The sequence below is a fragment of the Mangifera indica genome, chromosome 18, assembly GCF_011075055.1.
Source record: "Mangifera indica cultivar Alphonso chromosome 18, CATAS_Mindica_2.1, whole genome shotgun sequence".
NCBI lineage: Eukaryota > Viridiplantae > Streptophyta > Magnoliopsida > Sapindales > Anacardiaceae > Mangifera > Mangifera indica.
Window position 1 is genome coordinate 2667029 of NC_058154.1, and position 70920 is coordinate 2737948.

A 70920-nucleotide genomic window follows, 5' to 3' on the forward strand; every position below is an offset into this window, starting at 1 on the left:
TTATTTAATAAAAATATTTAAAAAATTATAATTTTTATAATTTTTAAAAATTAACCAATATGAATCCGAGTTTATAGTCAACCTTGGGTGAAAACTCTAGGTCTAATCCATTTAATTAAGCCCATGTTTACTGTTTCACTGATTTAATTAATATTATTTGAGGTTGGTGGATGCTTGTTGCGCAAGTTGTACACCCACTCCCACTCCCCCAACTTACAATTTTTCTTCTTATTTCATGTTGTTCGAGTGCAACTTCTCCGGTTGCCTTGGCTGTTAAACTGATTGCATTTCGCAAGAAATTGATTAGAAAAGTCATGTGAATACACAATAAGAAATGAGAACAATTGGTTGAATTACCAATATTTTATAATATATGATACGTATATTATAATATTATATGATATAGATAAAAAAAATATATATATATATATATATTATAAAATATATCAAATTAATATGATATAGTAAATATATTTTATGATACGATACATATTATCAATATATTTTTAAGAGAAAATTATAATGTAATAAGGATGTATATAAAAAATGTTAAATTTTTAATGGTGTTTATGATATTTTTTACATGTCAATTATATTTTTATTATTTAATTTTTTAATAGTTACATAATATAATACGATATAATACTTAATACATAACATAAAAAAATTAAATTTTTAATATATAATATAATATGTGATTCAATTATTATAATTAGAACCAATTAACCTTCTCTTCCAAGACTATTACATGTTTATTATATGGATAATACTACATCCCTGATAATAGAAGAGTAATAATTAATAACCTCGTCTCACGGATGCTAAGCCGATTTTTTTTTTAATTCGAATTAATCTCGAGTTATCAATTTTTGTTTATCAAACTTTATTTAAATCGAATTCAACCTTACGTAAACCCATTATTAATATATTTTAAAGAACTGGCCACTAAAGAATTGTCTAGTATTTGAATATCGATAATATAATTCAATTTTATTTTTAACTTTATAATAATTTCTTAGAAATGATTATATTGTACAACTAAAATGCATCACCGATAAACTATAATACGAATGGGAATTAATAAATTGATATATTATTACGTGATTAAATAATTTTAAATTATAAATAAAATAAACAATAAAATTACTCAATTACATTTAAAACATATTCATTAATATATGTATACTTTATTGAAAAACCGTATATTTATCAAAATAATAATATATCACGTAATAATGGTATAAACATGGATATAAATATTAATGTGTTATTATTTAATTTAATAATTTTAAATTAAAGATTAAGTAATACTTAATCACATAATAATATTTCAATATTTAAATCTATTATTAGGACCCATAATATTGCTTTTACTAGTGATTAGTTAGAATAATTTTTTATTACACATTATTATATATAAATAATTATTGTTATGAATATATGGCAAACGGCTTGGTCTAATGTTGTAGCAGCCAAGCCAGGTCAAGTCCATGGGCCTGGGCATTAGGCCTATGGATCTTCGGGGGCTACCCTCAAATGTTTACATAATTATTTAAAAAATAATTAATTAATTAGTATTTACAATATGAAAAAATATTTTTTATTTAAATTAACGGACAATCGTTTAAGGTCCGCCACGACCCTACCCTATATACATAAGGTTATGTCATGGGTCTTAGATACTTTTTAGCCCGATCTGACCTATTGATGCCTTACAATTAGTAAAATTAACATTTATAAATAATTAGTTTGTTTGATTGGTGGTAAAAAAAATATATATTGATATATTATTATATTCAAATGACTTTATGGAATATAAATTAGTATTAAATTAACATGTCTTATGTTAAAGTGTTTGTGTTGTATGATTTATAATAAATTTTCTATGTTAATAATATATTAATATTTTTTCATTTTTGAAATTATAAAATTACTTAATTTAATTATTTTTTTCATTTATTAATATATTTTTTTAAATATTTTTGTATTATTTATTATTTTGTATCTTAAAAAAATTAATAAGTAAAGATAAATTTATAATAAAATAAAGATTAAATGGTTATTTTTTAACAAATGTCTTAAACAAATTAACTCTATGTTACTTTTCATACCATCTTACTAATATAAGATTTTCAAAATTTTTATTACATGATGAGTAGGGGTGAATATGAATTGAACCGAGTTTAAAAATCCTTTGACTTAAGATCAATTCGAATAAAAAATAATTTAGTTCGAATTCATTAAGCTAACATTAAAGGTGGTTTGATTTGAATTTATGGTTTGAATATATAGCTCAAATTTATAGTTTGAATTCGTGATTAATTGACAAAATGACATTATTTAATAATTATTTAATATAATTTGGATCGAGTCATGAATCAAGTTCGAATAAATCGAGTCATCTATTCAACTAATAGGCCAAATCAAATAAACTTTTTTTTGTTTGAGTTCAATTCGATTTTAAAACGAGTCAAACTTCTTAATTCAAATTTAATTCATATTTAAAATAAATAAATTTAAATTGAGTTAAATTAAACAAATTCGGCTCAGTCCGAGTCCAATACCAATGATTAAGTATAATAACATAACATAAATGATAAAAGAAAATTTATTGGGATAATAAAAAAAAACTTATAAAAATATTTTAAAACTTTATTTTAGTTGTATAAGAATAAAACGGGCCTTATTTTGTTCAAATAAAGCCCGTTTTATATCGAAATGGGCCTAAGTGAGCCCAATATAGTGGGACGGGTAACAAGAATGCCGTTTTGAAAGCCACCGATACAGAAATTGGGCGGCGACTGGTGACGGTTACGTGAGCAGCTTTACCAAAATTATTGCTGGGAGTGGCAAAGAAGAAGATGATCCAAATGGGGTTTTTTTTTTTATTTTTATTATTTTTTAGGGTTTATACTTTTGTTTTGTGGTAATTCAGTCACAAATGTCTATGGGTCGATTCATGAGTACAAAAATGAAGCTTTTATTGCGCAATCAAATGCATTCTTATTCCATGGCGGCAGTGAAGGCCTTTACGCTTCGAAAGTTGTTGATTCCTCTTCTTCATCTTCTTCCTCCGATAAGCCTCTCAAGGTCAAGGGCAAGTCCTTCATTAGGTATATTTTAATTCTTATTTTCATGATATTGTTTGAAATGAATTTGTTGGCAATTTTCTTTAGATTTGATTAGCTTTAATTGGTGTAATATGACGTAATTGAACGAGAGGGTTTTGTTTTTAGAGGATGAAATATATGAGACTTGGATCCCACTTAAAAAAGTATAGGCGAGGTTTTGGGTATGGTTCTCCTAAGTTTAGTATCATTTGACATCCCACGGTTGCAATCGTACGGCATGGTGGTGATGCCGGCATTGTAATGTTTGTCAGGGGCTAGTAGAAAACTAGCGCACAGTCACCCATCGCACAGAAAGTATGAGCTTCTAGTATGGGTATATGACTTTGAGCTCTCTAGTCTCAGCAGCTGATTTTTTTAGGTGTGGTTATCCCAATGTTTGTATTGGATTTTGTTTGGTTTTGGATGATTTTAGACTGATGCATATGGTTTTTCAGGTTTGAAACTGTTACGTTTGTGAGGCCGAAAGAGTCTGTGACGAAGAAGAATGACATGCAGCAGAAAACTGGATTGGTGGAAGCTATCATATTTGAGATTAAAGATAGGGAAAGGATTGGAGGCTCGTTTCTAAAATTGGATACCATATGTTGCCCAAAAAATCTTTCTAAGGATGGGCATTGCAATGTTGGAGAGGTTATTATTCATAAAAATCCAGACAGCCCCAACTGGCCCAAACGTGTGCAAACTTTCTTTGAAGGGACCAATGAAGAAGCTCAAATGTCGGCTGATGATATTGTTGATATAGATAAAACCGGAATGTACTACCTCTATTTTATGTTTTGTGATCCAGATCTCAAGGGTACTTTGGTTAAAGGAAGAAGTGTGTGGAAGAATCCGGATGGTTATTTACCAGGAAAGATGGCTCCTCTGATGACATTCTTTGGCATAATGTCTTTAGCTTACTTGGTACTTGGCCTAGCATGGTTTTTGAGGTTTGTCCAATTCTGGAAGAATATTATGCAGTTGCACTATTATATCACAGTGGTAATTGCTCTTGGAATGTGTGAAATGGCTGTTTGGTACTTTGATTATGCCAATTTTAATTCAACTGGGAGCAGACCCATGGGGGTTACATTGTGGGCTGCAACTTTTACTTCTGTTAAGAGAACTCTGTCTCGCCTTCTTCTTCTGGTGGTCTCTATGGGCTATGGTGTTGTCAAGCCAACTCTTGGTGGTTTAACCTTGAGAGTTCTTATTCTTGGTTCAGTATATTTTGTTGCATCAGAGGCCCTTGAGCTCTTTGAAAATTTGGGAAACATCAATGATTTTTCTGGAAAAGCAAAGTTATTTTTGGTGTTGCCTGTTACTGTTCTTGATTCCTGCTTTATACTGTGGATCTTCTCATCACTTTCCAAAACTTTGGAGAAACTTCAGGTAATCTTCTGACTCTGTCATTCCTGCCATTTCCAAAGTTAATGCTAACATGACGTGGTAACTTTACTCAAGTATTTACCATCCATAGAAGTGAAGGTAACAAAAAATGATTTCTTTAGATGATAAGTGCTAATTTACTGTTTCAAGTTTCTTAACATATGTCCTAGAATGATAAACATCCACAGTTGCTCATTTATCTTTTATTTTTCATCTCTGTTTTTCCATTTTTCTTTTTCTGTGTATTTTGGTGCAGATAAGGAGAAACATGGCTAAATTGGAGCTGTACAGAAAATTTACAAATACCCTTGCAGTATGTGTGCTACTCTCCATAGCTTGGATTGGATTTGAGGTAACAGGGTGTTGTTTCAATTAAAAAACTCTCTTGTTCTTTGTGGTGTACAGAGTTTCTGAAGTATTTCCACTTGTACATTTGTCTCAAATGACACTGCTAATTGAAGCTTCTCAACCTTCCTTTGCAGCTATATTTCAATGCAACTGACCCAATAAGTGAGCTGTGGCAATTTGCCTGGATCATTCCAGCTTTCTGGAATTTGCTTGCATTCACACTTTTGATGGTTATATGTGCCCTTTGGGCTCCTTCACGAAACCCTACCAGGTACTTGCTTTGACCTGACCCTTGTTCTTTGGTGTTCTAATTGCTTCATTTGCATTTAGGTTAGTGATGTTATCACTTTTTCTTTTATGCTTGGGCTGTTTTTTTAAATTTATTGCGTAATTTTCGAATCTAAACCATCACTAACCTGAAAAATGGTTGTTACAGTTAGAAATATTACTTAAGTTTCTAGATTTGGCAGATAGAGTTAACTCATATTATGATGATGAGATATATATTTTTTTTAAATGTATATTTTGAAGTATGTACATTGGTCAATTTTCTGTGTGGACAATATAATTGTATTGAAGTTTGGATGAAGGGCCAATGGCCAATATCGTTTAACAAAATGAAAAATCGAAGTTATTAACTAGTTGCTAACCTTGGTCTGGCCTTTAAAATTTGGCATCTTATGGTTTATGTGAAGTGTCTTTCAGTTTTGCTGGAGATAGCTTAAGATTTTGCATAGTATTCCTTTTACCGATGAAAAATGAGAGAAATAATTCCATACTAATATATATCACTGCTAATTTGGTGTGGATTGGTAGATATGCATATGAGGAGATGGGAGATGACTTCGATGAGGAGGGTGTCTCGCTTACTAGCAGTGGGATAAAAACTGGGGACATGCAAACAAAGGTGGATCACGGGTATGGCCTCAGAGAAGATGTTGAGGAGGATAAGCGGGAATAGATTGATTTTTTCATGTACGAGGAATGAATCACTGTTGGAATGTCAGTTGCAGATACTGGCATTTATCTGTAAATCTTGCCTACTCAATGGAGTATGCATGTACAAAGCACTTGCGAATGTAGTAATGTACAATGAATTTGAACGAAGAAGAGTTAAATATCAGTTATAAGTTTTTACAGCTGAACTTTAATCTTCTGAGGATTAAAATTTAGGCAATAAACAGAGTTTTTTTTAATTAAAATCTTTTAGCTCTTAATCTTGTTTAGAAATTATATGTTCTTGTGCTTGTCTTGTGTTCATATAATTGTTTTTGAGTGTCAGTATCGCACCCAACTGAAAAAAAAAAAAAAAAAAAAAAAGAAGCTTGCAAGGCTTTACCAGTTGTTTCTTGACAATTCGATTAGGCCCATTGAGATTTGTCATAGGCCCAATAGAGCCCGTTCTATTGAATCACTTTAATGACTCTTGCATCGTACGCTGAAAAGGGTTGGCCAGTATTGTCCATACATAGTTCGTATGGATCTCAATGAAGATGGAAAGTATCGTTAGACAAGGTTTTTGGATGCCTCATTTTCCCTTTTTCTTTTTTAAATTTTTGAACGAGAAGTTTTATTCATGCCAAACTGTCCCTTTGAAACAATTGCAATCATGTTGGATATGTCCGAACGTTTTTAGTCGAGAGAAAATCTTATTTGGTCGGCGGATGGTTTATTTCAAGTAAGAATTATTTGAATAAAAAAAGAGTACAATCTTTGTCATCGATACCACACAAAATGGTGGGTCAGATATGGATAAATATTAATAAAATTAGGAGTGTGTTTAATTTAATTCAAAATATAAAATCGAATTGAATTATTTAAAAATTGCTATTTTATTTGGTTTAGCTTATAAAATGGTTTAGGGTTTGATTTTGTAAATTTTTAAAAAATTGTTTTCAGTTCGAGTTATAATTTAGACATTTTTTAAACTAAACTAAATGGTAAACTATATATATATAAAAGCAATTACATGTATAACTTGTTTTCAAATTTATTTTTTTATTTTCCTTATATATATATATATATATTATATATTTCATATTTATTTTTTCACATTTATATTTTATTCTAAAAAATTATAATTTTATTAATTTTATTAAATAATATATATTAAAAAAATAAATAATTTTAATATATTTAAACTGCATTTTTTAATTTGGTTTGGTTTGGTTTGATTTGAAAAATTTTTAAATCTTTTTTTTAGTTTAATTTTAAAAAACTTTCAAACCATACTAAACTAGACCGTACACACGTCTACATAAGATTAGTTTTTACAAACGAGTTTTTATTTATTTAAATTGGGATGAGATGATTTAGGTGATGGTGAATTAACAGAGAGTTATTTATGATTGTGGGGATGCATATAGATATCTATGTTTTAAAACCTAATATGGACCAATCAATCAAATTAGTTCGATCAGGACTTGGTGATCAATTTGGTTTGAGTAGATATTTAAATGCATTGATTGGGGGTTGAAATTGGCAAATCACAACATTGGTTGTTTGCAAAATTGTTTGAGTCCACTCGATAAGGACTTTGCATCGTATACTATCTTATCATAAAATTTATTTAATTAAATATAATTATAATATTTATTTAATCTGTTATCAATCTAAGTATTGGTTAAACTGATCAGGATCCGAACCAGCTAGTAGCCCATTTAAATAGAATGATGTCTGAGTAAAAAAGATCAATAGACAAGAAAATTAAATCATCAAAGAAGAAAAATAGTCAATAAATCGAATTGTCGTACAACGATGCTATTGAGACGTTAATTGAAGCTTGAGCAATCAAAATTAGAGAGAGATTTTTCTTTGCGAAGAAGAGATTGATATCCCTTGTAAGCTGGGGAATTGATATTCCCTCCTCGTTCGCTCCTCGTTGTTAGAAATTTTGGGTCATTCAAATTGTGTTCGTATATCAGTTTAGGTTTTGTGTCAAAAACTTTAAACTCTAATTTGACTTGATTTAAAATTGTATAAAAATTTTTAACCTTAACCTAACTTTTTAATATTTAATTAATTCAATTTGATCCAAAATTATTAATTGTTTTCACTTGTCAAAGTGTTTTTATCAGTTTAATTTATTCAACAAATTACTCCAACATACTATTAATAAAATACATAATATAATATTTTATCTTTTTTACAAATGATATAAAAATTACATATTAAGATCTTTAAAATACGTCAATAATCTCACTAAATAAATTATATTTTTATTATTTAATAATAAAATAAAATATTTAAATGAAAATAAAAAATAATATAAGTAATTACAATTTTATGCAGTTTGTAAAAATTTTAACTATTGTTGATATTATCTTTCAACGTTTATATAATTTATCAATAAAAACTATGCGTATATATTTTTGATACACAATTTGGATACAAAAATAATGTCTCATCATGCGAATAGATGAATTTTGTTAAGGTAACATTTATCCAAAACATTTGAGTCAATTCATGTTGTGTCAAATGCTTTTATGTATACTTTAATACTATTTGATTTAATTTTAAATCGTATCAAATTGATCTCAAATAAATTTCGTATTAAAAAAATTTGACTATAACCTGACTTTGTGCCATACCATATTGGATTAACAGGCCATATTAAAAATTCTCAGCTTTATTTGTTGTCATCCCTAGCTTGGATCACCATCCAACCCTAAATGATGAATTTAACGTTGCTTTCAATGAGCCTCAAATCTAATTTGATTATGATATCGTTTTGCTTTGCTTTCATTAATCGAGGAATATTGTTTAATGTTTGAAGTCAATATCGTTAAGGCATATGCAAAGTTTGATTCAATAATAAAATGAACAATAAGGAGATGGGAATTATAAATAATAAGAATCATATGACGGGGATTTTTGTTATTTTTTAAAATATTAAATATTTCTGGTTATTATATTTAACTTAAGGGTGCGTTTGATTGACGGTAAGATAGATTACCTTGGTAATCTATCTTTTATTCCCTTGTTTGATTTGTCAGTAATAAAATATTACAGTAATCTTCTATTACCAATGCTGCCTTGTTTGATTTGTCAGTAATAAAATATTACAGTAATCTTCTATTACCAATACTGACGTGACAGGTAATATAGGTAATAATCTGATTACCACCTTCACCTTAGTTATTTAAAGATTACTGGGGTAATCTTGAGTTTATTATAGAAAAATTATTATTTATTAATTTTTTGAGATAAAAATAAATTTATTTTTAATTAATATGACAAATAATATAAAAAATATTTAAAAATAATTATATTCAAGGGTATTTAAATAAAATAATTTACTAGTAATTTTTTATTACCTTTAACCAAACGCAATAATTATTTATACCTATCAAATTTTATCAAACATAGTAATCATTTATACCTAGTAATCTTCTAAGTAATCTATCTTCAAGGTAATCTTTCTATTTTAATAATCAAACATTACCCAAACCAAACGCCCCCTAAGGGTTAAGGATTTATGTTGTATATTTTAAGGAATTAATATCATAATTCTACAATAATGGATATCGAAAAGGAAAAAAGAAAAAAGAAAAACATTGTTTTAAAACTCTTATCAATGAAGTGGTTCGATCTGAGTTAAATTAGAACTTTTATTGATCAAGAATCATGCCAAATTTGATTTGAGTCATGGTTACAGGATTTCATTATTAAATTTGATTAATATAAGATTAAAATGGAATGAATAATGTTAAATCTTAGTTTAATTAATACAATAATGATGTCATATTGATCAAAATTTATATTAAAGTTACAATTATATCGTATTAAAAGTATTATTATAAAACCACCAATTCATCGAATTGGAAACTGATGTTAAATCAAATCGATCAACTTACAGACCTATCCTTCTTGCCAAGACTGGATCGAAGTCTAAATACGTGATTAAAAAAAAATAGATTTATAGAAAAAAAATTTAAAATCGATGAATGTCACATGAAAGGGAAAGTAAGTCATGCACGTCAAGCAATTGCTTTAAATTTATTCTCCTGAATTAATTATTATTTATAATTTGGCACCGGGAATTAACTATATTTTATTTCACAAAAAATGAAATTAAAATCATCTCTAACTCGTGCATGTGGATGGGGGCGGTTTGACGACTTCTTTAAAAACGACGTCGGATTATTAAAGGACGTGTCACAATCGCAGGGAATAATTTTACCACGTGGTTCGCATGCAAGCACTACGATGTGTCATCGCGTAAGCCCATTTTTTGACAACAAAACGACAAGAAAAATAAAAAAGAGAAATATAAAGGAAAATAAAAATAAAATAATTTAATATATTAATCTGACAAGCCTGGATGAAGGCGGTTTAGATCTTTAAGTCTTTTTTCAGCAAGACGGGTCGTTCGTTAATTACTTCTGCAAATCACCTTTGAAAAGTCTAAATTGGTGTTTTTTTTTTAAAAAAAAAGGGGGATTTCATACGCAGGAATCCGAAAGAGCAAAAAAAAAAAAAATTTAGAAGTTCAGCTGAGTATTTGAATTTTGACACGTCTTTTCAATTTACTTCCGGGTTATTTTTATTTTATTTACTCCAATAAACCTTTTTTCCTGAAATCGTATTTCAGAATTTAGCTGAAGATTGCGTGGCTAGTTGGAGACACAAGGTGTTTTGAAGCTTAGTGGTTTGCTATATTTATTTAATTTATCGAATTTTGTCGTTTGTTTATTGTTAATTTCGAAGATTCGGGTTGTATTTATATCAATTTCTTGTTTTTATAAGTGGGTTTATCGAGGGGAAGCTGGTTAAGAAGGCTTTCTAATCTGGGTATTTTTGGTTTATCCTTTGATCAGTTGAAAAAGATGAGGGAGAAGCTAGGTTTTTGGCTGTGTATATTGTTTTTGCTCTGTGGGTCTAGTTTGGGAAGGTTTGTTGTGGAGAAAAATAGCTTGAAAGTTACGTCGCCGGAGTCAATTAAGGGAGTTTATGAATGTGCAATTGGGAATTTTGGTGTTCCTCAGTATGGAGGAACCTTAGTTGGCACAGTTGTTTATCCAAAAGCTAATCAGAAGGCATGCAAGGGTTATGATGAAGTTGATCTCTCCTTTAAGTCAAAGCCCGGAGGATTGCCTACTTTTCTCCTTGTTGATCGGGCAGGTGAGAGGGAATTTTTCTTATTTGATTGATTATGTTAACTATTTTTTAAGGCTTTCAATGTTAGTTTTTTCAGTTATGTGGCTTCAAATGGAAAGTTCATGTTTTCAATGAAGTTAAAAGCTTGTTTGTGAAATAGTTATATTGTTGTGTGCTTTAATTTCCATTATCCTAAGATTTTGTTTGCAATTTTTAAATATTTTGTTTATTTATTCTATAGAAATTCATTGAAGTTTTGTATTTTTATTATACTCTAAGAAAAAATTTCAGTAGACGTTCTACTATTCAGATTTTGGAAATTCAGGTCTGAGATTCAAGGTTATATAGTTTGATTTTGGTTTGCGTTTTAGTGGTTCCAGTTGAATTGTTAAATGATTTCTTTGAATTTAAGATTAAGTCTTTTCCTTCCCTCATTGTTTAGTATCACTTGAGTTTTAGTATTCTGTGTTGTACTTTTTGCTAAATTTCTATTTTCTACGGCATTGATTTATTTGGAGAGTTTCTTTAAATTCAAGTTGGTTTTTCCTTGTATTTAATTAGTTTTTAGGTGGACAACCTTTCAATGTACTTTCTTATATACTAAATACAAGTTTACTGCACATCCAGATTGTTACTTTACCATGAAGGCCTGGAATGCACAAAAAGGTGGAGCAGCAGCTATTCTTGTTGCAGATGATAAGCTCGAGCCATTGATAACCATGGATAACCCTGAAGAAGAGAATGCAAGTGCAGAATATCTCGAAAACATCACCATCCCCTCAGCCCTCATTAGCAAATCTTTGGGGGATAGCATCAAGAAAGCTCTAAGCAGTGGGGATATGGTTAACATGAACTTAGATTGGACAGAGGCTCTTCCTCATCCTGATGAGCGTGTTGAGTATGAGTTTTGGACAAATAGCAATGATGAGTGTGGACCAAAGTGTGAGAGTCAGATTGAGTTTGTTAAGAGCTTCAAAGGAGCAGCCCAGATACTTGAGCGGCAAGGGTACACTCAATTCACCCCTCACTATATAACTTGGTTCTGTCCTGAAGCATTTATCCTGAGCAAGCAATGCAAGTCTCAGTGCATCAACCGGGGGAGGTACTGTGCTCCTGATCCTGAGCAGGACTTCAGCCGTGGATATGATGGGAGGGAGGTTGTGGTTCAAAATTTACGGCAAGCTTGCTTCTTTAAAATTGCCAATGAAAGCAGAAAACCATGGCTTTGGTGGGATTATGTGACTGACTTTGCAATCCGTTGTCCTATGAAAGATAAGAAGTACAACAAAGAGTGTGCAGATGAGGTTATCAAGTCTCTTGGTATGTTACTTGCTCTGTCATTGTTATTTATATCAAACTATTTGGAACTGAAGATTGTAAACTTCTTGTTACTGCGTCTTTGCCCCAAAAAAAAAAAAAATGCAATATATTTTATAGATGTTGATCTCAAGAAGGTTGACGAATGTATTGGAGACACTGAGGCCAATGTGGACAACCAAGTTCTTAAAGCTGAGCAAGATGCTCAGGTGAGCCTCTAGATAAACTGTATTTTTTTTTCTATTAATAATATTTTACTTAGTATTTGATTTTCTGTCTAATTATGTCACGATTATCTGTTTCCAGATTGGCAAAGGTTCCCGTGGAGATGTGACTATCCTACCTACTCTTGTAATAAACAACAGACAGTATAGAGGTCCGGAGCTACCAGATGATTTTCATGTCTAGTAGCTATTTGATTGTATAGAGCTGATCATTAATCTATCTATTTTTGTGTTTTCAGGTAAGTTGGACAAGGGAGCAGTTCTCAAAGCTATTTGTTCAGGTTTTCGGGAGACTACAGAACCAGCCTTATGTTTAAGTGAAGGTTATCATCAACTATTCTTGGCATTCCCGTTTGTTTATTTGGTTTTTCTTCTTGTACCATAAAATAATTTTCAATTTCTGTTAGTCAGCAACATATTGCAACATTACATTAGACATGCTGAGGATTATCTCATAATTTGTGTACAAAGCAAGCCAAATGCATTGCTTAAGTGTTAAAAGTGAAGTGACTTCTATTAGAAGCCCTTGAAACAGCTGTGTTTATACTTTGTGCATCCTCATAAATTTGATTTCAATGAGGCTTTTGCTTGATTATCTTTAATTTCTTTTCCATTTCCCTGGTTTTCAACTGTGTGTCAAAAAATGCTAGATCAGAATGATATCAAAGGATGCAGTTTTTTTGGTGAGGTGTGATCAACTGGATTTATCTTGGGTCCTTGAGGATATTTAAATTTTACATGATTATGACTGTATCACTGGTTGGAACCCACTTGTAGAGATGGTATTTATTGTTTGATTGTTCTTTGCAGAGTTGGAAACCAATGAGTGCTTGGAAAACAATGGTGGGTGTTGGCAGGACAAAACTGCTAACTTAACTGCTTGCAAGGTATCTTTCAATTATTGAATTGTTACTTCCAAGTACAGTTTGTTTCTGGTTATTTCTTTTTGACAGATAAACATTTATTTTGTTATAGGATACTTTTCGAGGAAGAGTGTGTGAGTGTCCTGTAGTACGAGGCATGAAGTTTGTTGGTGATGGTTACACTCATTGTGAAGGTAAAAGCTTTTCCATAGAGTTGCATTGAGGAGCCATGGTTGGAAACCATGGACATATTTTCGATGCTAGACTGTACAGTTTGTTGTTGCCTTCTTGTTATGGAAGCATGTTATTCTGTGATACTATATACCAATTCCCTCGTTGATTTTTGTATTGATGGATTTGATTCACAAGTGACAGTCTTTTAGTTGACTGAAGAATTTATAATTTTGCTTTACTCATCTTTAAACAGTTACTTTGTTGATTTTTCTCTAGGTTTAAGGTTGTTAAGTGAAATTGGCATTACTGAGCAATAAAAAAAATTTTAAGAGTTGGCAGGGAAATTACCAGAAACATGGGGAAAATATCAATATAGTTTTCCAACTTTATGAAAAGATGTCATTTTAATGCCACAGTTTTTATGCGTGTGGTTTCTATACGCATAACTAGTGCTTTGCTTGGTTAAACAGCTTCAGGATCTTTACGCTGTGAAATTAATAATGGTGGTTGTTGGAAGAAAACCCAAGATGGCAAGACTTATTCGGCTTGTGTAAGTAACTTTTATTTACTTGAATCTCTCTCACTCTCAAGGCAAAAATATAAATAAATGATTGTTTTCATTTCTAATTGTAATTGGTTTTATCATGGATTATTCAGAATGATAATTCAGCAGGTTGCAAGTGTCCACCTGGATTCAAGGGTGATGGAACCAACTGTGAAGGTATTGCATTTTCTGCCAATGATTGGTGTGACGCAAATTTTGGAGGACTTGATCTCTTATTCTTGAATCTTTCATGCCATTGTGGAATTTGACCCATTTGTTTTAGATAGTTTCTTTCTTCAAAAGAATTCTGCCCAGTAGAGATTGTGAGGGTGTCATTGATAGAACAACTAGACAACCATATCAAGATTCAAGTCCTCATGGTGTAGGTTCTTGAGACACCATTGTATTGCTAAGTGATATTCTAGATTTTAGAGCCAAAAATTACTTGGGCATATTCTTCAGTAGACTCCCACAAGCACTTGGACATTTAGGTTTTCTTGTTTGATGGAAAAGGGTAGGTGTTTTATTTCCTTTACGAAAATTCGGCAGTTTGTCATTTTCACTTGCATGTAGGCTTTTGTGCACCTAAAGGTGTTCATTTTTTAGGTACACAAAGACAGATTGCTAAACAAGGGTTGAACTAACTGTTGATTCAGCTCACATGTTCTATTATTTTCGGCAATGTTCCAGATGTGGATGAGTGCAAAGAGAAGCTGGCATGTACATGCCCAGAATGCAAATGCAAAAATACCTGGGGCAGTTATGAGTGCAGCTGTGGTGGTGGATTATTGTACATGCAAGAGCATGACACTTGCATAAGTGAGTTACCTGTACTGCTATGTACTTTATTGATTGAAGAGCACATTACTGGCAAACAAAGACCTGCTTTATCAATTCCAAAATTATAACCTTTAGGATAAGTGACTCCTTTTGTCTTTTTTTCATCTGTATTCATGGACTCATTTGATGCACTTCTGTCGACATTTTCACATGAATTGGCATATCCAGCATATCAAGTATCTTTCTGTATTAGTAAGAATATGCTTTGGCCAAGTACCAGATCGAGATGGTTGTATCAGTGGATGTGCTTGAGTCAGGCTCATTATTGTTAACATCTTCTGCAAACTTTTGTGTTATATGATTCACTTGAGTTTTTGCTGTTGCTTATGGTGATATTGTAATTATCCAGGTAAAGATGCAAAATCAGAGTTTAGCTGGGGCTTCATTTGGATCCTCATTCTTGGTTTGGCTGCTGCTGGTATTGCAGGATATGCAGTTTACAAATACAGAATCCGGGTATCGCATCATTTTTATGCTAATGATAGTTTCTTTCTGTTAGTTTCTTTTTTCTTCAAGCCCCGATTTTGAACAAATCAAGTTTGGCAGCTCTTGAACGCAAGTCCTATATTAAAGTAACATCCTGGTCCAATAGTTGGACCACTATTAGGATATTCTTTGTTTTGGATACTGAGTCTGTCAAGACTTTGCGCTTTGGATCTTTTTGTACACGTGTATAGACAATTTTAGGTGTTCACAAGCTTTTTCCAATTTTCTCTTACCATTCCCAAGAGAAGTGAGATATCTATATATATCCAACATCTTTCTCATGTTTTGTCTATGTGAGACTTGTTTAAAGGTGTTTAACATATTAAATGATAAATTCCTCAAAAGCTGATTTTTGATGGTGTTGTGTTTGATATTTGCAGAGGTACATGGATTCAGAGATACGAGCGATCATGGCACAGTACATGCCGTTGGATGGTCAAGGAGAGGTTCATCATGCTACCAACAGCCACATTGATATCTAAGACTCAGACTCAGAGACAAAGCATCACATAGCCATAGTATGCTTAGAATTATACTTGTTTTATCTGTTACAAAGTCAGTGCTGTAGTAATATATTTACTTCGTTCTTTGGTTAGAATTATAGACTTTTCTAGTTTTGATTGGGCAGTTAACTTCTACTGTAAATTTTAACATGTTAAAAATGTTGCACTGTTTACACCTTAATGATTTTGCATGTGATCCACGGCTTTAGTACAGTTTGACCGTGTGTGTTCAGCTTGAATCATCCTTCCCATTGATACCAGTTAGATTATTGATGACTTTTTTATGATATCTCTGATTAATTTGAACGAGTTTAAATTTAAACTAATGATTTTAAATTCAAATCAAGCTTAAGATAACTCATGTTTCCAGTCCTAATTCACCTGGAAAGGGGTTAGTTTGGTTTTTAACCAGTCGGGGTTAGTATGGTTTATACCAATCTGGCCGCCCGTGAAATCGGACAACTATCTGAAAAAACATTGAAATAATATTTAATCACATAAATGCATTTCCCATTTAATTTCTGATTACCATTAAAGTTGCCATCATTTTTCCCCTTGCAAAAAATAAGGCCATAGACTTCAGGGTTTCCTTTGAAGGTATAAAAATGAGAATGTATGAATCTGTAATCCTACCCTGTTGCAAACATTTGCTGCATTTCGGTCATTTTCTTGTGTATATAAAAACTGTAACAAGTCATATTAACAAAACTGCCAATCAATATACTCGTCTGAATTGTCTTTTCCCATTCAATAACATTGCAATTGCTAACAGTTGACAATCTACTGCTTGAAACCAGTGAACATATTAACCAAAGGCGTGAACAACTATGATTTTTGTAGTATCAATACAAAAACTACCTACTGGATTATTAGACTCTTCTGCACTATAACATCCAGTTCGACTTTTACAACAGTAAAAATGGCACTCAAGTTACCCATAACTAGTGCCTAGATTCCTTCTGCATGCACCACTCTCCAAGCATCAAGCAATTTTTTCTCAATCTCCACTCGACATTGTGCTAATATAGATCACTCACACTTCTACCTCCATGCATACACAGGATATAGAGTTCCCTTTTCTTTCTGCAACTGAGAAATCCAGAAAGATGAATTCTCAGCAATCATCTAGTTCTATACATTTGAATTTACAATTACTTGAAAGCGAAATTTAAAATGATATACAGACTTGATGTTCTCTTATGGAAACAATAACATTATTTACAAAGCAAACAAACTAACCTTCAACTACTGGTTCTCTGCCCCAGATTCTGCACCTGATCCTTTTCTCCACTGGCCATCAACAGTAATCTTATATATGTAGAATGCTACCACTGCACCACTGCAAAGGGAAAGGAGTTATCAAAAACCCAAATTGCAAAAATGTGATATATAAGGGTTATAATTCTAATCAAACTTGTCCAACTTATAACTCTCCAGGGTCCTTGCTTATTTTATGAAATAATACTGTCATGGCACGATGAGATGCCCAGAGAGGATTTAAGTTGTAGTAATTCCAAATCAGGATTTCCACATGAAAATACTAATAAAACAAAATGCTTAACATACTAATGATCAATCCAAGGCATATTTTTTTTATAAAATTTACAGAACCAAGATTTCAGCAATTCAATCCCATCTTTTTTCTCCCTCCTTAACTGGGAAATGTTCCGTCCTCACTTCGATGTGTATCAGATTCAAAACTAGGACCTATCTTTGGACCTCTAACGATATAATATCCCAAGTAGAAGACTGCAGAGGGATTAAACCTTGCAACTGATGGTTGGGATACAAGGGTTTCTAAGTACAACCCACACTTGGGTTTAGTTCAACTCCTTTTAAATTACATCCACAAAGTTCATCAAACCTACAAAAAGGACTTAACCAGGATATAAACTGACCAAAGCTCAGCCACAATCTGTCAAACACAAATATCCTTGAAAGGAAATTTCAGTGTACTCATGCTCTCCAAGAGTAATGATTTAGCTTGCTTGTCCACTGAGCCGGGACAATTTCATACCCAAAAGAAAATGTAATACTTAGTCTTTCAACTTTCAAGAAGCTTAAAAGGACTATCAATCATTGGAAGAGAAAAAACGACTGCTAGCATGCTACGTCCAATTTGTGGGAATGCTGATAAAATATTAATAACATAAGAATTAGAACTGGAAATATCACAAACCTGATAAGGATTGTCACAAACGTAGGAAATGCAAATCTCTGCACAACAACAAAGAATATATTAGATGTTGGAGAGCTGCATCAATATGCACATTTCAAGAAAATGATGATACTTCAATCAAGAACATCTACCTGAGATAACATACATAACTCCCTTAACAGTATTGCAGTTGCTATAGCTGCACACCATAAAATCCAGTTAAAATACGACCAATAAATGTAAAATATAACACCATATACAAAAAAATGAAAAGCAGAATGATAACTCAAACAAATGAAAATTACCCACTAGTTCAAAATTCAAGACTAGAAAGTACATATTCACCCAAGATTCACATTTGTATCCAAAGTATTTATCATCCACATGACTACAATGATTCTTCTGCTGAAGTACATATGATGTTAATACGTAGAAACTCAATCACAAAACTAAGTGCAGCCTGTCTAGAAGATGAAAGACGTGTCCTTAAGTGACTCATAAGTGTGCATACATAATAGGTAAAAAAAACACAGAGACAGAGATCCTTATTATGGGGTCAATAATTAAGAAAACACAGAGAGAGACCTTATTAGAAGTTCAACAAAGATTAGTGAAGGTAACAAGTGACAGGTAATTTAACACACCATACACTGACCTGCCTGTCCTTTCAAGGCCAAGGGAGATATTTCTCCTCTGTTTTGTGATCTTAAACTGGAGACGCTGAGAGCCAAAAGAGTGCCACCTAGAATTACACCAAATCTGATAGCAGATATGCTGCCTGTTACCATAAAGGAAAGGAAGCCACCAAGAGATAGAAGCAAACCTACAATAACATGCAACATGAGGAGAAGAAAAATAAAAATCACATAAAGATAAATTATATCAACTTCATCCAATTCAGCGTTACAGCAAAATAAACATACCATATGGTATTCCAACGTGAAAATCACGGATTTTAGAAATATCTTTCAAATCATCAGTTGTTGACGTAAATGTTTCCAAAATCTCCCTCACTTCGGGAGAATTATCTGTAGCAACAGTGAGATATTCTCTACCCCCTTCGCTAAGTTCCTTCGCTGCAGCAGTCAACTCCTGTCTAGCCTTTTCCGCTTCGATTTTCAACTGCTCAGAATTTTCTTGCAATATGATCATAGCTTTCTTGGAGTATATCTCATATGCTTCTCGCGACACACTCTGCATTTTTAAGGCTTGTTCTTTAAACAATTCCAACGTCTGTTTCCACGCTTCATTGGATTCTTCAACACTAGCTTTGAGATCCTCACTCTCCTTCTCTATTTCAATTTCCGAAGCCTCCTAATCCACAACCATTGAAACAAGCAAAAAAAAAATTTTAATACACCCAGTTCAGCTTGAGTTAATTTTTCTCACCTGTCACTCAAAATTAAAGCTTTCAAATACTTTAATTAATAGAAGCAATAAATTAATCCATTTTTCTCTTTTTTACTATGAAAATCGAAAAAGCATCAATAAACACCAGATTACCGATTCCTCGTGGGATGCTGCACAAGCGACAACTGACCGATTAACCGAAGTCCGCGGAAGGCCGAAATGAGAACCAACACCGAGGCCATTTGCAATAGAAAGAGAAACTTGAAAGCCACGAGAATCAAACCGCAGAAACGGCGACGTACAGAGAGCTTTCTTCGCTACCCCGTTGCTGAGACTAATGCTAGTATTAGGATTCTTTATTGAGAGCAACTCAACCGACACGCTCATATCGCTCAGATTTGGAGTTACAGAGAGGGCGAGAGAAACAAGAAGGGCGAAAGGTAGAAGAGTACAAGGTTGGTTTAGGGTTTAAAAAAGAAAAAGAGGAGTTTTAGCGAGAAGCTGTTGAACTGAACGAATCAAGAAATGGCTTCGCTGACACATCATCAACTGAAAAAACACGTGTTCTGTTTTTATCATAATGGACCCTGTGAGTTCTACTATAGTTATTAGAACCATATACTATATGATACAAAGGGCTCCATTGTATTTATGTTCAATGTAATTTTTATTATGAGTATTAATATTATATGATATACGATATATATAATATAATATGATATAATATAATAAAAAATAATATATATCACAATATATATGTTTAGATATATCAAAATTTGATAAAATATAGTAAATATATTATATGATATGATATATTTTATCAATACCGATTAATACATTTTTTTTTAAGAGTGATGATATGATAAAAGTGTAATTGAGAAGTTTTTTAATTTCGAAGAGTATTTTCGATATTTTATAAAACAATAAAATTATGTGTATTTACTTTGAATATACAAAAAGGTATATATTTGATGTATGTCATTATATGATTAAATGAATTTGAATTAAAAATAAAGTAACATAATAAAACTATGTACATATTTTGAGTACACAAATGATGTGTTATTATGTAATTTTGAATTAAAAATAAAATAACATCTACTCATATAATTACATATTATCTGTGTATATATTTTGTGTATTTAAAATAAGTACACGTAGCATTGTTTAAGGTAACATATAATTATATGATAATAAATATAATTATGTATCAATTTATGTACTCAAAATAAATAAAAATATTATTGCTCTTATAAAAACAATGACATAATAATTAAAATTTTTTATTATTTAAAAATCTTAATATGATGTATAATATATAATATTACAGATTTGATACCCAATCCGACAAACAACTTTTAAATTTTAATATTTATTAAAATAATAATTCTAATAATTAGTTGGAAAATAAAGTAATTTGAAAAGTGTATTATTTTTCGCTTTTGTCACATTAATTATTCATCCAATTTATTTATTATTAATTATTATTTATCCAAATTGCCTATAATCCCCTTAAAGAAACAGTGCCGGTAGAGGAACACTGTATTATTATTATTTATAAAAGTATATTTTTTATAAAAATTAAACCATATGTATTTATAAAAATGATTGGTTATTATATAATTTAGTAATTAAATTAAAAATAAAATAATACTGAATCATATGATAATATATTATCATTAGTTTTCAAATTGATATTAATTATAAATATATATAATATCACTTTTCAAATCTAAATTAGTGTATAATTGAAGATAGATTTGAATTAAGTTAAATTTAAATAAGAGTTAATTCAAGTTCAACTCAACTCTAGAACTATCAGTGCAAGATTGAATTTGACTCGTTCGAATCATTTGAAAAAAAGTTATTGTCATTAAATAAGAAAAATTGTCGATAAACCAATTTTTTAATACAACAATGTTGATGCAATTGGAAGGTCCAAATTGAATTGTGTTTGAACTAAGAGTGTAATGGAGGAGCTTGAGCCCACCAAGTTGGTGAGATCTTGGGTTTGACTCGAGTTTAGATTTGAGTTAAATTTAAAAAATTACATTATAACCTCCTAATCTTTAAATTAATACATTTTAATTTTATAACTTATATATTTATCAATTAATTTTTATATTCAAATTTCAAATTTAGAAATATGATTTTAGGGGTATAATTGTGAGATTTAAAACTATTTGAGGTCTATTAATATTTTACTTTAATCAAATTGTGAGCTCACGAACTCATCAAGTCAACCATTTTTAAGCTTAAGCTCGATTTAAAAATTAAAATGAACTATTTTGAGTTTGACTCAACATTAGTCAAGTCAAACTCAAACGTACCTTGTTTGATGTAAACATTGATCAGAATTTGGGTAACTCAAATTTTTATTTGATAATCGAGGATCCCATTTGTATTTATTAGATTGATAAATCTGGAACACAATGACCAGACTTACAACTATTTTACTAGATAAGTCAAAGTTTCATAAACGTGATAAAAGTTTGAACCTAGATATTCACATTAAAAATTTTATTATTTTACTAATTTTATTAATCTTTAGAATCAACTCAAATTGAATTCATCTATATGTATAACTTACAAGGACAAGAAAAGAATAGATGCTAATAACAAGTAACAAGAAAAATGAGTTGGAAGTGGAGGTCAAGTGGGCAAGCAAGGTGCAAAACTAGCTTTCCTCTCAAAACTTAATTGGTGACGAACTTATATCATAGTAATACTATGTATGTAAATAATTTATAGAACTTTATGTACAAATAATAAATATTATCATATGATTAGATAATTTTAAATTAAAAATAAAATAATATTTAATTATATAATAATAATATTATTTTATATATAATTATATATATTATTTATACACATAATTTTATTGTTTTTGTTAACACGCTTCTCCCGTTGTCGTAGTCATTGTCAATTTGGCATGAAGAAAGTCTTTGTCAATTGGGCCAAAGTGTCATTGTCAATTGAATCCATGGCCCATTACTCTTCGTTCTTCACCAAAATTAGGCAACTCAATCATTGCAAATGTCTCTACCTTCCCTCCCATGCCTCTTTACTTCTCTTTAAATGAATTACTATTAATTATTTCGTACTTCTTAACTCTCTAAGACACATTATTGTTATCAATATAATAATGACAAATTGAGTACTTGCCGTCAAAGGTAAATTCGGTCTAAATTATTTAAATTCGGATTAATGATTTAGTTTGATTTCAATTATCACGCTAAACTTATTTTTCTTTTTTGATATTTTTCTCTTTCGATGAATCTTTTCATTCTTTTTTGATAATTCGAATAAGTAAAATTGAATTTTGAACTAATTATTTTTCATCTACATTAAGTTTTAGTTCGTTTTTGTTTAAATTTGACTTAATTCGAATTTAATTTTATTTTTTATTTACTAATTTTGTGTATATACGATAAAGGAAGGGTTAATCCAAAGGGGAGTTTTCTACTATTTGCAAGGGAATCACCATCTCCACTCTTTGACCGAAACCCTAAAGGGAAAAGACAATTCACTTCATTTCAGTTTTCATCCTAAGTCATGGCAATGGGCCAATTGAGGCTGCCCAACACAGCAGTGTGTTGTGTGTTGGGCACTATTTTACTGGGAAAGTCTAAATAAGATTAAGATTCTGCGCCATTTACGCCACTCGTCTTCAAGCTACGGCAACTCCAAGAAGCTCATTAATGGAGAACATCAATGTGGAAACCGAACTTTTGGATTCAAATTAAGAGGGTCTCTGACATGCTGACTAAAATTTATAGTTAAAATTAGGTAGTGTAATATTATATATATTTATTTTAAATATATAAATAAATATTTTATTTTTAATTTAAAATTATTTAATCATATAATGATATATTTAAAATGTATAAGGTTGGATACCGGTATAATATTTAGTTTGAAATAAATTAAATTCAAACTGAAATAACTATAATTTAAATTTGAGTTGAATAGGGTCAAATCTTGTAAGTAATCTGGATTTAAGTCAAGCATATTCAAATATAACCAATGGTCGACAAGTTATTAGCAAATTCATATTTTTCAAACAACTTTTTATATTTTTATATTAATTTAATAATTTATCCTTTTTTCAATAACTTTATTATTAATTTAAAATAAATTTTATAAATTCAAATCAAATTTGAATCAATTTTTTATTTGATTCAACTTAATTCTAACCCATCTCTAATAAAAAACAATGTCAAACCAACACAAAGCGCCAAAGCCGCCAAACAGGGGAAGTGGCAGAGACCCAAGAAGGAGGTTTCTTGGTATAACCACGGGCCTTAAAATCGACTGAAGTAAATTTTTTTGGGTGCTGTCTGAAATACCAGGGAGGGCTATGATAGGACAGGTCAGATGGAGAGTGCCACGTGGACACTCCACATCGGATTCTGGTTTGACAGAAATGAGTTCCTCCCCCTCAGTTGATTGAAAACCCCAGCCAGCACTAAAAGGACTGACAAACAATGGCCCTCTGTTTTCGCAGTTGAGGAGCTTTTAATGTCTTTCTGCTTTACTCTCTTTCTCTTTGTTTTATATTCAGAAAGCTCTCATTTTTCTTCAAATCATTAAGATTTCCTTCGGGGTTCTCTCTCTTTGTGAGTAACTGTGTTGCTCCTGTTCCTTTCGCCGCGAATAATTCCTGAAATTTCCTCTGTCCCGACGCCGTTTAGGAGAGACTAAAGAAACAAGAATGGTTTTTCATTTTCATCTCTTATCTTATCAATAACAGCTATAAAATTTCATCATCTCTCAGTTCAGACACAATCTTTTTCTTCTGTTTTCTTGTTCCCTCCGAACTGGTTAAACCATTTTCACGTGTTCTCTGTTTCGTTTAACTCATCGTTTATGTTTATGTTGTTGTTGTTGTTCTTCTTCTTCTTCTTCTGCAGAGAAAAGAAATGCTCAATTCAAATTAAGTTAAGAATGTTGTTTAAGTTCTGCTTTTTGCTTGCTTTTTATCCTTCTTTTATACAATCATTAGTCCCAACATTGAACGACGATGTTCTTGGGTTAATCTTCTTCAAGTCAGCAATTGAAGACCCTGATGGGAAATTGGCATCTTGGAATGAAGAAGATGAAAGTCCCTGCAACTGGGTTGGTGTCAAATGTGATCCGGTGACGAACCAGGTCACCCGGCTCACTCTTGATGGCTTATCTCTTTCTGGGCATATTGGCCGTGGCCTCTCACGGTTACAGTTTCTTCAAGTTCTTTCTTTATCAAAAAACAACTTTTCTGGGACTATAAACCCTGATCTTTCACGCTTTGGTACCTTACAAGTTATGGATTTTAGTGACAATAATCTATCTGGTTCTGTCCCTGATGAGTTGTTTAAACAATGTGGGACTTTAAGAGTGGTTTCATTTGCAAAAAACAAGCTTAATGGTCAGCTTCCTGATTCATTAAGCTATTGTCCAAATTTAGTCTCAGTCAATTTTTCATGTAATCAGCTTTCTGGGCGATTGCCTGCTGGCATATGGTATTTGAGGAGTCTTCAATCTCTTGATTTGTCTGATAATTTACTGGAGGGAGATGTTGTTGACGGAATTGCAAATTTGTATGATCTGAGAGCCTTAAATTTAGGTAAAAACAAGTTTTCTGGGCTGCTTCCGGATGATATTGGAGGTTGTTCACTACTGAAAGTTGTTGATTTTAGTAAGAATTCTTTGTCTGGAAGCCTTCCGGATTCATTGCAAAGACTGAATTCGTGTGCTTCTCTTTATTTACATGGAAATTTATTCACTGGAGAAGTTCCAGAATGGATTGGAGAACTGAAAAATCTTGAAAAATTGGATCTTTCTGAGAATTATTTCTCTGGTAGGATTCCGTTTTCGATAGGAAGTCTTCATTTACTGAAAGAATTAAATCTGTCAATGAACCAATTTACTGGAGGATTGCCAGAGTCTTTGACAAATTGTGTCAACCTTTTGGCTATTGACATTAGCCAGAATAAATTGACAGGCAATCTGCCTTCATGGGTTTTTAAGATGGGATTACAAAGGTTGTCACTTTCAGGGAATAGACTAAGTGGAAGAATAGAGAATGCTTCGTTTAGTTCAATGAATCAAGGTCTTGAGGTCTTGGATGTATCTTCAAATGTATTATCTGGGGAAATTCCATCTAATATTGGAGTTCTTAGTGGCACGCTGTTGTTGAATTTGTCCAGGAACCATCTGTTTGGTTCTATTCCAGCAAGTGTTGGAGCATTGAAAGCCACCCAATTTCTTGATCTGAGTAACAACTGGTTACATGGAAGCATTCCTTCAGAAATTGGGGGTGCAGTTTCACTCAAGGAACTGAGGTTGGAGAAGAACTACTTGACTGGTAAAATTCCGACTCAAATCAAGAACTGCTCATCTTTGACATCTTTGTAAGTTCTTTCCTGCCTTTTGTTTTTGTTCGGTTTAATTCTATTAGGAATTTCTCATTTTGAAGCTTTTTCAAATTAGAATTCATAGATATAGACTAACAAAGGAAATTGTTTGCATAATTGTCTCATACACTGTTTGAGATTCTTTTGGAATCACTTGAGATAGTTTGAGTGAAGATGGTGTCTGTGTCCATAGATATGGCTAATTGCATATCAGTTTTTTGTGCTGAGGAGCCATAACTTTATTGATTAAAATTTAATCCATTCTTGTAATTGGCTTCTGTTTCAATGTAAGGGATGATTAAAAAAAATTAGTGATAGGCCAAAGAACTTTTCTGTTCTGACGAACCTTTTTGCCTTTTTGGTATAATTATACAGGATCCTATCTCATAACAACCTCACTGGCTCAATCCCTGCTGCCATTGCAAACCTAAGCAACCTTCAATATGTGGACTTGTCTTTCAACAACCTCACTAGTAGCTTGCCCAAAGAGCTTGCAAATCTTTCCGGCCTTGTGTCCTTTAATATTTCCCACAATCATTTTCAAGGTGAACTACCAGTTGGGGGCTTCTTCAACACCATCTCTGCCTCGTCTGTCTCTGGAAATCCATCTCTCTGTGGCTCTGTTGTCAACCACTCCTGCCCATCTAACCATCCCAAGCCAATTGTCCTCAATCCCAACTCTTCAGACTCATCCAATGGTGGCTCCTCTCCCAATCATCGTCAGAAAATTGTACTTAGCATTTCTGCGCTTATTGCCATTGGAGCAGCAGCTTTAATTGCAATTGGTGTAGTAGTTGTCACTGTCCTTAATATCCGTGTGCGGTCTTCTATGTCACGGGCTGCTGTTGCTCTCATGCTATCTGGAGAGGAAGATCATAGTTCTCCCTCTAAGGACCCAAATTTTGGAAAGCTTGTAATGTTTTCAGGTGATGCTGAATTTGTTGCTGGGGCTAATGGGCTGCTCAACAAGGACTGTGAACTTGGTCGTGGTGGGTTTGGAGTTGTTTACCAGACAATCCTTGGAGATGGGCGTTCAGTTGCAATCAAGAAGCTAACAGTTTCAGGGTTAATCAAGTCCCAAGAAGATTTTGGAAGGGAAATGAAAAAACTTGGGAAGATAAGGCACCATAATCTTGTGACACTTGAAGGATATTACTGGACTCCATCTTTGCAACTCCTCATCTATGAATTCATCGCAGGAGGGAGTCTGTATAAGCATCTCCATGATGGAGACAGTAAAGATATCCTATCTTGGCGACAGAGATTCAAAATAATCCTGGGGATGGCAAAAGGATTGGCCCATCTGCATCAAGTGAACATGATTCATTACAATCTGAAATCAACCAATATTCTAATAGATAGTTCTGGTGAGCCCAAGGTGGGAGATTTTGGCCTGGCACAGTTGTTGCCAATGTTAGATCGCAGCATCTTAAGTAGCAAAATTCAGAGTGCACTTGGCTACATGGCTCCTGAGTTTGCATGCCGAACGGTGAAAATAACTGAGAAATGTGATGTTTATGGCTTTGGCATCTTAGTATTGGAGGTTGTTACAGGGAAGAGACCTGTTGAATATATGGAGGATGATGTGGTGGTGCTTTGTGACATGGTGAGGGGAGCATTGGAGGATGGCAAAGTGGAAGAATGTGTTGATGGAAATCTTGAGGGGAATTTTCCCCCAGATGAGGCAATTCCAGTGATAAAGCTTGGTCTGATCTGTGCATCTCAGGTACCATCAAATCGGCCTGACTTGGAAGAAGTGGTCAATATTTTGGAACTGATCCAATGCCCTTTAGAAGGGCAACAAGAGGAGTTGGAATGACACAAACTTTCAGAATTTGAACACGAAAGCAAGTCACGAGAGGATTTCTGGTGAAGAAGAATATGGTTTGTCTGTTAAAGAAAAATGAAGAGATATATTGTTCAATATCCATTTCTTTTCCAAATATTTGTTTGTTGTTTTTTCATTGTATTTTTCCTTTTTGCCTTATACTACAGTTTCCTTTATCGAATTCTTTTTCATCTGATGAACATGAGACTTGAAAATATTGTTCACTGCTATATCTATCAATATACTGTAGTCACTGAAACCATCTTTGGTTTCATTGTGTCTCATGTTATTCATATACTTACATACTATTGATTTAATCTGAGTCATGAAAAAGCCTTCTTGTCTATGTTTCTTGATTTCCTCCATTTGCTGCCTGTGTAGCTTATAAACTAGGTTCTTGCTGCATATGGTAATGTGAATGGTATAGCTATAACATATGATGCTGTTGAATGAAAAAATGAAAAGGGAAGTCGCCCACTTGCTTTCTTCATACTAAGTTTGAACTCACAACTATTTCCCTTATCTTGCAGGCTGTTAGGTATCTAGCCATATTTTCACCCAAAACAGCCAATAACCTGCAAATAAACAAAAGAAATCATTTTATTCATTAAAGGTATATTTACATAGATAAACTAGATAGTTCGAGGAGTCTAAGGTCTACCATAGGTGCAAGTTCTGGCAATTTCAACTGATGATTGCGTTAGAGGAAGACAAAGATGGTGATGATAGACTAGGGGGGACACTTTTCCTGATCTTATAGTTTAGGATTTATTGTAAAAAAGGTAGTTAGGGCTATTAAAAAGGAAGATAAGGAAAAAAAAAAAAATTTGGATAGTATTTGTTATGGGCAACTATAGGGTTGGTTGTAAGAGGTATCTGACATTTGGAATGGTCATAAAAGGGAGGTTTTAGATTTTTCGAATTGTTCGGTTTATTCATGTAAACATCCCCATGATGAATAAAATGTTTTCATTTGTGGGTTGTTGGCTTTTTAAGGTGAAAATATGGCTAGATACCTAACACAAGCTTATGATGCAACATGATCAAACCTCATGCAGTTAAACCGGCAGTGATGCTTCAAGAAGGCAAGGCAATCCAGTGGTGCTAATAATATGGTCAGTGCACACTTTCAAAGTTAGTTAATGACACAGTGATTTCTCTGTTTTCGCAAGCATGTTTAATAATTAAGGCTTTGATGTGAAGCTTAAATTTATGAGATGGTGTTGGACAAAAAGGGAACCTAATCAAAATGAGCTTGGACATCATCAAAATACAACACATGAGGGCCCTGTAAAGCACTTGCATAACTTTTATAGAAGTTAATATTTAGTGGGCAAACAAAACAATCATAATGTCTTGCCATGTGAACCTCTTTGTAAGGCCTTTATTCTTGTGGGAATATAAAGGAATTGCTTCCATTATCTAGTGATTTAACTTATATCAATCTTTAATTTTGTCTTAAGCTTCATAGAACAAAAGGGGTTATGGTTTGTAATCATAGGAAGTGTTTTAAAACCCGGATAGGCTAGTCAAACCGATCCAATCAAGATTTAGTGGTCAATTCGGTCTAGATTGATGTTTAAAGTTTAATTAACATAAATGGAATTGACCTACGGTTTAGCTAGACGAATCACAACAACTCAATGCAAACAAACTATCATATTGGTGTCTCGAGTCCCAACAAATACAGGGGAATGTACCATACCACTAGATATGTTGCTAAGATGTTGGCCAAGTTGGAGAATGAAAATTTTTGCAAATGCTAGATTTGAATCAAGTCGACTTAGTAAGGAATATGCATCACTTGGAGTGTGAAAAGTTTTGCAATTACTGAAGTTCAAATCAGGTCCACTTGGTGAGGAATATGTACCACATACCACAAGATCATAATTTTATTTAGTTAAATATTACTCTAGTGTTTAATTAATTAGTTAAAACTCGGACCAAGTATTGATCTGTGATCAGATCAATGAAGACCTAGATCGAACATTGACCTGTGGTCAAACGAATCAAGTCTCAAACTAAGCATTGACTTATGATCAAGCTGATCAAGACCTAGATGGACCCCTTGATTAGATAAATGCTAAGTCTAGTGTTTATTCATCACATGCCTTTGCTTCTACTTTGTTGCTTAATGGTGAGACAGAATTATAGATTCCTCATCACTTATCAAACAACTAGGAGCATGTAAATGGGTTCATGAATGCCCTAAAATTTTATTCAAATTCTTGAGTACTTTGGCAAGATTGTGTTGTGTGTTGATAAATTAGATGGATAGAACTTGATAACCAACTTTTTTTTGTTTCTAGGGTAAAGGTTATAAGAGTAAATGCTAGCAGAACAAAGAAATTTTATTAGAATAATATTATATATATTTACTTTAAGTATATAAATGAGTATACATTTGATGTGTGTCATTATATGAGTAGATGACTTTGAATTAAGAATAAAGTAACATACAACCAAATGATAACACATAAAAGTGTATATCTATTTATATACTCAAAATGAATATATATAGTTTTATTGATTTTATTAATTTATTCATACAACTTAACATAATAATATATAATTAAATTTAAAATTAAAAAAATAAATAATTATATCATTTAATTTTACGTAATTATATTTCTTTATATAAATAAATTATTAAAATTTGTTTGTCACTATAATTTTCTTCCATATGTATATCTAAGGCACGAAGATTTAAAAAGTGGATCCACCATGGCAACCACTAGGTAGACCTAAGTTCACAAGCTACCCACAGTGTTGACGCATGATCTTGGATCATGAATTTTGGAGCAGACCCTAATGAAAAGACACCAATTTAAGGGACATCTCAGCCGAAGGTGACCCATTCTCTCATTCCCTTTTTCTTAATTTCTAATAACATGTAATTTAGACCAAGATCACGCGTTGATCTGATCATATGACATAATTAAATTTTTAAAAAAGATTATAACTTTATAATATTAGAAAGACGCAGTTAGGATATTTTGACAATTAAACTATTGTTTAATCCTATTTATCGAGCTCAAGTTTAAGTTTAACCAGTGCAATAACTAAAATAGGATTTAGTCATAATTCGAATTGAATTTAGCTCCTGCTCCCAATTGGATTGACTGATTTAATTGGAATTTCAAAACAATGTTAAATAAGAGAATAGGTATAAGCTCACATAATTAAACTAAACTATGAAATATTTCCAAAAGTATAATATAATAAAATTATGTGTATCTATTTTAAATAAACAAATTGATACACACTAATAAAGTGATCGCCGTCATTTATTTTACAGAACAAAATGAGCCAATAGCAACTACAAAACGCAGAAATTAAAAGCGGCCTATGGACCACTTTGAAGGACTCACAACTTTTGTGAATAATTTACATTCTATGGTTCAATCTCCTAAAGTTCTGTGTATCTTTCTGTTTTTTCTCCTCATCATCCACTTCCCTGGTCGAAATCTCATATATCGACTTCTGTTGTAAATCTTACTAATCCCAGTCATTTTCCCAACCATCTTTGGTTGTAGACCTAGAAGTAAGACCGTTGGCGGAAATGTTTCCCATATGTGGTGACCCAGAAGACTTGACTGCATTATTGTCATCCCAGTCCTCGTCCCACCCTTCATCCCAACCTTCTGCCGTTTCCACATTGGTAGCTGAAAAAGATTTGGGCAATCCCATTTCAAGTTCTTGATAAGGGACTCTGTCATGCCATCTCCTTTTCCTCAACTTGCAGCAAGCCCATGTCCCTCCGAAAATTAGAACCGACAGAATCAAGAAGTAGGCACCATTGATGGGGGTCAATAGGTGGTCATAAGAAGGGAGGTACACAAAAAACTTCTCTCCAGATGTCCGAGAGTTCATGTGAAGAACGCATTTCCCCGATCCAGTATTAACTATCACTTTGTTGCCCTTGCCAGCAGCTGATGAGATAATTATCTAAAATAAAACAGCGAAACAAGGAAACCACACATATAAAATAGCAGTCAATAAAGTTCCCCAAATAAAAAACAGTAGCACATATGCATAATTTGCAGATCAGCAAAAATCAGGAATCCAAAATATAAAAAGTCATACCTAACTTGATAAAATAAGGTGTAAAGCCAATTAACAGGCCTTTTCAAACTAAGGTTTATAATCTTGTATCATCAATATGCAAAACAAGATAACGATCTTAGGTCAGGTCAGGTCTCAGCCAAATCCAGTAACAGAAAACTTTCTTATACTTTATCATGACTTTCTCTTCTAACCCATGAATATTTTAGCAATGTTTTCAGCAAAAGTTCTAGCAACATTTAACATAAATATTATTTCAAGTCAGGCTAGCTAAATTACAACTGCAATTAAGACCATGTCTTCACACCAAAGAAATGTCCCCAGCAAACTCAATTTTCATTCATTCTTAGTATGTTTTCTCCTTCTTTTATCCAGATTGTAGCCTACACATCAACTCAACACTCATTAGAACCTTATTACCAAAGATCTTTAAGTTTAAATCTGTTTCACTCAAGAAGCAGAAGAGCAGAGAAATATTTACCTTTTTGGCTCTGTGTTTGGATATTTCAAGTTGCTTGACAGGATTTTCAGCAGCTGTCAGGACAGTAAGATTCACTCTCAAAGGCTTTTCTCCTTCATTTTGGACAAGAACAGTCCAATTTCTGGTCCCTGCTTATGGAAACATATAAAAGGAGATTTAACTCATTAATAGATACATAAGATGAATGTGACTGCTAACTAGTTCAACTGATTAAATATCTTAGATTTTTAAAAGTTTTTTCTGGGATTAAATCCAAATACACAAAAGCATTTTTTTTTTTTTGGAGTGGAGTGTTTAAATACATCCCAAAGAAGGAAAATCAAAATTATAAAATAAACGGATGTTATTAATCAATAATGCTTACACCACTGCTAATAGATCATGATATAATAGAGCATTAAATTAGTGAGCCAATCAGAAGGTCTCAGCTAGATCTGCATTTAAGAAGACTATTCAAATTTACTAAAAGCATATTTTCAAACACATGAACACATTAATGTAGCACCAAGTCACCTACTTCCAATGATAAAAGGACATCATATAATACCATACAGTCCAGTAATGTTGTAAACAAGCCAAATAATGGCAATAAAGCCTACAAAGAACACGGTTGGTAGCATTCTCAGATTAACATGCCAACTCCTGAAATTCATAAAAGAAGAGATGATAAGAGAATCATAAATGGCCCAATGTAGCTCAACAAAACCTTAATCCCAAGTAAATGGATTGGATGAGTCCTTTTTCAATCATTCTACTCTAAGGACATCATCTATCAAGGTATGGATTACAGTATATCAGTCAACAAGAAGAGAAAATGCATATTAATTTAAAAATAAATCATTTAGTTACCATTCATCTATTGCATAAAATTTAATATGCTACCCAGTAATGCTTTGATTTCTTAACCCAAAGCTAAAATAACAATAAATTTGTGAAAGCGATGGTGCATCCTTGTGCCTTTGTTCTAATTTCCATTTCATTTCCATGAGCATTAGATTCTTCTTCTTCAGCTCTTCATAATACTTATTTCCCCTTGTTCTAAAGAGCATTTATCTTAAAGATTGCACTGACCACTATAACCCAAGTAAATACAGTCTACAGCAATCATTAATACCCAGCATAGATATTACATCATTGTTTACAACCTGATATTAAATTAACTATCCTCAGATATTTTTAAACTATACAAATCCTCAGATAAATTCAAAATTTATCTTCATTCTTGCAAATCAAACCCTATAAAACCAGTTCAAGTAATTGCACAATCCCTTAAATAAAAACAAGCACACATTCTAGAGCTCTTCAATCCAGTAGTTCCAACACCAAGCAAACATGTTAGCCAATGAAAACAAAAGACCGGTAAATAGCAGGAACTAATAATCCAATTTCAAAAAAAACTAAAAAGCAAAATGAATTACCAGCGTCAAAACTCTGAATACAGGCAATAAGTCCATTCGAAGTGCACTGATCAGGTAGCCCCATACAAGTTTCATCAACCCCAGCCTCTGAATCCCTTTCATCCTCATTATTATCCTCTTTCATTTTGTCCTTCTTGTTACTATCTGTTCCATCCTTCTTCCCACTGTCTGCTGCCTCCTTCCCACTATCTGTTGCCTCTTTCCCACTATCTGTTCCGTCCTTCCCATTATCATTTCCCTTCCTATTATCTCTTTCTTCACTCTTCCCACTATTTATTCCCTCCTTCCTATTGTCTGTTCCATCCTTCTTTCCACTATCTGTTCCCTTCTTCCCACCATCTGCTCCATCCTTTTTCCCACTATCTGTTTCATCCTTCTTCTCATTATCTGTTCCCTCATTCTTCACATGATTTGTTCCCTTATTCTTCCCATTGTTCGTACCTTTAACTTGAGGACTCAAAACCGTATCGCTAGTATTGTTCATAGTCTTTTCCTTACCAGGATGACTCAATGCAGAATCCTTTTCATCAGAACCCGTAGAATTCTTAGCATCATCTGTATTATTGGATCCGTTTGGGCTATCAATAGCTTTGTTTTGGACGGTAGGATTCACTAAATCCGTAGGACTTTTACTATTATCAGTTGTTTCGTTGAGTGGAGGTGGACTCACCAAATCCCTATTATTTAAATCTTTTGCATCCAACAGCGATGGACTGTCCACTGTATCTGGCTCCTTCTTCTTCCCAGCTTCAGCAGGTTTATTAGCACCCGAACCCTAACACAAAATACAAAAACTCAATACAATACGTCGTTTTGTCATCAAAAAAAAAATCTTACTTGAGTTGCAGCGGAGTTATCGTTTGGATCCACCGCAGCTAAGTGGCGAAATTTAGCATTGGAAACATCGGTGGCGACAATGGAAAACAACAAAAACACCGCCAGAATTACATTTTTATCCATTACAAAATCCCACTCTAACGAATTCTCCTATTTAGATCCGTGGAAATCAAATATTTAGAAATTGTAGCAATTCTCGATCCCAATAAGAGATCACACAAACTCATCTTCCAGCGAAATCAGAATCCGTCGTCGTGCAGCTTTCGATTCATCTGAGCTTTGAGTGGACGCAGTTGAACAGAATCGGTCAAACATATAAAATAATAATTAAATAAAAAATAGAACAAATTTCAGGGCTCAGTCTGTTCTGTTTTCAGTTTAAATTCAACCGGAAATGGATAATCCAGCATGGGCTTCTGGCATGATGAAATCGGCCTGGCCCTGTCTCGCATTGGGTCTATTTATAATCAGGCAGATATCTCCAATCAATTTGAACGAATTCAAAATCAAATGAGTTATTTAAGTTTGAATCAAGCTCAAATCAGTTTATGTTTAAATTCAGTTCGATTTAAATCTAATTATATTATGAAGACCGAAGTTATTTTGTATTTACATCAAATAAATTAAGTTTGATATAATGACTGAATTCATTTACATGAAACAAATTAAATTTAAGTGGGTTTAAGTTTGACCGAATTAAAACTAAAATTAAATTACTTTTTAATCGAATTTAGACTTGAATTCATTAATTTTAAGCCATATGCTTGCTTTAATTTATCGGTATTGAGAATATAGTTAAAATATTTATTTTCAATATAAAATTACGGAGAAATGGTGTTAAAAATTAGTTTCATTATTCTTGAAAATATAGTTATTTATATCTTATGATACATGATATATATTATATAATATAATATGATATAAGTAAAAGTGATATATATTATAAAATATATCAAATTAATATGATACATATTATTAATATAGATCGATACACTTTTCTAGATAAAATAATGATATAATAAAAGTGTATATCAAAATTTTAAGCTTTCAGTGAATTTATGATATTTTTTAAAATATTGATATGTTAATTGAATATTTTATTATTTTATTTTTAAAAAAATATATATTATAATACGATATATAATACAATATATGATACAAAAAATTAAATTTTTTATATGTAATATAATATATAATTTGGCTCACACACTTGGAAAAAAACTACTTTAGAAGATATAGTTGTGATGAATAATTTAATAAATATAAATTAATTTATAATAATATAATTTTTACCTATTTAATAACAATTATTCATGTGTTAATTCATTATATAATTAGATTATTTTAAAATAAAATAAAATAGCATATAATCACTAATAAGTAATTGAAATACTCATATCGATAACAAAAACCCCCCTAACTACAGTCACTATAATAAATCAAAACGAGCAAATTAGTAACTTCAGTGATATGATTAAAAACATTCTAGGGGGAAAATGTCATTTTTTAAAACTTAGCTTAGGGGCAAACTTTTAGTTTTTAAGGTTTGGGTGGACAAAGAGATTAAATTTTAATTTATTTTTAATATTATAAATGAAATAACGATTTTGCCTTTGAAACTAATAAACTTAACCTCTCATGAGGTGGTGTTTGAGATTGTCAAAGTTAAAAAGTGAAAACTTATGAAAACATCATACTTTGAGTGGGAATAAGTCATTTGGGCTTAGTATAACAGTAAAATTATGTGTATCAACTTCTATTATACAATTCGTGTACATCGATAATGTGTCATCATGTGATTGAAAGATTTTAAATTAAAAATAAAACAATATTTAATCACATAATAATATAATATCTATGTACACAAATTATATATCAAAAGTGAATCACATAGCAATGCTCTCAGTGTAAATGTCCAATCACTACTAATCTAAAAATTTATTATTTAAGCCTCTAAAAATATTAAAACTATATCCAACTTCAAAATATTGTGTTTTACTTAGTTTTTAGAGGTCCAACAACAATTTCTTAAACTATCCAATGGAATATTAAAAATTTTTAAAGTTTAAACACCCCCAGACCTTTTTGAATATCTAACCCCCTGAAAACTTCATTAATACCCAAAATATTTTAAAAAATTAAATTTCACCCCCAAATATGTCATTTTGAAAAACGAAAAATAAAATAGAAAAGTTTATGCAAAATCACTTTTATACCCTTTCACTTACTGAAAAACACTTTTATCTCTAATTGACATAAATAATAGTTTTTTATAAAAAAATAAATTTCGTTAGAAAAAAACTAATGATATTGCAAAATAATAATTTTATCATTCATTAAATTTGAAAAAAATTTTCATATCAAACCCAAAGTTTTAAACAAAACATTTAATATTTAAAAAAAATTAAAAATTTACAAATCAATATTTAAATTTTCAAATTTTCAAAAATATCTAACCTTTTCAAAAATATCTCTAAGTTTTTTTTTTTTTCCAAATTTTCAAAATCTCTTAAAAATTTCATTATCACATCTAACCTTTTCAAAAATTATAAATCACTTTCACACATACAATTATATATAAAATAATGGTGAAAGAAAAACAAAATAAATTAGTTTTAATGCCATTTAAATCTTTAAAAATTTATTTTAAATTTTATTAATTTAAAATATTTCTTCCATTTTAGGCAGCGGTTTCAACTTCGTCCAGTCTCGTCTCTCACAAATGCTTGTGAACCTGAGGAGGCTCTCGCTTTCAGTAAGACTCTTCTATTCTGAATCTGCACAAGCCTTAACTAGAACCCAACTGAACTCCTTAGTCCTCGCCCAATACTCCAATGGCCACTTCTCCAACCTCCTCCAAAACGTTGTCGCTTTACCCTCTGTTCTTCTCACTGCCTCCCTCAATATTAGCAAAGCCCACCACAATCTCCCTAAGTCCAACTACTTCTCAATTCTCGACATGGGTCGCGAGCTTATCGAAAACCGTTTCGATGTTCAGTCTTGTTGTGTCAAGCTGAGCAGGAAAGGTGAGCCTTTGGTTTTGCCCAATTTGAAATTGAAAGTCTTGATTGAAGCTGTTAGACTTGTATTAGAAATTGTTTATGATGAACGTTTTGTTACGTTTTCTTATGGGGGTCGTTTTAATATGGGAAGACACACGGCAATTAGATACCTTAAAAACTCGGTGAAAAATCCTAGTTGGTGGTTTGCTATATCGTTTAATCGTCAAAAGTTTGATAAACATAATGTCGACAAGCTGTGTCTATTTATGGGTGAGAAAATCAAGGATGAAATGTTGATTGATTTGATTAGGAGGTTTTTGGATTGTGAAATAGTGAGAATTGAACTTGGTGGGTGCTATTTGGGCAGAGGGTTGCCTCAAGAGTGTGGCTTGTGTTTGATTTTACTTAATATTTACTTTGATTGTTTAGATAGAAAATTGCAAGAAGCACGTCTTCAAATAAATGAGAGGAATCCCAAGCTTAACTTGAATGAGCTTGGTTCTTCTTCCTGTGTTTATTACAAGCCACTGAAGATATATGCGGTTAGGTATTTGGATGAGATATTGGTGATTACTTCAGGTTCGAAAATGTTAACTATGGATTTGAAGAATGTGGTTTTGAAATTTTTAGAGGAGAAATTGGAATTGAATGTTGATAGAGTGAAAACTGCAATTCATAGTGCGGTATTGGAGAAGATTGATTTTTTGGGAATGGAACTGCAGGCTGTACCACCTTCAGTTTTGCATCCCGTTTTGTCTGAAAAGGCAATGAGAGCTAGAAAGAAGTACCTTAGGCAGAAGGAAGTCAGAGCTCTGGAGTTGAGAAATGCACGTGAAAGGAATCGGAAGAAGTTGGGTTTGAAAATATTGAATAATGTTTTTAAGAAGCTGAAGCATGGTAATGGGTTCAAATTTGAGTTTCACATTGAAAATGAAGTCAAAGATATCTTCAGAACTTGGGCAGACGAAGTGGTTGAAGAATTTATGGGATCCTTAGAAGACCGTGGGCATTGGCATCGGATGCTTTCTAGAGGTGATTTTCTTTCTTTGAGACACATAAGAGATCAATTGCCTGAAGACCTTGTTGATGCTTATGATCGATTTCAAGCACAAGTTGACAAGCATTTAACACCGGTCAAAGCCAGAAAGGCACTGGAGGAAGAAGAAAGGAGATTGGAAGTGGAGGAGGAACAAAAGTATGCTGAGAGAACATTGGAAGATTTGACGAGGCTTTGTGTGAAAGTCTCTGCACCTATAAAGCTTGTTAGGAAGGCTGTTAAAATGGCTGGATTCACCAACAATATGGGTCGACCCAGACCAATCAGTTTACTTACTGCTCTTGAAGATACCGATATAATTAAGTGGTACGCAGGTGTGGGGAGAAGATGGCTTGAATTTTTTTGTTGCTGTCACAACTTCAAGATGGTGAAAACTATTGTAACTTATCATCTTAGGTTCTCTTGTATTTTAACGCTAGCAGAGAAGCATGAATCCACCAAACTAGAAACAATTAGACACTTCTCGAAAGATTTGAAAGTCATTAACATGGAGGGGATTGAAGAAGTGTACTTCCCCTCCGAACGGGAGGTTAAGATGATGGGAGACAAGAACCTTTCAGATCCAAAACCGGTTGATGGGGCTTTATCGCTGGCTTTGATCAGGTTGGCCATACATGAGTCATCACATTCTTGTGCTGCCCATTTTTGTGAGAGTACTATTACTACCGTGTATAGGGTAAGGTTACTACAGAACGATGCAAACGTTGATCCTTTGGATGAAGATAAGTGGGTTAAGGGTGTGGCAGTTATTCATGAAGCTCTGAATAAACGGTGTATCCCTCTCTGTTCCGATCACATAAATGATTTATTGCTCGGGAGAATTACCCTCCAGGATATCGATTGTGCTTTACTTGTTGATGAGGCCTGAGTTTAATTGCTTTTGTTCAAGTTTTGTACGATCTGATTGTGGTCTGAAGGCTGCTAACCTTTTGAAGCTGAGGTCAAGATCTCTGCATGTTCTTGCTCGATTGAGGCCAGGTTGGTCATTTGAACATTGTTTTTCATTTGAATCATATATTATGCAATGACATAGATTAGGCCTTCTTTGTTGTAGTACTATTTTTGTAGCACATAAAAATGTTTCAAGAAATGACACATGAATATTATGACAGTGACCTTTACCCCCAGCAATGAATTTCATGTAGATAACTTGAAACAGTGACTTGATGACTAATGAAATGTATTGACTGAGATCTCCTCTTTCCATAAACATGATTTTTTATAGAATTAAAAAGGTAAAATTATGCTACGAAAAATTTGGACAAAATAAGGAAGAAATAGTAAAAAACCACACACTATTAGAATAAAATAATAATATAATTAGGGTTGGATTCAATTTAAATTGTTTAAACTTGAACACAAGTTCAGATTAAACGAGTTGAGTTTGATCAGTTCAATTTAAATTTAAAATTAAATTATTTTGAGTAGTTCGAGTCTCAATTTATTAATCTCGAACTATTGTTTATTCAAGTTCAACCAAATCCGAATTCAACCGTAAAATGATATGTAACTTTTGTATGAGATAGGAATCACAAATGCTAGAGAATAAAACATTAGATGTTGTGTCGAAGAAAGCATAAAGTGTGGACAAAATTTAGAGTGGCTTAAGCTACAACTCTTCTCGGAACAACGGCTTCAATAATTCATCTCATCTTTTACCTCGAAAACGTCACAGAATCAAAGTCCATGCATTGAATTAATGGAGATTGTTGTTTCGTATTATTATTTTTTTTTATGGGTAAGTTGGATTACCCCTTTCTCAACTGGTCAAAAGTATCTTAATGACTTAGTCAGGTCTAATTCGATCACATCAAACATAAAAAAATCTTGGGTCCAGTGATTATTCTATACCCATTATATTAAGTTAAGAGTATGGTCTTGATATATTTTTATAAATAGAAATGTCAAATGATCGAATTGATTTGAAAAATTTGACACGACCTACTTTGACTTAGCATTGAAAAAAGTCGATTGTGCTAGGCCTATTGGCTTAACAGGTTGTGGGATAAGACCTGTCTAAAAATATTTAAAAATTATAAATAATTAATATTAATTAAAAATATAAAAAATTATAATTTAGTGGATTGGCCTGTAAAGGTACGTTAGCTGGTTTGCTAAGAGCTCATGGGGGCACAACCTTGGAGCCTTTAGACCTTAAGTTTTTGTCAAGTCAACTTGATACGAAGGTCTACCAAGTGGTGGGCCTCGGCTTGGCACATAGACCCAGTTTGGCCTCGCCTTTCAAATCCATTCTCTCTTGTTATTTGGGTCCTATCATTTCCTTCTATATTATTTGAAACAATTAGATAGATGTGTACATAATTCGATTCAAACTATAAAATTGAATTAAACCAATTAAAACTTATGTTATAGTTTGGTTTGGTTTGGTTTGTAAAATAGTTTGATTTGGGTTAATAAATTTTTAAAAAGTATTTTTCACTTTTGATTATTGTTTTGGGGATTTTTAAATCGAATCAAATTGTAAACTGTATTCTTTTAAAATACATATATATAACCATGTTTGATAGAATTTTTTAATAAATAATTAGGTGTAAAACCTTTTTTATATTTACTTTGTTATTTTCTTTATATGTATATTGTATATATAATTCATATTTATTTTATATATTTACATTATGTTTTAAAAAATTATAATTTTATTAAATAATATATATTTAATAATGAATGATTTTAATCTGTTCAAAATGTAAACTAAATTAAATTAAATCATATTTTTTTAGTTTGTCTTGAAACCTAAAATAATTTAATTTAATTTAAACCATTTTTTAATTTAATTTTTAAAAAAACTTACAAATTACACAAAACTGGTTCTTACGCAACCCTACAATTGGGTATGGGTTTCCACTACTTCAACACAGTTAGGGTAGAACTCAAACTGAGCCGGTTTGAGCTTGAGCTTGAGCTCGGTTCGAACGAACCCGAAATGAGCCAGCCTAATAAAAGCTCGATCAAGTTCGAGCTATTCGTCAAAATTTTCAATTAAAAATTTTAATACAAAACAACGTCGTTTTAATAACAAAACAGTTAAAAACTCAAGCTCAAAACGAATCGAGCGGAGTTCGAGTTTGGTTTTCACGAGCGCGAGCTCTGCTATATATAAACCGAGCCGAATCTAGAGCTCGATTCAGCTCGATTCGAATCCAACCCTAAACACAACACTGAGACAGACAGTCTTCCTAGCGTCCAAAGCCACACTGGCTTCTTTAAGCGAAGCGCGCAAACCCTTAAGTCTTCCAGCTGGCAATTTCTTTGTAGAAGAAGCAAACATATACTAGAATAGGAAATTGAAATTTTTACCCTTATTGTAATTTGTATATACATACATACCACTCATTCTAAACCTTAAACAAATATACTACAACAGTAATCTACTTTTCCAAAATACCCCTCATTCCAAATTTTATGTAGAGATTCTCTCTTTTTCTCTGTAACTTTTTTTCTCTTCTTTCTCATCTTTCAAGTGATAAAAGAATAATGTAAAAAATAGAATAAGTGTTTCAAAAACAAAAGAAAAAAAGAAAAACTGAAAAAGGAAATGAATTTCAAATTAAGAATTCTTCACTGAAAAAAACTGAAAAGAAAAAAATTAAAAAGGTTGACTGAGTGAAAAGGGTTGGCATAATATAATATAATATTATATTATATAAAAAATCTTTCAGTTGGCAAAGCGCCAACCTTTTAAAAATAAAAAGAAGGGTTGGCGAACGCCAACACCATCCCTTACAATAAATAAAGGGTTGGCCAGACGCCAACCCTTTTCAACATTTAGCGTTAGCTTTGACGCCAACCCCTTAAATTTTCTCCAACCTTTTATTTCCAAATCTTTTCAACCAAAATTAGTTTTTTGATAATTTTTTCATTTTTAAAATTATTATACTAATAATTCTCTGCAAGTCAATTTATTTTCTGTAAGATTCTTCTACAATAAAAATTATTTTCTCATGCTTCTGTAATAAAAATTATTTTCTCATGCTTCTACAAATTTTTCCCTGCAAGATTCTGCAATTCATTTTTGTTTTGATTCTTCAGATATATATATATATATATATATATATATATATATATATATATATATATATATATATATATATATATATATATATATATATATTGATGTATTTTTTACATATTCAACACCAAATACACATAAATATAAATTTTGTTTCAAATATTGATACTAAATATTTATATATTTTCTCTCTCTACAGTATATTAAAAGTAAATAATATTGAAAACTTAGTTTTGGTTTCTCAAGATTGAAAATAAGGATAATTTAGGTATTCTATCATATAAAGTGATAAAAATGTTTAGAGGGTAAAAAGTGTGATATAAATGTATACGTGGACTCAAATGAAGGTAAAAATTTCAATTTCCCTTGTAATAATGTGTTTCCCTTTACCAAGGGAAAACAAAAACAAAGGGAAGAGCGGCATGGACGAAATTGCGGTTGTTTTGAGCAGGTTTGGAGATGAACAGAGCGCGTTGCTGGATCGGTTTGAGAGGCTTTCACTTGAAGTGCAGCTTAACCAAGCCATTCTTCGCCGGAGCTTCTCAGAGCCACCAAGTGTTGTTGGTCGGACCAAATTGCCAGCACCGTTGCCCCCAGAGTCAGCGGTGCGAGTAAAACGGCGTCGCGGTGGTGTGGCTGGACCTGGTTTCGGCAAGGTTTTGAAGAAAATGCTGAAATTTCTTGTTATTAAGAAGACTAGTAACAAGAATGGAGCGAGAGAGGAAGTGCCAGACCCCCAAAACACAAAGTATTTCAAGGCATTCAGTAAATCTCTGCGCCTCTGACTGCTTTTGATGATCAAATATACTTTTTTTTTATAGTTCTTTTCTTCCTCCCTGCCCCTATGCCTTCATACTTGTAAGACCGATGGGTGTCGTGACATGCTGACATAGTATTTGAGTATTTCTTATTCGAATACGGTTTGGTAAAGTTGGTAGGTCAAATGAGGCCATGGAAAGAGGACCAACTACTCTCAATCGGGAGGATTTGATACAAGTTGCTCGAACACGGATAACTGTATAACTTGACTTGAACGTTCTTGCCACATTGGAACTTGTTTTATTGGAAATTTGTTGTCTTCTTCCATAATTCATTTTCTTTAATGATTCGAGATAGTAAACTTCAATCTCAAATTGATCATTTTGGATTCAAACTTAATTGGAATTGACTTTTATTTAAGTTTAACTAAGTTCGAATCTATCATTAATTTTAACACTTTTTTAATGAATCTAAGACTCTATTATATATTGACTAATGACTATATCTTCTCTCAGAAACATGAATAGAGAAGTTTTATCTATTGAAAATACTTATTCAAAGAGGTTTTAAAGAAGGAAGACTGGTGACACAACATAGGTAATTTTACAAACCTTACAACTCTAAAAAAAAATTATGCTTTTGAGTATTTTTGTAATCCTAAACTAATATAATTTGGTATTTTATAATATGTGCATAGTTCCTACGAATTGAATTAAATTTGTTTAATTCATGCAAAATTAATTTCACAACATTGCCTATGGCGATGCATCGAAGGAAGGTGTACTACCTCATTGGGTGTCTGAACAATTGGAAGAAAGTTGTTCAATTCGACTATATGAAGTTGTCCCGAAAATTCTTTGGCAAAAGCATGGTGATATTACTTGGGGTACCTCTGATCCAAAGTGGTTCAACTCAAATCTAGAGCAAAGGCTCTAGCTCAACAACTTGAATCTAGATCAACTCATTTATTTATCCGATGACACAATTTATCTTACCAAGATATTATTCACCTTCCAATAATACTATTTATCCCTCCAACAGCTTCCAGTGGCACCATGTACCAGTTTAAACAAGGTTAAACTCTAGCTTGAACTGGATATTATATATTTAATCTAAATTCTAGCCAACTTGAGGTTCATCTAAGATCAAATCTACCTCTAGATATTACTTGGATTTATGTTCATAGTTCGCCTGAGAAACTTTGAATATATGCCAATGATTAATTATTCACCCAAGTTGAGCTAACTCAAACTTAAACTGGTATTTCATTTCATTTCATTTATGAGAACAATACAATTTCTTTGAAAAGCACTGTATCCAAAGAGACTTTCCAATAAATACACATGCAACAAGTTAAACTAATTCAAACAGGAAATTAAGGTTTGTAACTCTTGTGCCAGCTAAGCCTGCTGTGCATCTCAGCATCAATGAATATAGATCGTGATTCTAATTGAGAGCGATCGTCAAAATTTTTGGAAATGAAAGAAATCTCCAAAAGCAAGACTTACGCACGGCTCATGTATTCCCCTGTTCTTGTGTCCACCAATATTTCATCACCTATATTAACAAACAACGGAACACTGACGACTGCACCAGTATCCAGAGTTGCTGGTTTTGACCCACCTGCCACAAGAATTTTAATTCACAATAAGCAAACCATTAAAAGATCATTTTTACGGACCAAATAGCAGCACAGAGAATCCATATTCCCTTTGTAATTATATCGCTGAACTGACAATAGGCAAATAACTTTTCCTAATCTTTCCTGATGAAAGAAAAGGCAGTGCAGTGACTTGATTTTACACAGCCTGCTGAAACCAGTTAAAATCCCTGCATTTACACGGGTCATGGAGCTCCTTAATAAGACCCTCCATATAGCAGACTCCATAATTACAATATGATCCATTTAGCACATATGTAGCATATACCCAGCGACATTTATTACCTTCATGTCTCCAGAGTCATGAATCAACAGAAAACTTCAGTTACACCAGTAAAGATAGTCAACTGGGGGTTCAAAACTTTCCAGAGAAAAACATATTACCTTGAGCAGTATCACCTTTAAGGCCAGGATCAACATCAACCACAGTCAATTTAACAGTGATTGGGAGTTCAAAATCAATAACCTGTAAGCATATCAATAAGCAGTTTTTTAAACACCAGCAACAGCATCAACAATGGCAATGTAAAATTACCATGCACTAAAGGGTGCCACCACCCATGTGAATATAAGCAAATGCATCAAAAATATAAATAATGTAAGTATTGACAACTCAATGAGAAAATTAAAAGCAAAACTAAAAGAAGATTACTTTTCCATTCCAAAATAGCAAATTGCAATCCATTCCTTCTTTCAGCCACTTTATCTTATCCCCAATATCTTTCTCGTTAAGACGAATCTCTTCAAACGTGTTCTGTGAAAAGATGGCATTCCAAATTAGAGAAGATATAAGTATAAATGAAGTAAAATGCTAAATGCCAATGTTTCTTGACGTAAAAATTGAATCTTTTTATTGCATCTGCTAAATTCCTTTAAGATGAAATTGATTCCAACTTTCCTAATACACATAGCTCAGGTCACCAAACACAATAATGCAGGAAAGTGTGGCAGGTATTACTTTTCCTGAGCAAGAATAGAATGACATGAAAGCAAATAAGATAGAACGGATATAAACAATACCAGGTCCATAAAGGCAAACTGGGCACCATCTTTGTAAGTGAATTGCTTGGTTTCCTTGAATACATCTGCCTCTTCAATCTAGGGAAAAATCAAAGACATAAAAGCGTAAAAAGAAGTCTGCCCACATCAGACAGCACAAGATAAAAACATTAATTGATTCTCATTCTTCCTAATCTTCATATTGCTACATCTCTTCTTTATTTATTGCATTGATAGAAAATTTGGGCGCCTTTGTGCCAGTTAGATGCAATGTATCAGAGTGAGCAGCCTCTGCTAATCAGCAGATCCTGTAAATCTATTACTAGTATATCGACAACTATGCTGAAACATTCAAATAACACTAAAATATATAATTCTATACATTATGCAACATTGTAGCCATAAAGCAATGCACCCAAACATTTTACCAGTTTCAAACACTGACAAATGATAAGGAACCAGTTTCTAGTTCCTAAATATATAAATACATGCATACATTTTCCTAGAATCGGTGAGCTTCTACTAAACATTGAATTTATATTACTTAAAACACTCACTTAAGTGCAGTTTGCATTTCAAGTCCACTAAAATTTTGGAACTTAGAATTAAAAAAGAACAAAATTAATACACTTATTCTCATCCTAAGGCCTTCATTTTAATTCACAAAGTGCACAGGCAAAGCCACTGTATTTTATTCATCACAATCTTAAACACTGAACCCAATTGAACTTAAATTGGGATAACAACATCTAGAGTTATCAAACTATCACTTTATATTGAAGGAACCATTTTTTTTCTATTGAAGTCACATTGCTTCCAGTACAAAATAAAACAAACAATCCTAATTGCAAACTTGAATAAAAAAAAAGATTTAATTCGACAGCGCTAATGATATTATCTAATCTTAAATTTGTAGCTAAAAAGAAATTACCGAACTTCCCGCTCGAAAAGTCTTCTCAACAGTGTTTCCAGTAACGTAATTGCGAATCTTGGTCCTCACAAAAGCTGCCCCCTTTCCAGGTTTCACATGAAGAAACTCTTCACAAAACAAAAACAATTTTAACCAGACAATGAAGCCTAGCTTGCTTTGCGAAAATGAACAAAACGAAATAATAATAGAGAAAAAAATCAATACCCAAAACACGCCAAGGGGCTCCGTCTACTTCAATGTTGGTGCCGACTCTAATATCGTTACTAGTCAAGGCCCAAATCCCTGCAATACCAACATTAATTATTTTACCTGAAATGAAAATGCAAATGTAAATGAGCAATTGAGAGGAGGATTAACTGGGATATTTGGGAAGGGGGCGTAGGGAGAGAATGGAGGGTTTAGATGAAAAGTATATGAAAGATGAACGGCGGAGGAAAGAAGGAGCTGACGAGACATTGATGGTGGCCATGGGTGCGTTAAGGTGCCCAGCCACAATGCTCGAGTAAAAGATGATATGTTTTTGAAAGGCCAAATCACTGTGGCAACCCCAAGTTTAAGTGTTCTTCTAAGTCACACCAATGAGGTTTAAAAAACCCAAAATTCCACCTATCCGTTAAAAATCACAATTATGGTTGGGGGTAAAATAGTTAATTAATAAAAAATTTTAAAAATCTAAAGTTTTGTTACATTCTACCCCCCTCCAGCTTGAAAACTCACAATTCAACCCCTACCTGAAGTTTGAAAAATCAAAATTTCTTCTTTAGAGTTTGCAAATCATGGTCGGAGTCGTCAGAGATAGCTATCTTTGGTGGCATTGGCTCTCTCTCCTGACTCAACTCTTTTTGCCGATCAATTAGCCACCTGCTACTCTGACCATGATTTGCAAACCCTAGGGGGGAGATTTTGATTTTTCAAACTTTAGGTGGGGGGAATATGAGATTTTCAAGCTAAGGAGGACCAACTGGAATAAAACTTTAATTTTTTTTGTTAAAAGACGATTTTACCCTTAATCTAACTTAGTTTTTATCGGATAGATGAGATTTTGAGTTTTTCAAACCTCACAGGTGTGTCTTTAGGAAAACACTTAAACTTGGGTGGGAAATAGTCCTTTGGCCTTTTTGAGAAGGCCAAACATTTCCCTCCCAAGGTTTTATGACATGTCATACAAACACCTTTAGGTTTGAAAAAAATATTTTTCCACCATCTATTAAAGAAAGTGTTGTTTGACCTCAATGTGAACAAAATTGATGGAGTACTAAAACTTTAAAAAAAAAAGTTTGAGTTATCCAATTTAGTAGTTTGAGTCCAATCACTGTGTCTTTAAATTTATCATCCAATCAATTCGGACAGAATTCCCTGATTAAAAAATAAATAAATAAATAAATAAACATTGCATTAACTATTCTAGCTCTAGGATACAAATTATATTTAAATCTTAAATACTTTATTTCTCTCTTTCGATCAAAATTGCACTTTAAGCAAATTAAAAAAAAAAAAATTAATTGTTGCTAACCATATTCACCGAATTAGTACAATTCTTTATATAGCTAATAATGATTGTCACTTATTGTAGTTAATTTTAAGTTTATATTTTATTATTTTTTATTTAAATAAATATATACATGTCATATATATATATATATATATATATATATATATATATATATATATATATATATATATATATATATATATATATATATGCACGTGTGTTTGTGTGTGTTAGTCATATGATATATATTATGCAAATTGATAAATAAATAATATTATATGTATAAATAATATATATAATTTTATATACCATCAATAATATGTCGTCATATAATTGGATAGTTTAAAATTAAAGATAAAACAACACATATTTATATAATGATATGTCATTGATTATACGCGCGCGCGCGCGCACACACACACACACACACACACACACACACATATATATATATATATATATATTATGCAAATTGATAAATGAGTAATATTATGTGTATAAACAATATGTATAACTTTATATACAGCTAATGACATGTCACCATATGATTAGATAATTTAAAATTAAAAATAAAACAATACCCAATCATATAGTGATATATCATTGGTTGTGCACATAGTTTTATTAATAATATAAATACCAATTGGCTATTAAACTTAATAATAAAACTATATATATATATATATATATATATATATATATATATATATATATTTTGAGTATATAAATAGTTACACTTGATATGTATTCTCATGTGATTAGATGATTTTAAATTAAGTATAAAATGATTAGATAATTTTGTATTATATAATAATGCATAAAAACGTGTACTCATTTAAATACTTAAAATAGATTCATATGGTATTACTCTAAATTTAAATGATATGTGGAAAAGTGTCTCATGAAATTTCACGAGTAATAAAATATTGATAAAAAAGGGCAAGCGATTATCTCTGAATTAAAGGTCCGATAAAATGATAAATTCATATTCTTTAAATTTTAAAAATCTAATTTTTCATTCACCATTCCCTTCCATTAATAAATTTTATTTGGTTTTAAGTGTAATTATTTGTCAATATAATAAATAAAATATACTCACAATTATTCAATTATTTAATAGATGACACTTATATTAATTAATTGAATAATTATATATTGTTTTTAAATATCAATTCAATTTTTTACAGTTATTTATTCAATTATAGTAGTTTAAATTAAAATTGATCAGTTAAATTGATCGAATCATAAATTAATGAGATAATCGATTTAACTATTAATTTGATTTTAAAGACATTGGATAAAGAATAAGAAGATATGTATTAACATATCTTAAATATAAACGAATGGAAGAAATAAAATGAGATGATAAATTGACATTTACTAGAAAAAAAATAAGTGATAAAAGAAAAAAATTAGATAATATTTATTAAAAAGAAATAATTAAAATAAGAATAGGTAAAGATGTTACAAAAAGAAGGAAATATAGAAAGATAAATATATAAATATTGTGAATTTAAAAAAAATTTAATTTTTAAAATTATTATTTTTAGTTTTTATAAAAATAATATTTTTATCTTTTTATATAACAAAATTTATTGATAAAATTAAAATTAGATGCAAATGAAAAATTAAAGAATTATTGATTCACCAAATTTCATGTGAAAAATAGTAATTTAGTCATAAAAAATTCATTTTAACCGTTGAAAATATCAAATCTTGATTATAATATTCAAATATCTCGAAATAAAAAAATTATATACGTCAGAAGGATCCTACATTAAAAAAATATATATAATAATATAATTTATTTATTAAAATAATATATATTAAAAATGTAAATCAAGATGATGATTAATCTTCCCTATTGAACCAAGCTTAAAGAAAGAGCCTCCACTAGTCTAATATCATTATCAACAATTACTTGGATTAATAGAAATCATCACACCTTCAACACATGATAAACAACAATAATTAAATTACATGAAAAAACCAACTTACATGTCATACATACCAATCACATTTTTGTTATTGTGATACAATTCTGTAAGAGAAATTTTATGTGTATATATTTTTTGTATATAATTTGAGTATAATAAAACTATGTGTACCCATTTTGGGTATATAAATGTGTACACATTTATATGTGTCATCATGTGATTGAATTATTTAGAATTAAAAATAAAACAATAACCAATCATATAATGACACATATGAGTGTGTATACATTTATATACCTAAAGTGGGTACACATAGTATTATTCATTTGAGTATACTGATGATGTATTATATATAATTGGGTATTATATTATCTTTAATTTAAAATCATTTAATCATATAATGATATATTATCTGCATACAAAAAATGTATATGCATAGTTTTATCGATTCTTTAATTATATGCCTGTCACCAACTCACGAGTAATAATCATTCATCATTCTCATCAATTATAACCCAAAAGATTGTAAGCATTACATTTTAATGGTAGATTTTGTTTAATCTATTTGAATTTAAATTCAAGTTTTTTCATCAAACGAAATCAAGTTTAAGCCTAAAGGTTGAATTTATTTTCATAAATAAATTAAGTTAGAGTTAATTCAAATCAAATTTAAAATATTGATTTCAAACTAGATCTTGTTTGAGTTAGACCCAAATCAAAGTAGAATCGGATTGGCAATTTGACTGAACTGCACTGTGGTCTACCTATTGGAACCTCCTCGGTTCACAATTTGACAAACCTTGGTACGTTAGAAAGTTTCATAACATGAACGAATATTTATTATAATTTTAATTTAATAAAATTAAATAATTGAATAGTATAATGTTAATTTATGGGTAGACTTAAGGTGATTAATGAAGATAAGTTTAATATACTTTAATGATAATGATTTGAACATACGATATTAGTGTAAACCTGAAAGTTTATTAAATCTTTGATAAAATCCAATAACCTATTATATATTAGCTAATTTCTTCTCTTAAACCATAACACACAACTTTACTCATTGAAAGTTATCATTTACAGAAGTTTGTCGAAAGGTAGATTGGTCATATAATTTCAAAAGCTTTATTATAATAAAAAAATGACATTTCATGAATTTTTATATCTCTAAACTAATTTTAATTTAATGTTTTGTAATATGTGTATAGATTTTGCGGACTTGAACCTAACATCTCATCGATTAATATAATGTGTATGTTTTTAAACAAAACATATTTTTTATTAAAACAATTTGTAATTATTAATTATGCAAAATTATAAGAGCAATGCAATGTTTATATATTTTAGATATACGATTTAAATATATAAATAATATTATATTATGTGATTAAAATTATTTTATTTTTAATTTAAAATTATCTAATTATATAATAATATATTTTTATATACTTAAATTATATGTCAAATATATCTATACATATATGTATTGAAATTACAATGAATACCACCTTTGAAACATTGTGTGAGCCCACTTGTTGATGTGGCGCGTGTGTTAGCATTTCTCTTTCATTGTAGTAGGTATTGGAGTTCTAAGATACTCATACCTCACATCATCACCTAATAATGACGTCATAAATCCCCGCAGCCCACCAAATATAATATTCATAATAATACATTTGCGGATACCACTGTACACGGGGATGTAAATCCCAGTTGGACGGTTCATAATGGATGGATATTTTAGTCTTTTCGCTTTTGATACTTATTGCATGCGGAACGAGATGCCCTTGGATACAAAAGCCACCTAGTGGCGCACTTTACGCTGCTGTCACGCGCCGTATTTTTTACTATCCGTAATTCTACACTTTAACTTATAACACGCGCTATTATCTTCTATATCGAATCCACTCGCCATCTCGGGCATTCTCTTTTGTAATCTAACAGGGCGTGTGTGCGACAGGCTGAGTGGCGAGTGAGACAAGTATTTTGGTAAATTCGTGTATTTCGTTTGATTGTTTTTTGATAATGAGATGGTTCGCCGAGTCTTGAAGCATCATCGTGCATGCATTTTTGAATGTACCAAACTGTGTTTCTTTTGCTTGCATGCACAAATGTTCTTCTCTTTCATTTCATCGCCGATTCAGCTTTTCACAACGTCGTTTTTACCTGTTTGATTTTGAACGGTTTTAATTGAAGCAGTGGAAAGAAAAACAAGACGGCCGAAAACACGACGGTCAGAGGAATCAAATATGGAGTTGAGTGTGACGTGTGAAGTTACTCGTGGCGGCGTTTAACAGGTTGTGACGTCAGCAAGAGGTCGGCTACCTTTTGTAGCTCGTGGTTTCATGTGAGTGAAACTGTGGATTTAGTTGACCGATTTTGTGTTCTTATTCTGATGCGTTATAGAAAGAGGGATTATTATTAGGGATTTGTTTTGTATGATTCGAATTGCTTTGGTGAAATTTTTGCAGGTTGAGCTGAAAAATAAGTTATGGAGTCGAGAAGTTGCATGAATGAGGTGTGTGGAGCGGCCACGTCGGCTGAGTGGAGAAAAGGCTGGGCTCTGCGATCTGGTGTATTCGCTGTTCTATGTGATAACTGCGGGTAATTTGCATTTCTTTCTCTCTTCTTTTATTTCTATCGTAAAGTTGTGCAATAACAACCTGGAATTGTACGGACAGTAATTGCTTAGCCATTTGCTGTCTTACTGATTTTAAACATGTTTACGGATATTATTATTACGCTGTACGTGCTATTTATTTCTATATATGATTTTGAACGAAATTAGTCCTACAATCACTTTCTACAAAGTTGAATAAATAAGCCATTGGTTGGTAGTTAATTATAATGCTTAAATTTGGCGTTTGTAAATCTTCTAGTTCCGCATTTGAGCAGTCGATGTTCTGTGATGTGTTTCACTCGAAGGAGTCAGGTTGGAGAGAGTGCACTCAATGTGGAAAGGTAAGAAAGAACGGTCTAAGAACTTGTATGTATTTTCCTTTCTTCTTTCTCGATGCATCCTAAATTTAACCTGTATGATGTAATTGATTTTACATTGGCAGCGTCTCCATTGTGGATGCATTGCTTCCAAGTCTTTAATTGAACTTCTTGATAATGGGGGTGTTAGCTGTTTAAACTGCGCAAGAAAACCAGGACTTGATTCTGTAAGATTAATTTACTGTATTTGTACTAATATATGTTATCTTGTAGAGATTTATCGATATGTGGCATATTAAAATAAGTGGTTTATTGATGTGATAATGATTCTTTTTTATATCTCTTGGTCAAACTAGTCAAGAAAGGTGCATGCCCATAAGTCCATTGCACAGTTAATAATCAGTGTTTAAAATGTTTAACCTTACCTTTTCTGTAAATGGTGGTGTATAGTTCCTACTTCCAAATATTTTTCTTGAGGACATATATTGGTGCTTGTCATTTATCTGCATCTTTGTGCCAGAGGGATGCAAGAGTAATGAGAAGGGTAGTGAGGCACATGTATAATTGATTCTTTTTGCTTATATCAAATGGTCATATGCAGTACTTTAGAAATTAAATTTTAAATTTGAGTTGCTGATGAGCTTTCATATTCATATAGATGGTTGGTGATGATAAGCCCAATGGATTTGGTACCATAAAGGCTGATAATGCCAGTGATTTGCAGTCAATGTCTGTGAACAACCAAGTGGGTGGTAGTGTTGAGAAAATGAAGCTTATGCAGTTGGGCAGTACTTCAAATGGTGTGGGGCTGAGACGCTTGCTTCAATTTCAAGGCAATGACCCAGATGAGTCTTTTGGTCAAATGAAACTGGAGGAAGCTGCCAAGCCAGACATTTCTAAGGCAAATATGGGGGCAGAAGATATTTATGAATCGCTAGATCAGACAAACTTAAGCATCAGTTTGGGTTCTTCTGGAGGAAACTCGAATGCTCGTCACAGTGTTTTTGACGAGAAGGAACATACTAAGTCATCTTCTGTAATCCAACAAGGAACTAGGGCTCGTCATCTTTTGCCTAAGCCTCCAAAGTTATCCCTTTCCACTGGTTCAGATGCAAATGTTGGTATACCCCAAATTCGTGTTGCTAGGCCACCTGTTGAAGGACGTGGCAGGAGTCAGTTGCTTCCTCGCTACTGGCCCAGGATTACAGAGCAAGAATTGCAGCAAATATCTGGAGAGTATCCTTTTTTCTACAATTATCAGTTTAAAATACATCTATGACTGCTTCAATGCAAAAGTTCTGTTATCCTTGTAGTCTTTTTTTAATCTCAAACGGTCTCATCCTTGACAGTATCCTCTCAAAGCTCAAATTCCACTATTGTTCCTCTGTTTGAAAAGGTTTTAAGTGCCAGTGATGCTGGTCGCATTGGCCGTTTGGTTCTCCCAAAAGCATGTGCTGAAGTAAGTTTTGATTATACTTAATTTCATTCAAGAAACAAATTTATAGTAACTTTGTTTTCATTTATTTTCTTTGATGATTCTTGCTTTAAATTACTTAAAAATGAACAATGATGCAGGCATATTTTCCTCCAATCTCTCAACCAGAGGGCCTTCCTCTGACGATTCAAGATGTGAAGGGAAAGGAGTGGGTCTTTCAATTCAGATTTTGGCCCAATAATAACAGCAGGATGTATGTTTTGGAGGGCATAACTCCTTGCATACAGAACATGCAGTTGCAAGCTGGAGATACTGGTATATTTAAATATTCTCGATTATGAAACTGATTTCATTTATTTCTACTTATAGTATAGATTTCATCAAATACATTCATTATACGGGCATACCTTACCATTGTTTTCTTGTTATCGTTATCTCTAGCAAGTTTGGTATTGTTTATGACCTGGTTTTATTAGTGTATTTTTCATTTTATGTAACCTTTTTACTGCAGTGACATTTAGCCGTATGGATCCAGAAGGAAAGCTTGTTATGGGCTTTCGTAAAGCATCAAACTCTATTGCAATACAGGTAAAATTTAGAGTAAGTCTTTGCAGTTGAAAACTTGATCATATAATGTTAATGTGCAATTATCAAATAAACAGGATACCCAACCTCCTGCCATTCCTAATGGCAGTCATTCAAGTGAAAGTTTCTTTTCGAGTGTTTTTGAGAACCTATCTATGATTAGTGGTTACTCTGGCGTTCTTCAGTCACTAAAGGGAAGCACTGATCCCCACCTAAACACACTGTCCAAAAATTTGAATTCCACTCCTGGTGATATAAACTGGCTTAAATCTGAGAGGTATGAAGATAAGACGAGGGAGAGCTTGCTGCTGCCTTCTATGCTGGTACCAGAAAGAAAAAGATCTCGAAATATTGGGTCAAAAAGCAAGAGATTGCTTATGGATAGACTGGATGCTTTGGAGATCAAACTTACTTGGGAAGAGGCACAAGATATGCTCCGCCCACCCCTCAGTGTCATGCCCAGCATTATCACAATCGAAGACCATGTTTTTGAAGAATATGAAGTGAGCCATTTTGCTGATGTTGTCGATCAGTGTGTTGTTCATTACTCTCCCTCATTCACTTGGTGCATCTACTTATTTCTTTATAGAAGAGCTTTTGGGTTTTGATCATCAATTCGTCAATTTTTAATGAAAGTATATTTGCAAATTAGTCTTTTGATATTGCTGGTATTTTAATTTTCTTTTTATGTCATAACCAGAATTTTAAAAAAAAAAAAAGAGCTTTTCTGGTACAATATTGAGCGGCTAGTTGTCATTAGCTTCTGAAGATTGAATGATCCATGTAAATAATTTAAATTTTGGAATTGAGCTTACCTCTCAGGGAAATTCTGTGGACATTACTAGTAAGCTAGGTAATACTTTTGAAACAGGCAAAAATTGGAATTGAAGGGTTTGGGGATAAATTAAGTTTTTTCCCTCATTAGGCAACAATAGCAAATTAGCAAATTAGTTGACCGCCATTAGAGAATCAGAAGAGGAGTTGAAGTTACAAGAAAAGCTCTTGGTCCTTTGGTTCAATGGGACTTTTGAGACTGAATGTCAAGTACTTCTGTCTATTCACAAAATATATGTACTACTGTTTGATGTAGCTGAATCCTTTCTGAAAATTTTCCTTTATCCTCATCACTTTCAGAAACTTCAAAGTATGAGTTTAGTCTTGTTGTTCAAGAATGACCTGTGATTGATTTTTTTTCAGAACCTTGACTAAGTAATTTCATTTATTATACATTTTTCCATACAGGAACCTCCAGTTTTCGGGAAGAGGAGCATTTTTGTAGTTCGTTCAAATGGGTGAGGATTTTGTAATTGATTGCTTCTTTGTTTTCATGTAATGCTCTGCAGATTTAACCCAATTAGAAATTAATAAATTTGCAAATATCTGAAAGCTTTGGGGATGCAAGGTTGCTGGAATTTCTTTAGCCCAATTGAAATCTATATTGAGGTAGTTTAGAGTTAAGAACGTTTTAACAGTTGAAAATGTTAGAGAAATTTATGTTTTCTTTCATGGAATGCTGCTTGTGAATTCTCTCGAAAATTGGTGTAGTAAATTGTCACTTTTTTCGGCTGTCATGATTCCATTTACACTGGAGAGTTTGAAAGGCCAACTTACCTCATATCTTAATGCAGTTATGTGTTCTGTAAAATTTTGTTGGATAAATTTATCTAATCTTAAATTACTAAGTCTGATGTTCAGGGGACAAGAGCAATGGACTCAGTGTGACAGTTGCTCTAAATGGCGAAGATTGCCTGTTTATGTTCTTCTTCCACCTAAATGGACATGCGTGGATAACGCCTGGGATCAGACTAGGTGAACAATAGGTTTTTTTTTTTTTTCAATATTTCTTCGTGTAAGAAAAATGAGCCTTGAGTAAATCTTTCCATGCTAATGCGTTTTTAATCTGTAGGTGTTTATGCTCGGCACCAGATGAACTGACTCCTGGGGAACTGGAAAACCTCCTCAGACTAAACAGGGGTATGATGCCTGCAATTCTGCTTTTAAAATTGTTATATGATTATTGCAAGGTTTTATACCTATTTACGATACGTAAGCTCTAGGAATGAGAAATTATTTGTTGAAAATGAGTAGTATTATTTGTATAAACAAATTGAATAATCTTGTTTATACAATCTGATGTGGTAGTATATAATTAGATGATTTTAAAGTGAGAGAAAAAATAAATAATTAGATCACTTAATTACAAACTGCCATTTTAGATGATTTTAAAGTGAGAGAAAAAATAAATAATCAGATTACTTATTTACAAACTCCCATTTTAGTTTGTATGATTAAGTTCGTACAATTTTTTTGGGCGTGTAGTTTTATTCTTGTTGCATATTGATACAATTGCACTTTGCTGTTGCATAGATTTCAAAAGATGGAGACTGGCAACAAGTCGGAAGCTGAATCAAGAGAATGAACCTTCTGGTCTGGATGCATTGTCCAACAGAGCAATACTTGGTCAGAACATGGGTGACCTGGCCACTGCACCAGTTGCTACGACCACTAAACACCCAAGGCATCGTCCCGGCTGTTCATGTATCGTATGCATTCAGCCCCCGAGTGGGAAGGGCAAGCACAAGCCTACATGCACATGCAATGTGTGTATGACAGTTAAACGCAGGTTTAAAACCCTCATGATGAACAAGAAGAAGCGCCAATCTGAGCGGGAAGCAGAGGTTGCACAGAGAAATCAACCGACATGGGCTCCCAAAGAGGAAGCAGAAGCCGAAGTAGACAGCAATTCTAATGAAGCCAGATCTGCAAATGAATTAGAATCCAAGAGCCAAAGCAACAATAAGGGACAGATTGACTTGAACTGCCGTCCTGATCGAGAAGAAGGCACCCGAACGGGCTCGAACCACCGTGTGAGCATGATGAGACTGGTTCAAGTAGCAACCCTTCCCCTGGAGAATTATTTAAAGCAAAATGGTCTTACAAGCTTGGTGTCTGAACAACAAACAAGCACCACATCTCAGGCTCCACACCAAGCTACTAGGGAGAGCGACGGACGGGGTAATGAGTTGACTTCTGCCACTCAAGAGCCAGAGAGTGAGGGAGAAGATAATTGTGGTCAAATCCCAAATGATCCTCAATAAAAATTTCCTCATTTACTTCTTCTATGTTAGGGCTTTCTATTTTTTGTATGATTAAAAATTATAGTTGTAGGTGTCCTTTGTGAGTTACAAAATGTTTGTGTAGTTGGGAAGTGCGCCTGTTCTCAAGTACCAGCTCAATGTGTAATATCATGTATGGTTATTATAATATTACGGTATACAATATGAGATGATGTAGGTAAAAACTGTAGGGATTTTAAGGTATATTAAAATTGGTACAAAATAATGTATAGTATAAAACAATATGTGTCGTATGATATGATATAATATATATTTTAGATAAATGATGATGTAATAAATATGTATTTGATAAATTTAAAATAATAATATTATATGTATCTATTTTGGGTATATAAATATATACATATTTATACATGTTATTATCTAATTGAGTATTGTTTTATCTTTAATTTAAAATTATTTAATTATATTATGATATATATAAGTATGTATATATTTATATATTTAAAATATGTATACATAGTTTTACTGAATTTAGAATATCATGGGGGTGTTTGTGAATTTTTAAGAACATTAGTATTTATAATTTATAATTATTTAAAAAAAAACTATTTTATAAAATAATATATAATCTAAAAAAATTAAATTTTTAATATATAATATGATATGCGAATTAACTATTATAGTATTATGTTATTAGTATCATTACTAATATTCATATCAATACTTGTATTGGGTGGCGCGTGAAGACGTGAATCAATCCCTCGGTTGGGTCAAAATCTACTTTGAGTTTGGAAACACTGTTGATCCCTTCAATTTTATACCAAATTAAGTGTTATATTACATAGTCATACTAATAGTTTTACGTGTCACTATATTTAGAGTACAATTTAAGTTGAGTTAAACTTGCATTTGGGCTAACTCGAGAAAAGTCAAACTCAATTCTAGGCTCAAGCTTGGTGAGCTTCTCTTAAATTAGTTTGAGCTCAGTTTAACTTGATAAGAGTCAAACTCGAGTTTGATTATGGTATCAAGTTAAACTCGAGCTTGAGCTGGATTCGATATTATAGTTGTTAGCCAAAATGATGTTGTTTTGGTATATAATAATCAAAATGATATTGTTTTAATTTATTTGAATTGAATTTGTCTAAACTCACGGGTTTGATGAATTAAACACCTCTCCTTCAACTCAAACTCAATAATATAAAACTCTTAAGCTTGAATTTGAACTCATTTTAGGCTCGTGAACCGAATTAACTTAACTTAGTTTAAATCCAACCCTTATTTCACAAAATTAGTTGCTATAAATCATTTAAAATTGTATTACTATTATTATCATAAGATATTTTTTGTGTAAGAATATGAATAGTTATATGCGGAATGGACTACATTTGTTAAGTTTTCACTTAAAAAAATATTTCGGCATAAAGTTATAATATTTATGATACAAATCTTTGTCAATAATCTTCCTAGGGTAATTCGTAAGATGAATAATATTATTTACACTTATAATAAATATTAATTTAAGCATCAATAATAATGTATTTTAGTTATTTTTTTCTAGGCCAAAAGACTTATTCCCACCCAAGGTATGATGAAATCTTAAACTTCCACCCTCTAACTTTTAAAAATCCAAATACTTACTCATGATTTGAAAAATTAATAATTTTTTTTCAAAATTAAGTTAAAATTAAGGGTAAAATCATCTTTTAACAATAATATTTAAAGTTTATACTATTTTATCCCATTAATTTGAAAAACTAATAATTTTTTCCCAATTAAGTTTTCAAAAGTGATATTTTCGCCCTAGCTAAGGTTTCCAATTTTATCGACGAATTTTCCACTAATGATGGTCGATCTCTCTCCCTTTTGGTGTCGTCTCTCCCTCTAATACTCAATATTGGATTGACTATATTTAGATTCGATGAAATCCAGACAAAAAGTCAAACTCTTTGTTTGGACGACGACGATCATCTAGACGAGGAGATTGACTTCTTTTGGACCATCATCATCATCTAAACGAAGTCAATTTCGTCTAGACAATGAAGATCTAAACGAAGGTTTCAACTCTTTGTCTGAATTTCGTTTGGATTTTATCGAATTCAAACATCGTTGGTCTGATATTGAGCACTGGAGAGAAAGACGACAACAGGAGAGAGAGAGATCGATCATCGTTGGTCAAAAATTCGTCGATGAAATTGAAAACCGTAGGTGGGGGAAAAATGTCACTTTTCAAAACTTAATTTTGAGAGAAAATTATTAGTTTTTTAAATTAAGGGGGTAAAATGATATAAACTTTAAATATTATTATTAAATAATAATTTTGCCCTTAACCTTAACTTAATATTGGAGAAAAATTATTATTTTTTTAAATCATGAGTAGGTATTTGAGTTTTTTAAAGTTGTAGGACGAGAGTTTAGAATTTCACCGTACCATGGGTGGAAATAAGTCTTTTAGCCTTTTTTTATTCAAAATTATTCAGTTACATGATAATATGTTATTATTAATACTAATATTAATACTCATTATAAGTACACATAATTTTAGAGTATATAAATATATTTTTCTATCTAATGTATTTATATAACTTTCTTGTTAGATATAGCAACCCAAATTTAGGAGACATTACAAGAGAAAAATAAGTATTCTACTAAAAGAATGAACATTCCAATGAGCTTAATGTGTGCATCACATGGCACACTAATTTTTGTTAAAATAGGTCACCATAAGAGGACTTATTATTAGAGGTGCCAAATAGGTTGGACCAACCCAAAACGCAAGAAAATAACTCTATTGGGAAGAGCTCAACCTGTTATTATAATGGGCCAAGCCAGACTCATAAGCTTAGACAGAAGGTTTGTTACTGTTTTCTTAATTATTAAAAAATTAATTAATAATTATAATATAAAAATTCTTTGAGTGTTTTTTTTTTTTTTTTTTATCTTTTACTTTATTTGTGATTGCCATTACAGGATTACAGAATCACAATTACACCCCTAGGATTTCGGAATTTAAATGAAAGAATTCACTTGTTTTCTTCCAACCAAAACCGGGCAATGAAAATATTTTCCATGATAAGATTTTGTTCTTTCTTCTTGTGTATTTCCCGAATTTCAAGATTTAACTTGAAAATTGTTACCCAGAGAGAAAAATAAAGAGACATACCAACAAAATATCTAGGCCAAAAAAACATAATCTCACGTAAGGGGAAATGAATAATATTTATAATTTTTAATATATTATTAATTAAATAATTATTTTATTTTTAAGATTAATTATTTTTTTGTTAATTTTAATAGTTTATGAATGAGAGTTTGAATTTTTAATATTTAACAAGTATCAATTCAGATTTATGACAAACATAATTTTTTTTTAGAATTAAATTTTGAAAAATCATAAAAGAAAGTATGTTTTTTTAAAGCTTAATCATAAAAAAAATTATTAGTATTCTAAACTTAGAAAGAAACGAATAATGTTTTATTATTTTTAATAAATTATTGGTTAAATAATAATTTTACGTTTGAAACTAACTGTTTTTATTAATTTTAATAATTCATAGATAAGAGTTTAAATTTTCAATATTTAGTTAGTATCAGGTGGGTTTCAAGACTTTTGCCAATTATCTAATATTTAATATTAGATAAACATAATCCTAAGTTATTTTTCAAACCCATTAATTTTCTACAATTCACATTGCAAGTTATTTAGGCACGGAAACAAATTGCATCGAGAAAATTCTTGAGTAATACTATGTGTATATATTTTTTATACATAATTTAGATATATAGATGATATATTATTATGTAATTAAGTGTTACTTTATCTTTAATTCAGAATTATCTAATCATATGATAATATATTATATGTATATCTAAATTGTGTACTAAAAATGTATACACATAGTTTTATTAAAAATTCTTTGAGCAATGCTATACGTGAGTAGTATTATATACATAAATAATAAATACAAACTTGTATACAAATAATAACATGTACCCATGTGATTGGGAGTTCTTTTATTTTTAATTCAAAATTACTCAATTATATGATAACATATTATTATTTGTGTATAATTTGTGTTATTATTTGTACATATAGTTTATTGTATTGTATATACCCACATTGGATACCCAAATAGATATACACTTATTTTTGTTATCACGTGATTGAATGTTACTTTATTCTTAATTCAAAATTACTTAATCACATAAAGACACATATTCATTATGTATTTATTTGTGTACTTAAAGTGAGTATACATATTTTTATTGAAATTATGTTTCCAATCAATAATCAAACTAAAAAAGTTTACTACTCACATCTAGTATGAGCCAACAGTCAATAGAAATGTCTGTTGATTTCCTTTGAGGTTTACGCATAGTCTTACTGAAATTCTTTTCCTAATTAATAACCAAACCAAAAAGGTTTACTATTCACACATAGTATGAGCCAACGGGTAACATAAATGTCAATTTGAAAACGGGAAATTAATTAAAATAAAAAAAATATTTCTGTTTATACGTTTTTAGGGTAACGTAAAAAAGTTTAACCTATTTAAGCAAACAACAAATTTTTTATCTATTTTACTCTTATGTTGAAAAAATAAGTAAAATCCAAAGTAAAATACAAAGTGAAAAACTTGAAAGTTACTTTTGCCGAAAATGGAAAAGAAAAGGCCGAAATCAGAAATAAAAAAATGTAGAGCAAAAATTACCGGCGAATATCCTATAATCAGCAAAATATATAGAAACAGTAATATATCGATAATGATTTCACAGTTTAGTTACCATTTGCATTTATTTATTTGGTTTATGTTATTTTTATCAATTAGGTGTAAATAATCTATTGTGAGTATGTGGGTATTGAATGTTAGGTGTTATTGATTGAATGAAATAATATTTTTTTTAGAATGTACGTCGGTTGTGGTGATTATGGTGGTGGTTAGGGTTTTTAGAATGGAACCCTAAATTTGTCGACTTATGCATATGGATGTTTTGAATGTTATGAATAGTATATAAAGATGTAGTTTCGATATTAATGGATGCTTGAAAGTGTAACCATCGAAGAGACGAAAATCGCGTAAATTTATAGGACCGCGCAAATGTTTCACATACTACGCCAACAACGTCAACTGTGCACAAAGCATGCCAACGTCAACTATGCAAATCGCGCCACACCACATCGCCAACTGTGCAATGTCACGCAATAAAACTGTTCACAAAATGTGATATTTGCTTTATGTCTGTTTAAATTTAAACTTTATTGAATGAAACTCATAACATTTCATTTTTGTAGAAATTTTCAATTAATGATCAAGTAGGGGAGAGACGATTTCATGATGCTTATGATTTTAGAGTTACGATTAATAATCGTAGTCATAAAGATACGATGAAACATATAAGAGCAAAATTAAGTTTAGAGCAGAAAATATTGTTTAGACAAATATGTTTCGGACATTTTTTAAATCTTGAAGTGCATGGATATAGTTCGACCCTATTACATAATATATTATTTCGACAAGTAAATAAGGGTGAGTTAGGAGAGGTGTTATAGTTTAGATTAAATGAGGTTGATTGTAGAGTTAGTTCGATTGAGTTTGCTATGATTACTGGATTGAGTTTTAGTAGATAAGTGGATATAACTGAATACATAACAACAAATTAATTGAATTTTAGAAACAAGTACTTTCGAAGTGGCAAATCTGTGACTCAGAGTGATCTCAGTAAAAGTTTAATGTTTAAGGTATGAGGAAACAATGATGAAGATACTATCAAAATAGTTGTATTGTATCTGATACATTATGAATTATTGGGAGCAGATAATCGAAAAGTGGTATCAGAACATATAATGCAGTTAGTAGATGATTGAGACAGTTTCAATAGATTTCCATGGGGAGACTATGGTTTGGAAGTTGATAGCAAAATCAATGAGCCGAGCAGTGGAGAAATGGTATGAAGAAGTTATGAATGAGCATCGAGCATACGATCCAAATATTATAGTGCAAAGTTATGCGTTAATGAGATTTACAGTTGCATTTCAGGTAACCTTAGAAATAAATATGAGATTAAATTAGATTTATATTACTTTTACTTTTTTAGGTTGCTTATGTTATTCATTATATAAATTTTATCTTTCTATGGGATGCAACTATGGATATATGAAATTCTCAGTAACTTAGGGGGTTTTGCAGTTTGCAAGTCCAAAGATAGGATCCCTCACATGTTGAAATAGAAGTCATTTGAGCGACTGGGGTAGGATCTTGTTAACAACATATTTGGGGCTTCTCAGGTATGTCAATTTATTTTTGACATAAAAAAACAAGTAAATTTGTTATATCTGAAAAATTGATACATTTATTAAAACATTTATTAGGATGTTGTCACTCCTGTGTTGATTTCATCCATCGAAGAGAAGCAATTAGTGTGGTATAGAGAGGTTATGGATTACATGGGGTACACAGAAGAATTTGATGATGATCGTAGCCTTATTCAATTTAGTGGTGCAATCCAATCTCCTTACTATACACATCAAAACACATCTGTACACAGTCCAGTCATGTTTGGATAGACTTTACCACTGGTTACCAGGTTGGAGCGTCGATCCATACATTGATCATCAATGTCCTTATGCTGGATTGCTAGAAGATCTCCTGATGCCAGACATATTGGACCCACATCTACTACTGAACATGTTCGTTTTGAGGAAATGTTATGTGGGTTCATGGAAACAGTAGAGCAACGTTTTAGACAATTTGAAGAGCGACAAACATTGATTGAAACAAAGGTTGCAGAGATGCAATGTATGTTTTATGCCACACTTGGAGATGAGATTAGTGTAAAAAAAAAAAAGTTTAATATTTAAAATGTAACAATGATAATGATAATAATATTTCATGATAACACATGATGAGTGGTTAAAGCTTTCACAATTTCCTCTAAAGACATAACTTAACTTCCGTGGTTCTGTAGGTGTGTGGGTTTATTGTAATCAACAAACTGATGTTGTGGCCGATTATTAGGTTGTCCATATCTCAAGTTCGGGTGGTCTTTCTAACCAGGATTGTATTAATTTGCATAAGGATCGTACTTCCTTGGTTGATTAACAAACTCGTTGACTGCATTTACCTGAGGAATCGCGTCTTCTTGTAGTTTTGGGCACATATCAGTGGAATATTCTTGAATTGAGTAAATACCACATACTCTGGAATTTTGAACCTGTCTTAAAGCAACTTGTCTAACAAGATAGGTTAGTTCTGAAAGTTGAGTCTCAATATTAGAAGTTCTTACCTCATTTACCTTTTTAAGCGTTTGGTCTATCCTTACTCCAAATTGCTGCGAGTTGGTTGCCATTTTCGAGATTAAATCTCTTGCTGCCTCAGGTGTCTTTTCTACAAATGCTCCTCCACTTGTAATGTCTATCATGTTTCGATCCATAGGTAATAATCCTTTATAAAAATACTGCAGCAACAACTGATTAGGAATTTGGTGGTATGGGTAACTCGTGCATAGCTGATTAAATCACTCCTAATATTCGTACAAAATCTCTCTATTGTATTGACGAATCCCGCTAATTTCCTTTCGAATTGTTCCAACTCTTGAAGCTGGAAAGAACTTTTCCAAGAACTTCCTCTTCAAATCATTCCACGTTCTTATTGATCTCGAAGGAAGACAGTAAAACCAGTCCTTCGCTTTGTCCGCCAACGAGAATGGGAAAGCTCTCAATTTTATTTGTTCCTCCGTCACTCCTTATGGCTTAATGGTTGAACAAACTATATGAAATTCCTTCAGGTGTTTGTGGGGGTCCTCACCTACAAGGCCATGAAAGGTAGGCAACAAATGAATCAGTCCCGATTTTAATTCAAAAGCTACATTAATATTAGGAAATTCAATGCATAAAGATTGTTGGTTCATGTCAAGAGTTGCTAACTCCCTTAGTGTCCTTTGTTCCTCCATTTCCTCCTCTTCAAAAACTACTTCTTCCTCACTTTCAAAGCCACTACTGCAAAGTGTTGAGGTTTGAAGGTTGTCTTCTTGTCATTTTGCTTTCCTATTCGCCTTTGCTGTTTTCTCAATCTCTGGATCAAAGATTAGCTCACTTGTACGAGAAGATCTTGACATTAATCAGTTCACTGTTAAAGGAAATTTAAATAAAAACTTTCTCGGCAATGGCGCCAAATTTTTTGGTGGTCCGTTGAAACCTCCAAAAATAATACTAATTTTTACTATCAACAAAATTTTTATTGTAATGTGACAGTGAAAACCAGGTCGAATCCCAAGGGAAATTTTATTATAAACTTCCTACAAAAGAAAACCAATATTAAGAGTGAGGTTTATATATATATATATATATATATATATATATATATATATATATATATATATATATATATATTTTAATTAAGAGTTTTAATATAAAATATAAATAAATAAATAAATAAAAAAACCAATCCAATTAAAGTAATCTAGTTCAAGGGTTAAACATCCATTCCATAAATTTGATTGATCATAGAAGTGAAATAATCATCTTTAATTCAAGCAAATAAATTCGATTTCCTTTAAAGCTAAAAGAAATTAAGACATTCAATAGTAAAATTAACTGGAAAAAGCTTTAAATCAATTCCTTATTATCAAACAATTTCAATATTGAAAAAGAATTCTCATTCATTCAATAAAAGCCGTAAAAACAGAGAATGTAAATTTATTCCAAGCAACCATTCAAAAGCTTAAATGATTCAACTTGTTTCATTTCTTCCTAGTAAATTAACATGAAAAAGGAAGGTATCCAGTTAATTCACTTTGCCTTTTATTCTAATTCCTAACAACAATTACCGATTGAGATGAACTAGAAAACATATATGCAATCTCAAACCAATTCAACAAGCGAGAAATAGTAATTAATTGCATAAAGTCAAATTAAGAAAGAAATAAATATTTGAATACAAAGAATTACGAATCACAACTTTACTTCTCACAACCGCTGATGGAGATAGAGTCGTCCCCTTGAACCAAACTATAAAACTAGCCGTTCATTTTCTACCAAGAAATTGCAGAGAGAAAAAAAAAAGACATAACATAAAAGCTGCCTCCCATTTTCTATCTATTAACGTAAAACACATCCTAATGATAAGATATCAAGACTAAAAAATAAGAATTCAATTATTTGATAGATTCCCTCCCCAATTTTACCAACTTCTTTTCCAAATTGGATTGTAATTAGGCTCCTCTTTGATTGGCCAAAGTGTAATCACTTGATAAGATTTTCCAATTTGACCTTCTTGCCTTGATTAGTATCTTAAGATATATCCAATCATAATCTCTGATTTTGCTCAAAATATCTTCAGTTTTACTCCAAATCTGCTCAAATTAATCTTTCAACCTGCTTTCTGATAACCATAGAAAATAATACTGATAAGCTGACAAATTCACAACAAAAGCTAAGCAAATCATGACATAAATATATGCAAATAATGAATTTATCAATGATTGTTTAAAAACACTTTAAATGCAAATGTAATGTGTAAATAATCCAAGTATGTCTAGAAAGAGACATCAACTACAAATAGGTTGACGTACTTCCTCTCTCTACGATGGTCTCCTTCTATGTTTCGATGGTCGACATAAATGTCGACGTTGCATTAGAGGTGGAAGGACCGTGGGAAGATTCTCTAGATGTATTCATTTAGAGGATCTTTGAGTGGTTCAACATTTCTCTATATACTACTTGCTAATATTTTGTTGAATAGTATTTGCTCACCCATTAATAACAATAAGAAAAATTCTAGAACCTAGCCACGACTACAACATGTGTATATCGAATATGTGATAATTGAAATTTCTTACAATTGCACTCCCTCGCACATGGATCCACTATAGTGATCGACTGACCCATACTGTGCACTTCATATCTGTGCACAGTAATTGGTTTTACAACCATGTTAGCTGATTTAAGAATATGACCTACTATTTTCTCCTTTACCCACAGAGTGAGTTGATTAGTAGAAGCCTCTGTATGATCAAAAAAATATTATAAGTGTACAATTCAACATCATGCACAAAAGTAGGAAAATTATATGAACTTGCCATAGTGTGTTGGGAGTAAAACTATTTTTGTATGGTGGAACACAAAAACTCAAGTAGCATCATAACCAGTAATTTTCGCACATGTTGTAATAAGGTATTAAATGACTCTGCAATGTTTGTTGTTATTATATTATACCAAAGCCCTGGGAAGTAAGCACGGGTTCAACGTCTATAGTTTATACCCTGTAAATAAGTACCCACTGATGGATTTTCATCATTAATCGTTTGCATTGCGTCCTTAAAATCTGGTATCCAATAAGCTTTTGTTGCTTGCCAAAACAATCCATATATATGCTTTGTTTGTTTATACCTGTTGCGCATATTACCTTTTATATGATGGTTGCACCAACCGTGGTGTGTATTTGGGAACACTTTTCGCATGGACTGAATGATAACATGGTGTCTATTTGAAATGATAGCCAAATTTGAAAGATCACCTATACACCCATGTAATACTCTCAGAAAGAGGGTCTAAGTCATCGTTTCTTCCTTTCCCCCTACACTAAATGCTAAAGGATAAATTTGGTTGTTTCCATCTTTACCTATAACAACAAATAGCGTACCCTAATATCGTCATTTTAAAAAAAAATCATCAATACAAATGACAGGGCGACAATATTCTCGAAATACTCTAATTAAGCAACCTAAAACTATAAAGACAAAATGAAACGATTATCTATATCAGTGTCAATGTGTGTAACAATGTCAGGGTTTTTCTGTTCCAAATTGTAACAATATACCGTAATTGTCTGAATGACTTTTCGGGAGAACCTCTAATCTCATTCAACACCCAATTCTTAGCACGCCAAACGTGAGTATAAGATATATCTATTTTATACCTATCTGTAACATCTGTTATGATGTCTTTCGGCCTGTAGATATGGTCAAAAGTAGTAAACACAGACTGTAATATTTTTCTAAGTGCACGTTTATTTGCTTGTCTGTGATGAGGTATTATGACATCCCGAGGGCAAATGTGAGTTACCAACTTCCATAATACAAAAATGTCTGTGTTTTGTAATTTTACTCCTTTTGTCTTCCATTTACATTACGCATGTGCACATTTGATATCCCATCTTTTTTGTTTGAACTTGACACCTTGAATTGATAACCTTTTCCCAAAGCATCCCTATACATCGTATCTATCAACACCTGTTTATATGTAAATTGATCATTCACTTTAATTCTCTCATCTCGTGGTGGAACTGAATGTAATGCAATACCCTTATTTTCTACATTCCTGTAAGGATCTAGACCATCAAAAAAAGAATTTGTAACTTGTACGTTAATAGGAGTGGGCCACCATGCATTATAAGAGTGTTATGTAGACCTGGCTACGGTTCATGAACCGTCAGTTTCGGTTCGGAACCGACGGTTTCGGTTCGGAATCGATATTGAACCGTCAATTCTAATACATGATCTTGATTTAATTTTTAAATTATTAATTACAATAATTGAAATTTAAAAGAAAGGCTTGGACTTAATTTTTCAATTAAGCTTCCTACGTATCTTCTTGGGGTTTAGAAGAATCAAAACCTACGTAGTTCTCTTACCTTTGCATATCTAATAGCTGACAGTACCTCCTTACCTTATCATTCACCTCCACTATCTTGAGTATTATTTTTCGTCGTCATCGAACTATCCGTAGTTAAATCAAGCGATTCTTCATTGAAGTCTACTTTTATTTCTTGTTGTCGTAATTCGACTCTTGTCCAATCGTCCACGCATACTTGAGCTTCAATAGATTCGGAAGCCAAACTTGATCGTCTCTCATCCAATATATTACCCCCTTGACTAAAAGCTTGTTCTACTACGACAGTTGATACCGGTGCTGCTAGAACTTGTTTAGCAATAACTGTCAATATTGGAAAAGTTGATGCGTGTCGACTCCACCATTCTAAAACTGGAAAGTCTTTACCTATATTGCTGTCACCAAACTCAAAAATAGTAGTTAAATAAATATCAAGCTCCGAGGTGGAGCCTAATGTTCCTCTTGGTCTTTTGCCCCTTTGCATCATAATACGATCACCATAACTCATATTTTGGGTTGATGATGGGGCAATAGGTGGTAGAGAGGAAGAAGAACCACCATAAATTAATGCATATTCAGCATAAATTTCTTTAATTAAATTCATAATATTAGTTATAGTTAATGGAATATTAACTTCATCTAATTGCAAACATTCATAATATAATATCAAATAATCTGTGACACTATCTAATTTAAATCTAGGATCAAAAAAATATGCAACAAGAAAAAATTCTGGAATTATTTTATAGTAATTTAACCATTTTGTTTTCATTAAAGAAACAGCTTCTTGTAAAAGAATATCTTGTTCGGCTTCTTGTAAAGCTCCAATAATATTAACAGCTTCATTTAAAAATAAATGAGAAGTGGGATAATAAACCCCACTTAAAGTATATGTTGCATTATTAAAATTTCTTAATACATTTAAAATTTTTGAACAAATATCCCAATGTTGGGGATATAATATAATTTGTGG

The 70920-nt window shown here is 31.9% G+C and overlaps 8 protein-coding genes across 15 annotated transcripts; 5 read left to right on the top strand and 3 right to left on the bottom strand.

The window, feature by feature from the left end:
- The first annotated feature begins 2718 nt into the window (after window positions 1-2718).
- On the top strand, window positions 2719-6043 carry LOC123202251 (transmembrane protein 87A-like). Its single transcript, XM_044618073.1, has 6 exons — window positions 2719-2751; window positions 2866-3113; window positions 3566-4502; window positions 4756-4851; window positions 4982-5118; window positions 5664-6043. The coding sequence occupies exons 1-6, from the start codon at window positions 2719-2721 to the stop codon at window positions 5806-5808; spliced, it is 1596 nt and encodes a 531-aa protein (XP_044474008.1). The 3' UTR covers window positions 5809-6043.
- A 4162-nt stretch (window positions 6044-10205) lies between these two features.
- On the top strand, window positions 10206-16110 carry LOC123201509 (vacuolar-sorting receptor 1-like). Its single transcript, XM_044617042.1, has 13 exons — window positions 10206-10479; window positions 10667-10970; window positions 11574-12266; window positions 12384-12472; window positions 12570-12639; window positions 12727-12810; window positions 13298-13374; window positions 13463-13544; window positions 13995-14074; window positions 14182-14245; window positions 14759-14887; window positions 15258-15364; window positions 15775-16110. Exons 2-13 carry the CDS (start codon window positions 10676-10678, stop codon window positions 15874-15876), a joined length of 1872 nt encoding a protein of 623 aa, XP_044472977.1. The 5' UTR covers window positions 10206-10479; window positions 10667-10675; the 3' UTR covers window positions 15877-16110.
- Window positions 16111-16618: 508 nt separating this feature from the next.
- LOC123201510 (protein FATTY ACID EXPORT 3, chloroplastic-like) lies at window positions 16619-19958 on the bottom strand. 4 transcript variants are annotated; one of them, XM_044617046.1, is made up of 7 exons: window positions 19559-19958; window positions 18979-19366; window positions 18711-18878; window positions 18208-18254; window positions 18077-18114; window positions 17137-17236; window positions 16619-17028 (listed from the first exon to the last, which is right to left on the bottom strand). In XM_044617046.1, exons 1-6 carry the CDS (start codon window positions 19790-19792, stop codon window positions 17143-17145), a joined length of 969 nt encoding a protein of 322 aa, XP_044472981.1. In that variant the 5' UTR covers window positions 19793-19958; the 3' UTR covers window positions 16619-17028; window positions 17137-17142. The 4 variants fall into 4 exon arrangements, with proteins under 4 accessions (XP_044472981.1, XP_044472978.1, XP_044472979.1 ...); XM_044617043.1 differs by having other exon boundaries at window positions 18979-19369; window positions 19559-19955; XM_044617044.1 differs by having other exon boundaries at window positions 16619-16980; window positions 18979-19369; window positions 19559-19954.
- A 3841-nt stretch (window positions 19959-23799) lies between these two features.
- On the top strand, window positions 23800-27926 carry LOC123201616 (leucine-rich repeat receptor-like protein kinase PXC2). Its single transcript, XM_044617196.1, has 2 exons — window positions 23800-25800; window positions 26179-27926. The coding sequence occupies exons 1-2, from the start codon at window positions 24278-24280 to the stop codon at window positions 27620-27622; spliced, it is 2967 nt and encodes a 988-aa protein (XP_044473131.1). The 5' UTR covers window positions 23800-24277; the 3' UTR covers window positions 27623-27926.
- A 2924-nt stretch (window positions 27927-30850) lies between these two features.
- LOC123202080 lies at window positions 30851-34849 on the bottom strand. The gene is made up of 4 exons (XM_044617803.1): window positions 34433-34849; window positions 33596-34370; window positions 32178-32305; window positions 30851-31579 (listed from the first exon to the last, which is right to left on the bottom strand). The coding sequence occupies exons 1-4, from the start codon at window positions 34553-34555 to the stop codon at window positions 31130-31132; spliced, it is 1476 nt and encodes a 491-aa protein (XP_044473738.1). The 5' UTR covers window positions 34556-34849; the 3' UTR covers window positions 30851-31129.
- A 2275-nt stretch (window positions 34850-37124) lies between these two features.
- LOC123202113 (nuclear intron maturase 3, mitochondrial) lies at window positions 37125-39619 on the top strand. Its single transcript, XM_044617862.1, has one exon. The coding sequence runs from the start codon at window positions 37155-37157 to the stop codon at window positions 39357-39359; it is 2205 nt and encodes a 734-aa protein (XP_044473797.1). The 5' UTR covers window positions 37125-37154; the 3' UTR covers window positions 39360-39619.
- A 4903-nt stretch (window positions 39620-44522) lies between these two features.
- On the bottom strand, window positions 44523-47387 carry LOC123202114 (elongation factor P). Of its 2 annotated transcripts, none has more exons than XM_044617863.1 (7): window positions 47228-47387; window positions 47075-47152; window positions 46871-46977; window positions 45961-46038; window positions 45593-45694; window positions 45325-45406; window positions 44523-44903 (listed from the first exon to the last, which is right to left on the bottom strand). In XM_044617863.1, exons 1-7 carry the CDS (start codon window positions 47337-47339, stop codon window positions 44785-44787), a joined length of 678 nt encoding a protein of 225 aa, XP_044473798.1. In that variant the 5' UTR covers window positions 47340-47387; the 3' UTR covers window positions 44523-44784. The 2 variants fall into 2 exon arrangements, 1 of the variants encoding a protein (XP_044473798.1); XR_006498928.1 differs by lacking the exon at window positions 44523-44903 and adding an exon at window positions 44966-45110 and having other exon boundaries at window positions 45226-45406.
- A 4960-nt stretch (window positions 47388-52347) lies between these two features.
- On the top strand, window positions 52348-58536 carry LOC123201360 (B3 domain-containing transcription repressor VAL2-like). Of its 4 annotated transcripts, none has more exons than XM_044616830.1 (13): window positions 52348-52649; window positions 52774-52906; window positions 53182-53263; window positions 53365-53466; window positions 53898-54475; window positions 54602-54698; window positions 54815-54989; window positions 55186-55262; window positions 55337-55762; window positions 56502-56551; window positions 56943-57068; window positions 57166-57233; window positions 57627-58536. In XM_044616830.1, exons 2-13 carry the CDS (start codon window positions 52794-52796, stop codon window positions 58355-58357), a joined length of 2625 nt encoding a protein of 874 aa, XP_044472765.1. In that variant the 5' UTR covers window positions 52348-52649; window positions 52774-52793; the 3' UTR covers window positions 58358-58536. The 4 variants fall into 4 exon arrangements, with proteins under 4 accessions (XP_044472765.1, XP_044472766.1, XP_044472767.1 ...); XM_044616831.1 differs by having other exon boundaries at window positions 52348-52599; XM_044616832.1 differs by having other exon boundaries at window positions 52349-52649; window positions 56955-57068.
- The last annotated feature ends 12384 nt before the right edge of the window (window positions 58537-70920 follow it).

Excerpts from the sequence above, each read along its gene's own strand:
- LOC123202251 (XM_044618073.1), top strand. The coding sequence starts at position 2,719 with ATGGGCCTAAGTGAGCCCAATATAGTGGGACGG. Across the intron at positions 4,852-4,981 it reads TAGCTTGGATTGGATTTGAG|CTATATTTCAATGCAACTGA; the intron begins GTAACAGGGTGT and ends CTTCCTTTGCAG. Across the intron at positions 5,119-5,663 it reads CCTTCACGAAACCCTACCAG|ATATGCATATGAGGAGATGG; the intron begins GTACTTGCTTTG and ends GTGGATTGGTAG.
- LOC123201509 (XM_044617042.1), top strand. The coding sequence starts at position 10,676 with ATGAGGGAGAAGCTAGGTTTTTGGCTGTGTATATTGTTTTTGCTCTGT. Across the intron at positions 10,971-11,573 it reads TCTCCTTGTTGATCGGGCAG|ATTGTTACTTTACCATGAAG; the intron begins GTGAGAGGGAAT and ends CTGCACATCCAG. Across the intron at positions 12,267-12,383 it reads TGAGGTTATCAAGTCTCTTG|ATGTTGATCTCAAGAAGGTT; the intron begins GTATGTTACTTG and ends TATATTTTATAG.
- LOC123201510 (XM_044617043.1), bottom strand. The coding sequence starts at position 19,792 with ATGAGCGTGTCGGTTGAGTTGCTCTCAATAAAGAATCCTAATACTAGC. Across the intron at positions 18,879-18,978 it reads TCACGTTGGAATACCATATG|GTTTGCTTCTATCTCTTGGT; the intron begins GTATGTTTATTT and ends ATGTTATTGTAG. Across the intron at positions 17,237-18,076 it reads TTTGTGACAATCCTTATCAG|TGGTGCAGTGGTAGCATTCT; the intron begins GTTTGTGATATT and ends TTCCCTTTGCAG.
- LOC123201616 (XM_044617196.1), top strand. The coding sequence starts at position 24,278 with ATGTTTATGTTGTTGTTGTTGTTCTTCTTCTTCTTCTTCTGCAGAGAA. Across the intron at positions 25,801-26,178 it reads TGCTCATCTTTGACATCTTT|GATCCTATCTCATAACAACC; the intron begins GTAAGTTCTTTC and ends ATAATTATACAG.
- LOC123202080 (XM_044617803.1), bottom strand. The coding sequence starts at position 34,555 with ATGGATAAAAATGTAATTCTGGCGGTGTTTTTGTTGTTTTCCATTGTC. Across the intron at positions 32,306-33,595 it reads TATTCAGAGTTTTGACGCTG|GGACCAGAAATTGGACTGTT; the intron begins GTAATTCATTTT and ends TTCCATAAGCAG. Across the intron at positions 31,580-32,177 it reads CCAAACACAGAGCCAAAAAG|ATAATTATCTCATCAGCTGC; the intron begins GTAAATATTTCT and ends GTTTTATTTTAG.
- LOC123202113 (XM_044617862.1), top strand. The coding sequence starts at position 37,155 with ATGCTTGTGAACCTGAGGAGGCTCTCGCTTTCAGTAAGACTCTTCTAT.
- LOC123202114 (XM_044617863.1), bottom strand. The coding sequence starts at position 47,339 with ATGGCCACCATCAATGTCTCGTCAGCTCCTTCTTTCCTCCGCCGTTCA. Across the intron at positions 46,039-46,870 it reads CTTTTCGAGCGGGAAGTTCG|ATTGAAGAGGCAGATGTATT; the intron begins GTAATTTCTTTT and ends ATTTTTCCCTAG. Across the intron at positions 45,407-45,592 it reads TGCTATTTTGGAATGGAAAA|GTTATTGATTTTGAACTCCC; the intron begins GTAATCTTCTTT and ends ATATGCTTACAG.
- LOC123201360 (XM_044616830.1), top strand. The coding sequence starts at position 52,794 with ATGGAGTCGAGAAGTTGCATGAATGAGGTGTGTGGAGCGGCCACGTCG. Across the intron at positions 53,467-53,897 it reads GAAAACCAGGACTTGATTCT|ATGGTTGGTGATGATAAGCC; the intron begins GTAAGATTAATT and ends ATATTCATATAG. Across the intron at positions 57,234-57,626 it reads CCTCCTCAGACTAAACAGGG|ATTTCAAAAGATGGAGACTG; the intron begins GTATGATGCCTG and ends GCTGTTGCATAG.